At 36.0% G+C, this 72,089-nt stretch overlaps 3 protein-coding genes, 1 long non-coding RNA gene and 2 pseudogenes across 8 annotated transcripts; 1 reads left to right on the top strand and 5 right to left on the bottom strand.

Moving 5' to 3' along the window:
- Positions 1-13,343: 13,343 nt before the first annotated feature.
- Positions 13,344-14,947, bottom strand: LOC116118770. Its single transcript, XM_031404743.1, has 3 exons — positions 14,617-14,947; positions 14,251-14,456; positions 13,344-13,556 (listed from the first exon to the last, which is right to left on the bottom strand). The coding sequence occupies exons 1-3, from the start codon at positions 14,945-14,947 to the stop codon at positions 13,344-13,346; spliced, it is 750 nt and encodes a 249-aa protein (XP_031260603.1).
- Positions 14,948-20,213: 5,266 nt separating this feature from the next.
- On the bottom strand, positions 20,214-21,108 carry LOC116118778 (abscisic acid receptor PYR1-like). Its single transcript, XM_031404750.1, has one exon. It carries the CDS (start codon positions 21,041-21,043, stop codon positions 20,384-20,386), a length of 660 nt encoding a protein of 219 aa, XP_031260610.1. The 5' UTR covers positions 21,044-21,108; the 3' UTR covers positions 20,214-20,383.
- A 9,620-nt stretch (positions 21,109-30,728) lies between these two features.
- Positions 30,729-37,670, bottom strand: LOC116118769 (dynamin-2B-like). The gene is made up of 12 exons (XM_031404742.1): positions 37,496-37,670; positions 36,687-36,737; positions 36,475-36,595; positions 35,915-36,007; positions 34,983-35,044; positions 34,675-34,792; positions 34,099-34,432; positions 33,440-33,587; positions 33,331-33,383; positions 32,703-32,799; positions 31,423-31,617; positions 30,729-31,007 (listed from the first exon to the last, which is right to left on the bottom strand). The coding sequence occupies exons 1-12, from the start codon at positions 37,640-37,642 to the stop codon at positions 30,729-30,731; spliced, it is 1,698 nt and encodes a 565-aa protein (XP_031260602.1). The 5' UTR covers positions 37,643-37,670.
- Positions 37,671-38,793: 1,123 nt separating this feature from the next.
- On the bottom strand, positions 38,794-44,541 carry LOC116118768 (annotated as a pseudogene).
- Positions 44,046-57,946, bottom strand: LOC116118760 (annotated as a pseudogene).
- Positions 57,947-69,247: 11,301 nt separating this feature from the next.
- LOC116118777 lies at positions 69,248-71,633 on the top strand. Of its 5 annotated transcripts, none has more exons than XR_004126216.1 (6): positions 69,248-69,626; positions 70,134-70,200; positions 70,313-70,524; positions 70,617-70,743; positions 71,044-71,119; positions 71,271-71,633. It is a non-coding gene; the product is annotated as an uncharacterized LOC116118777 (long non-coding RNA). The 5 variants fall into 5 exon arrangements; XR_004126215.1 differs by having other exon boundaries at positions 70,124-70,200; positions 70,318-70,524; XR_004126214.1 differs by having other exon boundaries at positions 70,124-70,200.
- The last annotated feature ends 456 nt before the right edge of the window (positions 71,634-72,089 follow it).

Below are 72,089 nucleotides of genomic sequence, written 5' to 3'. Positions count from 1 at the left end.
CCATGCAATTCCCAGAACAACATCAGCACTGCTCATATCAAATGGAAAGAAATTTTGAATAATCGTCACCCTTTGTAGCTTCATGCAAACCTCTCTACATTCTCCCTCACATCTCACACTATACCCATCACCCACTCACCCCAAAGGACTGAGTTCCCACCACAGAAATACCCAAACACTCCACCACCTTTGAACTAATAAAATTGTGGGAAGCCCCACTATCAATCAACACAATCAGTTCCTTACCCCAGATTCTGCCCTTAAGCTTCATGGTCTTTGAACCATGAATCCCCACCACTGAGCTAAGAGAAAGCTCAATCTGTTCCTGCTGTGGCTCCATTCCAGATTTGACGGACTCTCCACCACCAATCGGGTCTGGACCATCTTCCTCTTCATTGATTAAAATAGTATGAAACTGCTTTTCCCCACATTTGTGACCAAACGAAAACTTACCATCACATCTGAAGCAAAAACTTTTCTCATTTTTTTTCTGGATTTTCGTATCTGTCATTCGACGGAATGGGAACTTGCGTAGTTGGAAGTTTGGTCCTTCATAGGGCCGAAAAGATGATGGTGGTTGGTCGCGACTAGAGGAGTTGGTCGACGAGCCATGTATTGAAGATTCTGGCGATCGTCGATTGAAATGGAAATTAGGATTTGATTTTAGGGATTCTATTGTATTTGGGAATTTTGGGTTTGGGTTATTATCGAATCGGGTCAAGTTTTTGGATCCATATGAAGACCCAGGCCCATTAACACGTGAATGTTTAATTGCCCCCACTTGGGCTTCTTCGATCACATGATTTCTCTCCTCAATGCGTTGGGCCAGATCAATTACTTGAGTTAAAGATGTGGCCTGGGCTAAACGGACTTCAGCTCTCACTTCAACCTTCAGCCCATTGATAAATGCTGCTTGTAAAATCTCCTTCTTCTCCCCTACCAGAAGTGTAACAACAGCTTCAAATTGACGTCGAAACTCCATTACTGACCCAATCTGTTTCATGGCCATTAACAACTCATAGGGGTTGAGCTCTTGGGATCCACTAAACCTTTGAAGGAGTGCCAGCTTAAACATGGCCCACGAACTCGCTGGAGCTTTGGATTCCATCCACTGGAACCAGTTTATGGCTTCACCTTCCATACAGACAGTTGCCGCTGTCAATTTCCCTTCTTCAGTTATTCCACTGAGGTGAAAGTAGCGTTCTATCTAAAGATCCATCCATAAGGGTCTTCGCCAGAAAATATCGACATATCCAATTTTCTTCCACTCATTTCACTGCGACTTTGGCTACTGGTGCCAGACCCACTTGCCCTATTTGGATTGTCTTCCTGGTGAGATCGGACATTTTTAGATGAACGCATCTCGGTTCTACCAGCTTCTTCATCATCTTTTCTTCGCACCCAGGACTGTAATTCAACCAGACACTCTCGAATAGTCCCCATCTCCACTCCCAACTTCGTAACCTCTCTTTCCACGTTATCCAGTCTAGAGTCCATTCTCATCAATACCATAACCCAGAACTCAATGCTCTGATACCAATTGATGGAACCTGACCTGCAATTCCACTAACAATACCAACAATCTATCCAACAAACACAACCAACACTCACACTCAAATGAGAATATACCCTGTTATATTAATAACCACACAAAACATTACATCTAGAGAAGATACACCCAGAAGCCATGTCCTATCAGCACTCAATAAGCAAATAACACTGAGAAAGTAAACAAAGTACATTTAAGAAAATGGTAAACGAAAGACTAACTTTGAGGGTCAGCTACCTCCCTTCCAAAATAACTTGTTAATTATGAATATCCTCTCTTTCGTTCCTGCCCTTTTTATTCCCTCCTGACACCTTTTGATTTCTAATAGAATTTCTCTTATGTCCAATCCTATCAAGCCACCTGTCCCCTCATAACAAATTCTAACCTCCTGCCTAGCAAATATTCCCCTGCTTCTTACCACTATTCTTCCTACGGTAGACCATTCTCCTTAGTTGCTCATCAGACAATGATTTATGCTTTAGAGTTGATACCCCATCTTTTAACTTACGAGTGCATTACTCGCTAGCATGGACATCTTCTTGTTGAAGCCAAAATATTTCTAACGTCTCAAGTATGTTTAAAGCTTCCTAGCACGAAATTTTTTGTATCTCCATACTATCATACTCATGATTATTTCCTTTCTATTCTTGTCTAATTATAGCAATGATTTCTTCTTCAAATAAAGCATATATGACTTGTTGTTCATTTGGATGATTGAGAAAGATATTAATATTCATTCGATTAGTGTAGTGAAGTTGTCGAATATAATCACTCAATTCTACTAGGACACTTTGATTCTCCTCCTCCACTTAATTTGTAACTTGCAATTCATCAATATCGGGAGTCCTAATCTTGCAATGTTTAAAACAGTTGGCAATTGTCTGTGGCTTCACATCAATTGACCATGCAGCAACTACATTTACAATTCCATCAATGACACTTTTATTTGCTAGTTCCAAGACATGATCTTCTATCTGTTTCAAAAGTAGGCAATTGAAGCACTGAATTTGAAATCCTAATACTATTAAAACATGAATTTAAATCCTAATATTGTACTACTAAAACATGAATTATAAAATAAAAAAAATTTATAACTACACCTTTATTAAGTAATAACCTCCTTATAGTAATAAAATTAGTTAGTCCCACCATTATGACTGTTATGCCTGAAAAGTTAGGGCTGATGTGGACTCTCGTCAACAAGAGCCAATCAGGATTCAAGAAGGTTTTGTGCCATCCAGGTGCTGCCACGTCGCGTAGTGACGAAAGAGATATAGTTCTTGTCATTGTAGTAGGTGAGTGCCAGGCTTGCGAGTGGTTAGAGATTATCCACCTGCCCAAGCCTTACGTAATTTGAGGATATTTCTCGTGCAGATAACCAATGGGATGCAAAGAAGGATTTGCACGACACTTACCCACTTACAGACTCGTAATAATTACCTTGAACTCTCCCATTATAAATAGAGGACACTCCTCTTATTTATGGGACTGTCTGATCTTAAAACACACACACACACACACACTATCTCTCTCACTCTCTCTCTGTGTGTATTCCCACTAAATTGTAACTCAGCTCGCCACACGTGACCTGATTTTACCCATCTATTAATACAATAGCAGTGGACGTAGGATTCACTTTTGAGCATCCGAACCACTTTAAATATCTCTTCCCATTCATTGTCTCATTTCATTTTTCCTTATCACATGTGATTTCTAAGTCCGCATAGCACTTTCCACGTGTGAGTCATTGGTGTCAAAATCAAGCATTAACAGTTTGACATTAGAAGGAAGGCCTAATTTAGTATTTGCTCTTCATCAGAAATCTCTGACCAATTGGTCCTACCAATCAGCAAATGACTTGCGGTTTTGAACATGAGCGAACTGACTATGACAATAAGGAAATCCCCTAGGTACAAGAGGACACTTCTCCCAAAGTGCCGCCAGTCCAACAGAGTATCATGGCAGATATTCCTTCAAGCTCGCGGCTCGACCCAACCGTCATGAGTTATTTGGAGAGGTTCAATAATACTCTCCAAACGGTTAGCCAAAGGCTAGACCGTTTGGATCAGGTCGTACCACTAGAATCCAATGAAGAGGTGCCACCGCAAAGAAAAGCCTGTAGGTCGCGCGAAAGCATGGAAAAGGGCGAAAGCTCGTACCGCGCGCACTGTAGTGTGCCAAAGAAAGGGAAAACAAGTGGTAAACAACGGAGTAAAGGGCTCCGAAGGACCAACGAACACTAATTGCGCAACGGGTAGAATACCCGTGGCACTACGACTCGACGACATGTCACAGCATGAGCCGTCCCATGCCACGTCGCATGGACACTCCCACAAAAGTGTAAGGTGGGGAGATTCCCAATATCACCGAAATGACGACCTCGACTGTCGTCATACGGGAAATCCCCGTCATCCGTGGGTCAGTTTGGAGCACCGCGGAGATTGGGAAAATTCCTCGAATCACTCAATACCATCACACGACTCTAACCAACGTGTGTCATGGTTTGACAAAGCTTCTGGCCGAGTTGAGGAAGAGCCCTATTTGCGGTCTTTCCTCAACCTCAACCACAATCGTGAGGATCAAACCCACGTTGCAGAAAGTGATCCCCAAGCAGCTCTGCTGCCTCAGATTAAGGAACTACAGCAAGCATTGGATCAGCTTAAGGCTCAGTAGAATGAGCGTGGAAAGGTCGCAGAGGCGTCTCCCTCTCCAACGGTTTTAGTTGCTCCTCTCCCATCGAGATTTAGAATGCCTGACATGTGGGCATTCGATGGGAATTTAGACCCGTAGGATCACCTGTACGAGTTCAACGACCTCATGGAACTCCACCAAGTCTCTGACTTGGTCAAATGTCGTTGTTTAACAATAACCCTGACTGCCCATGCCAAGCGTTGGTTCGAGTCGCTTCCCGTGGGATCAGTAAGCTCATGGCCTCAAATGAGCTCGTCGTTCCTGAGACACTTCCAAGCGAACAAGAAGTTCTCAATGCTGTTGAGCTACCTGAGCAACATACGGCAGGAGAGGGATGAATCCCTCCAATCTTACATAGACAGATTCCACAGGGAACTCCACAAAGTGGCTCATACTCCCAAAGAGTCTGTTCGGACTCTCATTATCGCGAGAGTTCGACTGTAGACAGATTTGTGGAAGGAACTCCAATCCGAGGATGAATTTTTCCCTCACTTGCTTTTACAACCTCATCAAAAAATACCTCCGAATTAAAAATTCCATGGCCGCTCTCAATTGCCACGACCCTGGTCCCTCGAGTAGTGCTCCCAACCGGGGGGAGAATAGGATGACTGATCGCAGATGGGCTAATGACGATCATCGGAAAGGAAAAAAGCAGCGGTTTGAGCCCAAGAAATCTTATGCCCTAGTTCCTCGCCGTGATCGCGACAAGAATCAATACACTCCTCTAAACTCCTCAGTATCGGCCATTTTGGATAAATCAGATGAGGCTAGCTTGCTCGGAGAGCCAGAGCCCATAAAGAATCCCCCCTCAACCAGAAATAATAAAAAGTATTGCCGCTATCATAGGGATAATGACCATCACACTAATGAGTGTCGGGCTCTCAAACAGGCAATCAAAGACCTCATCAAATAGGGACACTTCAAAGAATATTTTAATGGCCCACCTCCTGTTCGGGAGAAAGATCAAGAGGAACCAGGGAAGAAGCGCCGTGGTCGCAAGGGACTCTATTGTGTAGGGATCATCTTTGCAGGACCACACCTCGCGGGGAATTCTCTAGGTACCCAGGAGAGGTATGCTTGGGAAGCCTGTCATGACCCCGTGACGACCCGCTAAGATTCACAAGGAGGAGGATATCACCTTCTTTGAGAGAGATGCGGTGCGATTGTATCATCCCCATGAGGATGCTCTCGTCATCGCGCCTAAATTAGGCCGGTGCGAAGTCCACAAAATGTTAGTGGACAATTGAAGCGCCGTGAATATCCTGTTTCAGTGAGTTTTCAAAAAAATGCAACTAGACGAGGCAGACTTGAAGCCTGCCTCCATCCTTTTTTATGGTTTTATCGGGATCATCTGATTCCTAGCGGAACAATCTCACTCCCAGTCATGTTGGGAGAAATTGATGAGTGACCAAAATAACAAAAATTTTGGTAGTAGACTGTTTGTCCGCCTTCAATGGAATTTTGGGACGACTTTTACTGAGAAATTTCAAGGCAGAAGAGAAGAGCAATGGACCCTGAACGCTATGCTACCCTAAAAATCGAGGTAGATAAGCTCTTTTTGAACGAGTCCATTCAAGAGGTGCTTTACCGAGCTGGGTTGCAGATTCAGTCTTGGTAAAGAAGCCTAGCAGCAAGTGACAAACCTGTGTTGACTTCACTGACCTCAATAAAACATGTCCGAAGGACAGTTTTTCCTTGACAAGATCGACCAACTCATCGATGCCACCTTCGGACAAGAGCTGCTGAGTTTTATGGATGCCAACTCGGGATATAATTAGATTCCGATGTATGCATCGGATGAAGAGCATGCCTCGTTTGTTATAAATCGGAGGCTGTATTGTTAAAAGGTCATGCCTTTCGGCTTAAAAAAAGCTAGGGTAGCTTAAAAGCGGCTAGTCAACCGTATGTTTTCTGAGCAGATGAGAAAATCGATGGAAGTCTATGTTGATGACATGCTGGTCAAGTCGAATGTCGCTTCAGATCACATAGCACATCTCGCTGAGATGTGTAGCATACTCCGAAGGTACAGAATGAAGCTCAATCCTCTCAAGTGCTCATTCGGAGTATCCTCGGGAAAATTTCTAGGGTATATGGTTAACCAGAGGGGGATAAAAATTAACCCCAAGAAGATCCAAGCTCTCCTTGATATGAAAAACCTGACCAATTGAAAATAGGTTCAGAGTCTAAATTGAGGAATAACAGCTCTCAGTCGCTTCATATCAAGGGCAACAGATCACTGCTTGCTATTTTTTAATATACTCACGGCCAACAAAAAGTTTGAATATGCTCCGGAGTGCGAGCAGGCTTTTTAGAGCATAAAATAGCACCTCAGAAAGCCATCTCTCCTGTCCAAGCCTCTCTCCGAGGAAATTCTACTCCTGCACCGGTCCATCTCTAAGTAAACAGTCAACACAACTCTCATTTGGGAGGAAAGCAGAGTCCAATGGCTAGTATATTACGGGAGCAAGCGACTACTGGAGGCCGAGACTTATGTCTTACTGATCGCCTCTAGAAAGCTGTGACCTTACTTCCATGCCCATACAATCCATGTCTTGACCAACTATCCGCTCAGGCAAGTCCTTCAGAAGCCTGAGGCTTCAGGTAAGTTACTCAAATGGGCAATGAAACTGAGTCAGTTCGATCTGCATTATAGACCGAAAGCAACTATCAAAGGGCAGATTGTTACCGATTTCATTTCGAAGTTCTCATACCAACCGACCTAGGAATCTGAGCAGCGAGCCAGCGAAGTCACCTAGGAAACAGTTCGAAACTTATCAACATGGAGCCTCTATGTCGATGGTTCCTCGAACAGGAAAAGAGCCGAGGCAGGTATTCTCCTCCTCAGTCCTGAAGGGACTCGCATCCATGGAATTCTTCGATTTGAGTTCCAAGTTACAAACAACGAGGCCGAATATGAAGCGCTACTCGCTAGCTTGTGATTGGCAAAAGAAATAGGGTCAATGCGATCAGTATTCATAATGACTCCCAGCTGGTTGTCAATCAGATCTTGGGAGAATATCAAGCCAATGAAGAAAACATGATCAGTTATCTGAAGAAAGCTAAGGCCGCACTCGAGTCTTTCAAGCACTTCACGATCAGACGAATTCCTAAAGACAGTAACTCTGTCGCAGATGCCTTGGCAAGAATAGTCTTGTTGTTAGACTCATATGCATTGGAAAGTATTCTCGTTTGATACATAGAAATTCCCAGTATTAGCTCGCTCGAGTAGGTCGTGGCTACGATAGAGTCAATTTTCTAGATGACTCTAATTATTTAGTATCTCCGAGATGGGATTTTGCCCAATGACAAGATTGAGACAAAAATCCTGCGCACCAGAGCTGCTCGTTACACATTCATAGGAGATCAGTTGTACAAGTGAGGGTTTAGTGCTCTTTTTCTCCGATGTGTAACCGATGAAGAAGCAGACTATGTCATGAGGGAGATACATGAAGGGATCTATAGTAATCATACTACCGCGCGATCCCTCGCCAACAAAATTGTCTGCCAAGGGTACTACTGGCCCCTACTTCAGGAAGACACTTTTAACTTTGTAAAAATGTGTGACAAGTGCCAACAGTTCGTGAACATACTGCAAGCTTCTTCCCACCAGCTGACAACCATGACCATCCCTTGGCCATTCTCCATGCGGGGAGTTGATCTTATTGGGCCCATGCCAGCCAGAAAGGGAGGGGTCAAGTATGTTGTGGTCCCAGTAGATTACTTCACCAAATGGATCGAGGCTGAACCATTGGCTACGGTCACTACCAAGAAACTTAAAGACTTTGTCTTCAAAAATATAGTGTGCCGCTACAGAATTCCTCATACACTCATCTCTGATAATGGGAAACAGTTCGACAATAAGGAATTCAAACAGTTTTGCGATGAGTTGGGGATCCATAAAAAGTTCGCCTCAGTCACAAGACCGCAAGCCAATGGTCAAGTTGAAGCTATTAACAAGACCATTAAGCACACTCTGAAGGCAAGGGTAATTGGGTCAACGACCTCCCAGAAGTTTTATGGGCATATAGAATAACTCCGAGAATCTCTACTTTAGAAATGTCATTCTCGCTAGCATATGACTGCGAGGCTATGATCCCAGTGGAAATAGATATTGGTTCGCTTCGAAGAGACTTATTCAATGAAAGAGACAATGAGACACTTTTGCGTGCAAGTCTGGACTTAGTTAAAGAGCACTGTGACAAGACTCGATTACAGATAGCATCCTACTAGCAGCGTGCAAAGAGGTTCTTCGATTCTAAGGTTAGGGGAAGAGACTTTCAAGTTGGCGACTAGTTTTGAAAGAAGTCTTTCTCGATATAAGGGAACCGAGCACGGGGGTACTAGGACCTAACTGGGAAGGCCATACTGCATCGCCAAGGTAATACGACCAGGAATGTATCACCTCAAAAGACTTAACAATTTTGAAGTACTGCGAGCTTGGAATGTTGAGCATCTCTGCCTCTATTACCAGTAATTCCGAACTCGCTTATAATTTTTCATTTCCTTGCAAACTTTGTAAATACGATCGTTCTTAAGCAAATTTGTCTTGTATGATCTTGTTCGTTGCAATGTTTTTACAAGTTTCCTCTTCGCATATGTAACATTAGTCTTGTGAAGTACCCAAAATTATAAGTGTTATCACAAATAGCAAAAAAATATTTCTTTTATATATATATATATAATGGAGACAAGTAGAAAGACAGTTAAGAAATGAAAAAATAAAGTTAAAAACAAGGCTGTGCAGAAGCAGGAAGAAGCGATCACTGGTGTCCACCTCAAGGCCCTGCAGGTGCGACCTTGGTATCCCTCGGTTGGTCGTCGACCACCTGGTCAACTATTGGGTCCTCTGGGACATATTCCTTTGGCTGATCATCCTCTAGAGGAGGCTCTTGTCCCTCTTCCTCCTCAACGTCATCATCAGTGTCTGCCATGGAAGCAAGGATGTTCTGATATTCGATCGGGAGGTCAGAGAGGTCCATCCTCGGGTTCTTTGGTCGCAAACTATAGATAGCCTGAATCGCCCAGTCAACGGCCTTTCTTTCAATTTCAAAGCTTTGTCGCTTCATTTGATCAATTAACAAAGTGACTCGCCCTTGGAAAAACTCGAGGTCCGTCTTTGGTGCTCTCTTCAGCTTCTTGGTATTTTCCCACAGCCGAGCTCTTTCTTCCTCTACCTTCATGGCCCGTTCAGAGTTTGCTTTCAGCTCCTACTCTTTCTCACCACACTTTTTGGTGAGTCTGGCCACTGTCCTCTGGAGTTCCTTGATCTTTTCGCCTCTCTTCTCGAACTCGGCCTTCTGGAACTGTACTATGCGAAAGGCAGAGTTCCTCTCTAATAGGTATTGATTCACTTGGATGTGGTATGCTTTGCCTCTATGTCTAGAGCCGCGAGGTCCTGTTTTAGCTTCTCATCTTCTTCTTTCAGCTCGTAGAGACCCCTAGCAAAGTCCAGGCTGATCTTCTGTTGGGCCATATGCAGGGCGAGCAGAGACTGCGTGAGAAAGGAAACAAGGGTTAAACCCTATTTTTTTGAAAAACATAAAGGGTATGAAAACCAACCGATATTGGAAAATCCTCAACGAGGACGAGCTGCCTTACCTGGCTTTACAGCTAAAGCGCTGTGGTCATCAGGTCCACAAGTCGAGAGGCCACGAACTCCTCAAAAGTTGCAGCAAGTTGGCACTCTAATAGGGTATACACCATCAGTTGCAGGTGTTCCGAAAGTTGTCCCATGGAGTCCAACACAGGTGTGTCCGCCCTTGAAGGAACTAGCATCTCGCCAACTGGCTCTTTGCTCGTTCTTCTTCAGGTGATTGCAGCCTCCCCCTGTCCCCTGCTCGAATGCTTTGGGACTATCGAAATGTTAGGTGCGGACCTCAGGGTCGCCCTCGAGCGAAAGGCCTGGTAAGGCTGTGACCTCTCGGGCTGAACCCTTAAGCCTTCTAGCTGGGACTCTGATTCCTCAGCCTGCATCTGCTTTCTTTTCTTAGTTTTTTGGCCCATGGTTTTCTGCTTGGGGGCGCGAGCAGTTGCGGGCTGAGAAGTTTCCCTTGTCATTTTGAGGGTGTTCGCGCACCCATCTGTATCCCTCCTGTAGGGGTATTGCCAGGGATCACCTCGGCTGGCTCAGTGGGGACGACCTAGGGAAAAACAAACCCCCTAGTCCTTGTCGTCGGTCTCGAAACTTTGGTTGGCATGGTCGTTGCATGAAGGCTAGCGAATAAGGTCACTACATGCAAAAGAGAGAAATTCTAAAGTGCAAGGACACTTACGAACTAAGGGCTCCAAAGACACTTTGGGATTGAAGAAACCGTATTTTCTCAAGTTGGCGGTAGTCATGAGTAGTCTCGCATCGCCCCTTTGCTTGGGCAAATTACCGAATGCTATGATTAAGTTGAAATCAGTCCGAGTCGTTAACCTGGTCGTCTTATTTCCTGCAAAGAGACGAAAAAGTTTGTTAGAAAGCAAAGACTGAAGGTAAAGAAACAATTCGCAAAGTAAAACGAGGGAAAACGTACTCGGTTCCCTAAACTGGCAGACGCCATCGTATTGAGAAAAGGAAAATTTGGTTTCATAGGCCCCGACATTACTAGGGTAACCAAATATTCCTCTTTCGATCGTAGATCGCTTCGAGAGGTAAAAAGAGTCTTTATCCTTACTCTTCTTCAAGTAATAAGAGCATGCAAGCTCTAGTGCAGTCAGCTGGCCGAGGCCATTCTCACCATATGCGATATACATAGCAACAGCTATCATATACACATTGGGCATCAGTTGCAACAGTGCAACCTAGAAGTGATCGATGATCGACCTAATAAAGAGGTGAAAAGGTATCAATGCCTAGCATTTGAAGATCGTCTCCGAGATCGTGGCCATTCCTTCTGGGAGATTCGAGCTGTATATGTTCTGTGCTAGGAGACATTCACGCTAAGTGCGTATTGGTCCACTGCCTTTTGTATCTCATCTCAGGTGGCCACTGACAAAATCTCTTGCACGAGACCTGTTGGGGCATCCTATGCCTGCAAGCTCGTCCCCTCTGTTGTCCTGGTCGTTGAGGCATCCATTGCTCCTGAGGTCTGAAAAAGGGGTGACACGCAGAGATAACTCAGTCTTCGTATAGTATTCTGTACGATGACGTGGAAGAACAAAAGAAACCCTAATGTACCTTCCTTAAACCCTAGAAAAACCCTAAAAACCCTTGGGGACAACCCCCAAGGATTTGTGCCCTAAATTCTTACTCTTTATGAAAGAAAAAGCCTTCTCCTCACAACTGCCCATAAATATGCACCACGAAGGTTTACCAAACAGTTCATAACCCACTATTATCATTAAGACAAGCTATCAACAAAATAGTAAAAGAAAAGCAAAGGAGAAATCCTCATTACCTCTTGGCTGTGGGAACAGACTTTCTGTCGTAAACAATGGGTGCACGTCAATTGGAAAAAAGGGAGATTGATTTCGTGAGAGCTTTGTTCTTTCTCTGAAAGTATGAGTTTTGTGACAAAGCTTGAGACGAGCCTAGGGTTTTATAGGGGGACAAAGTGACGATTGATTTCCCTAGGTAAGTGATGCTTGGGCGAAATACGTTTCTCACCATTGATTGCGACCACATGTCATCAATCCGCAAGAAGAAGTAACCGCCGTGCTTCGAGAATGCCAATCGATGCTTCCCTCCATTGAAACAACCAAGCGACGACTCAATTATCTCCTCCACATTAAATGTGCCCTCATCCGCATTTAATGCTTTGAAAAAGAATGTCGTTTCAGCATGACTTGCATTTAATGTGCATGGCTGACACTTATTGCGCACTAGACATGTTTGTCAGAATAAAATTATTTTATTAAACAGATTAGCTGTCAAGAGCAACGGATAACATCTGAAAAGGTCGTTTGGTCAGAACACTCTTCGCCGCGTATCGATTTCGAGACAATGCGATTCCTTGTCCTTGGTAAAAATATGCTAAGTATTCTCAGGTCGCGGACCACAGATGAGATTTGAAACACATCGGTACGGCACTGAGTGGGGCCTGATCTAAGTCGTTGAACTTGTGGAAGAAGGCCATCTCAGGTTGCTTGTGCTACCCTTAGAGACATGTGCTACGACTTCTTTGCAGGTCAATTAGCTCGACCAAACATCATTTGGGACAAGTTAAGTAGCGGTATAATCATGAAGTTCTCAAGGTTCAATCCTTAGACCTTAAAAATTGGAGGACTTCTGTTATGCATGAAAAGTTAGGGCTAACGTGGACTCTCGTCAGCAAGAGCCAATCAAGATTCAATAAGGTTTTGTGCCGTCAAGGCGCTGCCACGTCGCGTAGTGACAAAAGAGGTATGGTTCTTGTCAATGCAGTAGGTGAGTGGCAGACTTGCGAGTAGTTAGGGATTATCCACCTACCCAAGCCCTACGCAATTTGAGGATATTTCTTGTGCAGATAACCAATGTGATGCAAAGAAGGATTTGCCCGGCACTTACTCACTTGCAGCCTTGTAATCATTACCTTGAACTCTCCTACTATAAATAGAGGACACCCCTCTCATTTACAGGATTGGTTGATCTTAGTCTAAAACAGTTTATACACACACACATACACACATTCTCTCTCTCTCTCTCTCTCTGTGTATTCCCTCTAGATTGTAACTCAGCTCGCCGCACGCGACCTGATTTTACCTATCTATTAATACAATCAGTGGCGAAGCTAGGATTTTTGCCCGGGGGGGCCTCCACGGCTCCGCCATTGTTTGCCAAACAACTAGTGAAAACTTTAAAAAAACCACCAAACCTTAAGCAAAAGAGTTTACAACAACCACAATCCACCAAAAATATTCCACACAAATTTAGAGGTCAATCACAACTCTAACACAAGTAAAATACATAAAAGTTTACAAAGAGATAGATTAAAATCACTAGAGAAGTAGTCAAACTTCATGTTGTATAACTCCAAATCCAGACGTTAATATCAAAACTCAACCGTCTAGATTAAAGATCCACACATCCTCTGTGTATTGACCAAAAAATCAAGTTAGAATGGTATACCTGAAGATTTGAATATATGAATATTGATTGTTTAAATATGAAAGCAAGTTAGAATGGTATACCTGAAGATCTTCAATTTAACACGATTTTCCGCTTCGATATATTCTGCAAGTGTTCAATGATATCTTCATTTTCAATTGTAGCAAAAAATTCCTTTTCAATGTAAACAACCAAGCAATTGTTCATCCAGTCGTCTCCTATTCGATTACGAAAACTATTTTTCACAAGATTCATTGTAGAGAACACCCTTTCAACTGTTGCAGTAGCCACAGGCAAATCCAATTGCTAATTTAATAAGCAAGAAAACTTTGTTGTAAGCAACATTCTTCTTAAACTCAACCATTTTTTTAGCAAGGTCGGTAATCCCTTTGACATGAGTGAAATTGGCATTAGTGCTAACATCCTCATAATAGTTTGAGCAACCAAATGTCCTGTTGAGGAAAATCGGCAGGATAGAACTTTGCAAATTCAAGTAATCTATCTTTGTTAAATGCAACAAAAGAGTTACTTGGATCAAGAGATGCCATACATTGAAGAAACCTCATATTTACTTCATCAAAACGATTATTGAGTTCTTCTTGAATGTTATCTAAAATTGTATACATCAATTCCACCTTAAAATGATGTTTATTAGTAATTGGCGCAATCCCCCATTTTGTCCTTCAAAGTTATCTTCCATATTCTCCAAGATTGGTATGTCATTATCTTTGCACATTTCAGAAGTTTCTTTTAATAATATGCCGAAGCAAGTGTCTTCATTTCTTATTTTATGCAATTGACGCTGCAAAATTTGTACAAATTGTATAGCATTAGGAAGATCTTGATCTTTTCTTTGTAATGCTTGTGACAGTTCATTTGTGATTCCCAATACTCTTTTCATTAAGAATAACAAAAAGACAAATTCAAAATTCTCCATGATTCGTAATAAACTTCTTGCTTGACTTTTGTTTTGCCAATCGTCTCCTTCAATCTCAATCACCATATGCACATCAACAACAGAAGAAAATAAATTTATGACACTATGAATTGTCCCTATGTGTGAACCCCAACGTGTATCTCCTGGTCGTTTAATGGTGCATTTTTGATTCAAACCTCGTCCCATATGAAGATCACCATTAGAAATCAAAGATATCACATTTTCATATTGTTTATCACGTAGAAAATCTCTGTGCTTACAAGATGCCGCTATAGTGTTTGATAAAATAGAAAGAGATTGAAAAAATTCACCCAATGCCGAATGGTTACTTACAACTTAGCGCCAGTTAGAGTTGATGAGAGAAATAATGAATGTAGAAAGCTGATTTATTTTCTCTCAATATCAAAGTCTTCAAACCATTGAACTCACCTCTCATATTGCTTGCTCCATCGTAACCTTGCCCCCATAAACTTGTCAAACTCAATCCATGCTTTACAAAAAAGAAATCTATTGCAATTTTCAAAGACTTTGCAGAAGTCTTCTTAACATGCACAACCCCGATAAAACGTTCAATAACAGAACCTATTTTGTCCACATAGCGAAAAATAATAGCCATTTGTTCTTTCACTGCCACATCATGAGATTCATCAACTAGTAAAGAGCACGGTTGTTTATCTCTCACAATTTCTGCAATAATTTTCTTGGTCATCAAATAAGCACAAACACTAGTTAATTCCCTTTGGACATTGGGGACCGCCATTTGAAGGTTTTTCGGAGCATTTTCTAGCACAACTTTTTTTATGTCGTCATTATGATTGGATAAAAACTTCAATAGTTCCATAAAGTTACCTTGATTTTCAGATTCAACCGACTCGTGATGACCATGAAATGCCAATCCTTGATGTAAAAGAATTCTAATGCAATCAATTGATGCATTCAAGCGAATGCGATAGTCCAATTTGACCTTTTTCAACACGCAAGCAAGATTTACATCGATGTGTTGCCTTTGGTTTATCAAATCAACACACTTGGCATGACATTGGTTATGAGTACTAGAATGATCTCCAACATGTTTTTTCACTTTCACTTTATCTTTCCAATTATTAAATCCCTTACTCACAAAAACTTCACCACCTGCTTGGTCACCATAATCAGTTTTGAAAAGATAACAATTTAAACAAAAGATGCAATCTTTTGCCACACTATATTACATCCAACTTGGACCTTCTTTGTACCACTCTGGTGTAAACCTACGCTTTTTATCTCCGAAAAGAGTGAAAGGAAATTTATGATCTTTAGGTTGGCAAAGACCTTTCAACAAGTGTGCTGTTCCAACTTCCTCCTTTTGCTTGTCAGTACAACAAATCTCGTTAAATGGTGTTGTTGTTGCTGATGTGGGGCTTCTTCTTCTAATAGGATTTGATTAACCTCAATATCAGTAGAGTCTCCATCAACAATTTCTGCTGGAATTTTCTTTAATCTCTTGAAATAATTGGATATCATAGCTATCAAATAAAAAAAAGATAATATGATACATGTAAAGAAAGACCGATGAAACTTTAATTAATAAAATTACAAGGACTGACTTATCACGTTTTTAGATGTAACAATTAGATCTAATTAAAAGATTTTTTTAGCAATTAATTAATCATTTTATTGTGTTAATTTTCTTATATTTAAAATCATTTTAGTGAAATTTAAAAACTTATATAATTTGCTAATCAATTTTTTGACTTATTTAAATTATTAGCATAGATAAACTAGATTTAATTTAATTACTATTAGAGCATACTTAGTCAACTAATCACATTATAAAATAATAAAAATATCATTATTAATATATTAATGATTGGTGTAAATCAAGTTGTCCTCTAATTATATAAAAAATTAATTTTATAAATGTATTTGTGATATCTAAAGTCACAAATTAATAATAATGTTTTCAACCAATCACAAAATCAAACAAACACAAAACAAACTCACAAGATTCATAATTTTTTTCATCAGAATAAAAAACCTCCATAAAAACAAATATAATTTAACCCTAAAATAAACTAAACTAAAATAAGTAATATACATACCTAAAACTGATAAAGCAAAAAATAGTCTTTAAAAGTTGTAACTTCAACCGAGCCAGTAAGACAAAGAGAAAGAGAGGCGCACTCACTAAATAAAATTAGGAATACAAAAGTTGTAGTCCTATGGAGATTGGCCGTATACGTCATATGTATAATATATTTATAATAATAAAACTAGTGGGCTAGCATAGCCGCAATATTTATGATGGGTGAGCCTGACATTGCTGCATTAACATATTATAGCAATTAATTTGATTATGACCATATATATTTGTGCCTTTTTTATATAAAAACAATTATAAATATTTGCAATGTTTTTTCAAAATCTGAGGCCTATCCTCAAGAATGCTGTATCTGCCCCTGAATACAATAACAGTGGACGTATGATTCACTTTTGAGCATCCGAACCACTTTAAATATCGCTTCCTATTTATTTTCTCATTTTATTTTTCCTTATCACACGTGATTTCTAAGTCTGCATAACACTTTACACGTGTGATTCATTGGTGTTAAAATCAAGTATCAATAATGACTATAGAGAGGGTTTACTGCGTGTGTGTGTGTGTATATATATATATATATATAAAGTTAGTGGAGGTACGTATAGCCGGAGATAGCAGCCTCTCCTCTCCTTCTACCAGCCTAATATTTCTTTGCCATCCCCAGTATCGCCGCTAGAAAATCGCCTTCCATCAACACACAGAACATGCTGCAAAATTCTGACATTCCGTCGCCAACAGAAGGTTATTATGTTAAAATTCCCGCCGTAATAATTCTAATTCGATGCAGAAATACGACATCGGAAGAGGACGCAACTGGCGTAGTAACAGTTATGCAGCGACATCGATTGGAGCCGCTCCTGGATACGATGCCGAGATGCATTGGATTCTCATTTTAATGTAAAAAGATGGACAGCCGAAGAATATATTAATTATGGGCAAAGATATTGTAATTGAATTTTTGTGCAGAAATTAAGGCCCTAATTAATCTTCCATTATAATAAAGAGAGAAGAAACTAGAAAGAGTATATATTGATATTCCCGCTAATGAGAAGTGTTATAAATATATAATTAAATAATAAATTAAAGAAAAAAGGGTTCATTAATAGACAAAGATTCTTTCGATAAAATAATGAATACAAAGTTGGTGTTTAATAAAAAAATGGTCAAGTTGGCAAGTTGCAGAGTGAGTGAATTGGCCTTTCATCTTTGAAGGAAAATGATTAAGTCACAAGAAAAAGATGCCAAATTTATAAACCGATAGACGTGGCATTATTATTATCATTGATTAATTATGAATTTTGTTTTAAAAAAACAGATAATGCCATATCTGTTTGATATAAATTCAGTATACTTATTCGATGACGATAGAATTACTCCGTCTTCATAAAGAGGCTAGTCGCTTTCCATAAACTTTATATAATTGTGAAGAAGATAGTGCTCTTCACGTGGTCTTGACTTGACAATCTAAAGTTTTCCACCAAATTTAAAGTTTTTTTTCTTTTAACATCAAGTCATGTTCCATATAAATCGATTCACATTCGTTCTTCTTCCACATAATTTTAAATATTGAATATTCTTGAATATTTTTATTTTTTTAAGTTTTTGACAACTCGATCTTTTCCTGGAAAATTCAACTATTCGCGCCCACTTATTTATCCAATCCCATTCTTGGATAAAGATGTTCCAACTAGATTATCATAGTTTTTACACCTTTCATTCATAATTAATTTCAAATTGTTGCTTTCAACACCTTCAACCGAAATACATATGATATGATTGAAGTTATTTATGGCGACAAGGATGCTTCTGCTAGTTCGCAAATTAATGCCGTGAATCGAATATTTACTCATTTTGTTGGAGTCTCATATGAATTAGACACGTTCAAGCTTACTAGTTTATAAGATGAGATAATTCTTCCATTCAACAAGACCTTATTGGGTAAAGAGTTAGATCCAACTTAAATTCTATCATGATATCAAATCCTAAGTTCAATTGAGCTAAATGTTTGACCAGCGGGTGAAGATTTAGAGTCGACAACTACCTCCAATAATATGCATGACCCAACATATGAGTTTGATCATGAGGGGAAGTATTGGAGTCTCACACCGACTAGGAACGCTTAAACCTACTAGTTTATAAGAAGAGATAATCCTCCCATTCAACAACTCTTTATTGGGTAAGGAGTTAGACACACTTTAAATTCTATCACATTTACTTATCTGCATAGTCAAACCTACTAGTTTATAAGAGAGGGTAATCCTCTCATTCAACAAAGTCTTATTGGGTAAGGAGGTAGACCCACTTTAAATTCTATCACATTTACTTATCTATGATTACGAGGGAAACAAGAAAATTAATATATACTTCATTCAAATTCTATTTAAAGATGAAGTTGATATGCCATTTAAAATAAGATAGTTGTAGTGTAGAAAATTATTGTAATGTGGAATGATTCTTCAAAGCTGAAATATCAAGAATAACACATTTATATATAGTCAAATTATGCTACTATTTTCTGAATGAGAAATATTAGATGTATAAAATTTCCTATAAAGAGTTTTGATATCAAGTGATGTGTCAGTTGTCCCACCACTAGTTTATAAAAGGAAAAAGAAGATTAATTAGAAACTAGTGGATGTGGCTGCCACGTCCCTTTGTACACACATGAATTATATAAACAGATAACATCAGCTTTGGTGTTCTCGATCTTTGGTTTTAAAATAATGTAGAGAAAGATGTGGCTAAATCTCATCCTTACATTAATATTCATATTTATATATACAGATAAAATAATGTAGAGAAAGATGTGGCTAACATACCCTTACCGATACGATCCAATCTCATCTCTCAAATTGAAAGCTCAACAACCTCACATGGAGGCGTTGATACTATACACATTCATCATCATCAAAACCCTAATCCAACTCTGCAACATATTCAGAGAGAGCTCCCGCATGAACTCTGATGCTCTATAACTGGGCCACACAACTCACCAATCAAAATCATGGGTTTGACCTTAATAATAATGCATGATTATGGTCTGACGTTGCCGATGATTTATGACGTGTACAGTTCTTGGAGTTTTCATAATGTTTTATTAATTTTGTGATAATGTGAAATACAGTTTGGGAAATATAACTAGATTATAACGATATTTTTTAACCTTAAACTGAAAAGTGGAATTTGGTGGCGGCCGGGAAGAACTAACTAGAAATAGGGTCAGGGGTGGGGCTGTTTATTTGTAGTCTTTTTGCGCCTCCCTAGAAATTCCACTCTTTACTTTTTTAGCGTAAATATTGTCATCTCTCTCTTTTTGTAGATTCTTCCCTCCGCAAATTCCACTCCAGCCCCACCTCACACTGTCTATTTTTCTCTAGGGGACCAATGCCAATAGATAGAGAAAGAATGGAAAAATCTATATATGAAATGAAAGTGGCACTTCATACTATAGTATCCACAAAGCAATTGGTGTTAATGAAATGCCTTTTACTATGAATTGGCAAAGAGATTTGGTATATAAAAGGGATCAAGTTGAACTAGATTGTCATTGGAATTGGAGAAAGAAATAAAAGCGCCATTTAGTGCAATCGAATTCTTAGATTTAAGCACAAAAGTCAAAAGCATAGATTCCGCTGAAAAAATATTGGATGGAGCTGAGTCAGCTGACTCGTAATATACTTCTTTGTTTAGTTTACAGTAGAAACTAAGGAAATTTGATTGTCATTAAAATATATCAAATTATATTCTTGCCTTTTTAACTTTACACTAACAAACAATTAATAATAATAAATCACTTAATTAGCTATTTAATTTCCAATTAAGATAATTAAGCGTGAATTAAACATTTCTGTACACATGCATTGGCCATTGACTCAAATGCCATTTCATTGTAATCGAAATTCCAACATTATACATGTGAAATCACGTGGCAGATCAGTCAAAACTATTGACAAGAAGGATATTTCCGGTGATTCACAACAGCTTTAAAAATATTAAATAAAAAAAAAAAAAAAGAAGAAAAAGAAATAATCACAGAACAGAAAAGAAAATGAAAAAAAAGCAGCAGCATTTTTTGGATTTTGAAATTTTTTTTGTTTTCTTCTTTTTCTTTTGCTTTCATGTCACCTGACCATCCCGTGCCAACCCTTCAGCGACAGATGCCAGCTTCTGCAAGTTTAACTTCACCACCGTATCTGCAAAGAGACGCGTGTCCTCCTCGGTGTTCCCTTCAGGCACATCAACGACGTAAGATTCTAAAACAACGGTCCAGATCCTGCCGTCCCGATTGAAACCATGCACCGTTGTCACGGACCTGTAATTCCTCAACCTATGTTCACCTCCGATAATACTAAACCCCGCCACCCGTCTCTGGTCGTCCAGAATGTCAAGCCTCTCCGTGCTGGTCGCCGCCGGTAGCCCCGAAATGACGTTAACGTCCCTGGTGGACCCCACAACCATTTGGAAGTTGTCTGCCACGGAACAGCTTTTGATGAAGTGTTTGTATGTCTGGGGCTTGTCGAAACGCCTCACTATCGACCCTACGACGTCGTCGGGGGCGTTTATGCGCTGCGCTAGCAGAGAGGAGCATTGTTTTTGGCATAGTTGGTACGTGTGGAACTCCACCACGTGTTCTTTTAACTCGTCAAACTCGTCCTGGGTTAGCCCGGGCGGAGTCGTTAAGTGATGAACGGTGTACGTTGGTTGTGTTTCTGGGTTAGGGTTAGGGTTTGCCATTGAAGAAGAGATTTCGGTTTCAGTCTCAGGTTTGATGTCCATTGACGAGAGAGAGAGAGAGAGAAGGAGAAGGGGGTTTATTGTTGGGGATATAAGAAATGTGAGGGGTAAAAGAGGGAAATGAGAGGTGATTTATTTTATTTTATTTATTTAATGGAATAATTTATAAATTAAGTTAGTAATATTTAAATAATAAAGAGAATAAAAAAACAGGGTTCATTACGATGTAGGGAAGGTGTCAAGTGGATGAAGAGGACAGGTAGGTTAGGGCTCGGTGGCTTTGGCGTTCTTTGCTTGACAGATCAAATCGTCTTTAAAGAACCAAAGCTCAGACTTCTCATTTTTTTAATTTTAATATTTCTTTCATCATTTCACACTTCATTCCATACTCTTCAACTTGCTCTAATGGATTGATAAGGTTAAGGTAGCAGCTTATCTTAATTTTTGTATTTATTTGATTACGCAGTATTTGGTGATTATATGTAGTGGTCTTTCACCTTCTTACACAGTTAATTACACTTCCTCCACTTAACTTAAAAAACTTAGGTTATTAGATAATCCTTTAATTATACATCTTTTATAAGATTGTATGCAAAGTCAATCTATGATACAATTTATTTGGACTTGCATATAACACTGACCATATACACCCATCATATTCTATTCTATTNAAAAAAAAAAAAAAAAAGAACAACAACAAAATGTTTTAGTATAATCAATAGTTGACATATTTTTTTGTAAAACAATAGTCATTTACAATTTTTTAAAATATAAAAATTCAATAATAAAATAAAAATAATATAATAAATAAACCCGCGCAACGCGCTGGCGTGCCATCTAGTAATAATATATACACTGAATTATCAAGTAAGTTATTTGGCAAATCTATTTTTACATTTCAATATAACATCTGAATTCTGAAACTTCATTGCCCCCAAACTTTTGTGTCACTTGCAAATGTGTGACTGATTCAAGTTTAAGGTAAAATTTATATTGGCATTTTATTGACCTACAAAATTCAGTTGATAAATGATACGAAAAATTTAATTAATATATATACCTTGGCGAAAACCTTGGAACCATTTAGCAGAGAGTCTGGGGATATGGGTGAGATTTCTTTTGTAATCAACATAACAAAATCCGAACCTTGGATTCAACCCCCATCCCCACTCAAAATCATCAAATGCATTACAATGAAAATACCCTCTCACATTCACTCCTAACCTGCCTCATTAATATTATTACACAAATATTAAACATAAGATTGGGTTTTAATAATAATAATAATAATAATAAGATTTTTAAAATAACTTACTGAATTGCATTTTTTATCCGATACAAATGTTGACGAACAAAGCTAATCCGAAATGGATCCTTTGTGAAACATCAACTGGAAGACTATCGTTTCGTTTCTCGGCAATCCCTATGCAGAAAAGTAACCAAGGTTTACCAAATAATTTAATGCCATAAAATGACTTCAGAAATTACCAATTACCATTCTCAGTATTGCATATTATTGGCCTTCCGTAAACTTTATGCATCCATACTAAGATTTTCTCCACCCCAACTGGATAAACGTAAATGAAACTATGGTTGTCAAATCGTGTATCGTATCGTGTATCGAAAATCTAATTTTTTGAATCATATATCGCGTAGTATCGCAGGATACACCTTTTTCAAAAAATTTAATACAATAATAAATTTTTTTAAAAATTAATATCATCCTCATGATTTATTAACAAATTTTGTGGTATTATTATTTTTAAATTATGGTATTACATAATCAAAATTAATCACAAAATTAAGAATCTATGTCATTTCCTCTCAACCATTCATATCATTTTCAAGATCAATGTCAATATCTATATCACTTGTGTTATTATCATCATGCGAAATGGGTAACGCAACTTTCTTTTCACTTTCTCCATATAAAATGGGTAAATTTGGGTAGGTTTTAGTAAATCGGGTTGAATGACCCGGATTCGACCTAAAATTTTTTTTAGATCTTTCACCCAAATTAATAAAATCGTATCGATTTGTATCGATATTTTTAAGGATACAAATGGATACGTATCGTATCGTAGGATACATATCAACGTATCGAAAGGTTTAGGATACACTCTCTGATACGTATCGTTGACGACCCGTATCGAATCGTATCGTTGACGACCCGTATCGAATCGTATCGTTGACGACCCGTATCGAATCGTATCATAGGATACGTATCGCGCATCGTAGGATACTAATAACCATGAATGAAACCGCTTCCTTCAGCCAATTAAATGCAATCCAACATGTCAAAATCCACCAATATATATATTAAAATAAATGCTTCTGTTCACAAACATGCAAGTGTGTCATCCAGAAATTTTCATACCTTATGTTACATCAATAGATGGTCTCCACTCTTTCACACATTGATGATGAAAATGAAGAAAATTATGAGAACGAATCAAGAAGATGATGAGAATGAAAATGAAGAGAAAGTTGTTGAAACATATAGATATTTAATATGAATGTGAAGTGTTTGTATTAATAGGAATGTTAAGGGATTAAACACATCCACCAACCAATTAATAGGAATGTGAACGGGTTAAACATATCCACCAACCAATTACTTTAAGCCACATGAAATGAAAAATCCTGTATATCTACATATCTCATATCATCACCAATTACATGCAATCAAATATACATTTTTCACATCATGACTAATTAAATGCAGTTATGTATCGAACAATCATCTAACATGTCAAAATCCACTAATTTTAGAGCTTTAAAACTCCTGCTTGCTTATCAATCAAAGAGGTCACACTTTAGGGGATATATATAAACAACTTCTTACTATAAGATCATTATATGAAGTACTTTGTTCATCCCCTGTTGTTGTTGTTTTTTTTTTTTTTTTTTTTTTTCAAAACATTATTGTTAAACCAAAGTACCAAACCCTTTCTCACCTTCCATAGTGTAAGAGAGACTAGATCTCAATACCTCTTATATAATCTCAAAAGATCCGTCTCTCATGTTCTACTGTGAGAGAAATTCGATTCGAAAGATGTTTTATATAATTTCAAGAGATATAATCAGCTGAGCTTGTTATAATATGTGCATGCATACGTAAAACAAAGGAAATTCATTTACCAATGAAGTAAGACTTCATGACATCAGAAGTTGCATTAACTCTTTCAATTTGAGTCATCTGACCAATCTTTTCAGCAAGAGTCATTCTCTTTAACAAGTCTTTGATTCTTGATTCGGTGGGCTGTTTTGGATCTTTATATATCATTTTAGACTCTTTGTTTTCGTCTTCTTTTCCAGAATCAGACTTTGATTCATCCTCTTGATCCTTGGCAATTACCAAGGAGCCATAGCAACACAGATATAGAAACCCCACCAGGAGGATCAAATTTCTTGATATCTTCATGGTTTTTATTATACTACTTTTGTAATTGAATATTATACAATATTTATTTGATTAAACTAAAGAGAGGTTTATATAAGAAATGAATTAGCTAATTAAGGACAGTGTAATCTTAAGCTAAATTTAGTGAACCAGAAAAAAAGGGATAGAGCAAATTTTATATCCATTAATATTTGAACAATTGACTAAACTTTCGGTTTCACCTTTCAACTCTCACATGTTATTTGTTCTTAAGGAAGAAATGTGGTTAAAAGATTTTTCATTCACTCTATATTTAGGTTTGATATTTGAGAGGGATTAAAGGGAGGTGTTAGGAATTTTAAAAAGTGAGTCAATGGTCTAATCTCCAATGTTATGTTTTAAAATCCAAATAAATATATATATTAAATTTCAAAAACTTTATAGTACAACAAAAAGATTGACCATTTTCGACATATGAGATTAAACATATTTGAGATTAAACTAATTGCGTTTTATTCTACCTGTCAAACTCCAATTTATATTTACATTCGATTGCATCAATTTTAACGAATTATTAAGAACCTTTTGTAGTTATTTCAATTAATCCATTATCTAAATAATAATTCACCAAAAACTATTAAATTTTATGACTATCTAGAGTTTATTCTTATATAGAGTATTATCAGTGGCGGAGCTAGGATTTTTGTCTAAGGGGTGGCCCCACGACTTTGCCATTATTTGCCAAACAATTAATAAAAACTTTTAAAAAACCACCAAACCTTAAGTAAAACCTTGAGCAAATGTGTTGAAAATAACATTCAATTCACAAAGAAACACAAGAAAATTTTTACGTGGAAAAATCTCTTCAATGTGAAGAGAGCAAAAAACCACAAGAATTTAAATCCAATATAACCAAAAGAGTTTACAACAACCACAATCCACCAAAAATATTCTACACAAATTAGAGGTCAATCACAACTCTAACACAAGTAAAATACATAAAAGTTTACAAAGAGAAGGATTAAAATCACCGGAGAAGCAATCAAAATTCAGGCTATATAACTCCAAATCGAGATGTTAATATCAAAACTCAACTGTTTAGATTAAAGATCCACACATCCTCTGCATATTGACAAAAAAATCAAGTTAGAATGGTATACTTGAAAAATTTGAATATATGAATATTTATTATTTGAAGATGAAAGCAAGTTAGAATGGTATACTTGAAAAAATTGAATATATGAATATTGATTATTTGAAGATGAAAGCAAGTTAGAATGGTATACTTGAAGATCTTCAATTTAACATGATTTTCCGCTTCGATATATTCTGAAAGTGTTCAATGATATCTTCATTTTCAATTGTAGCAAAAACTTTATTTTCAATGTAAACCGCCAAGCAATTGTTCATCCACTCATTTCACATTCGATTACGTAAACTATTCTTCACAAGATTCATTGCAGAGAACACCCTTTCAACTGTTGCAGTAGCCACATGCAAAACCAATGCTAATTTAATAAGCAAGAAAACTTTGTTGTAAGCAACATCCTTCTTAAACTCAACCATCTTTTTTAGCAAGGTCGACAATCCCTTTGACATGAGCGAAATTGACATTAGTGCTAACATCCTCATAATAGTTTTCAAGTTGATCATTAAGCAACCAAATATCGTATTGAGGAAAATCGGTAGGATAGAACTTTGCAAATTCAAGTAATTTATCTTTGTTAAATGCAACAAAAGAGTTACTTGGATCAAGAGATGCCATACATTGAAGCAACCTCATATTTACTTCATCAAAACAATTATTGAGTTCTTCTTGAATGTTATCCAAAACTGTGTACTTCAATTCCACGTTAAAATGATGTTTATTCGTAATTGGCGCAATCCTCCGTTTTGTCCTTTCAAAGTTATCTTCCATATTCTCCAAGATTGGTATGTTATTATCTTTGCACATATCAGAAGCTTCTTTTAACAATATGTCAAAGCAAGTGTCTTCACTTCTCATTTTATGCAATCGATGCTTCAAAATTTGTACAAATTGTATGACATTAAGAAGATCCTGATCTTTTCTTTGTAATGCTTATGATAGTTCATTTGTGATTCCTAATACTCTTTTAATTAAGAATAACAAAAAGACGAATTCAAAATTCTCCATGATTCGTAATAAACTCCTTGCTTGACTTTTGTTTTGCCAATTGTCTCCTTCAATCTCAATCACCCTAAGCACATCAACAACAGAAGAAAATAAATTTATGATACTACAAATTGTCCCTATGTGTGAAACCTAACGTGTATCTCCTGGTTGTTTAATAGTGCATTCTTGATTCAAACCTCGTCCAATATGAAGATTACCATTAGAAATTAAAGATATCAAATTTTCATACTGTTTATCACGTAGAAGATCTCTGCACTTGCAAGATGCCGCTACAGTGTTTGATAACATAGAAAGAGATTGAAAAAATTCACCCAATGCCGAATGGTTACTTTTAACTTTGACTAGCGCCAGTTGGAGTTGATGAGAGAAACAATGAATGTAGAAAGCTGATTTATTTTCTCTCAAATCAAAGTCTTCAAACCATTGACCTCACCTCTCATATTGCTTGCTCCATCGTAACCTTGCCCCGGTAAACTTGTCAAACTCAATCCATACTTTACAAAAAAAACATCTATTGCAATTTTCAAAGACTTTGCAGGAGTATTCTTAACATGCACAACCTTGATAAAACGTTCAAAACACAACCTATTTTGTCCACATAGCAAAAAACAATAGCCATTTGTTCTTTCACTGCCACATCACGAGATTCGTCAACTAGTAAAGAGAACGGTTGATTATCTCTCACAATTTCTGCAATAATTTTCTTGATCATCAAATGAGCACAAACACTAGTTAATCCCTTTTGGATGTTGGGGGCCGTCATTTGATGGTTTTTCAAAGCATTGCAGCACAACTTTTTTTATTTCGTCATTATGATTGAATAGAAACTTCAATAGTTCCATAAAGTTACCTTGATTTTCATATTCAATCGACTCGTCATGACTATGAAATGCCAATCCTTGATGTAACAGAAATCTAATGCAATCAATTGATGCATTCAAACGAATGTGATAGTCCAATTTGACCTTTTTCAACACGCAAGCAAGATTTACATCGATGTGTTGCCTTTGGTTTATCAAATCAACACACTTGGCATGACATTAGTTATGAGTACTAGAATGATCTCCAATATGTTTTTTCACGTTCGCTTTATCTTTCCAATTATTAAATCCATTACTCACAAAAACTTCACGACCTGCTTGGCCACTATAATCGGTTTTGAAAAGATAACAATTTAAACAAAAGATGCAATCTTTTGCCACACTATATTCCATCCAACTTGGACATTTTTTGTACCACTCTGGTGTAAATTTACGCTTTTTGTCTCCAAAAAGAGTGAAAGGAAAGTTATGATCTTTAGGTTGGCAAATACCCTTTGACAAGTATGCTCTTCGAACTTCCTCATTTTACTTGTTAGTACAACAAATCTTGTTAACTGGTATCCTCAATCCTAGATCAGTTTCAAGCTCATCTAAATTGAACATTCTGATCGAAGGTTGAACTTCTTTTACATGGTGTTGTTGTCGTTGATATGGGGCTTCTTCTTCTAATGAGATTTGATTAACCTCAATATCAGTAGAGTCTTCATCAACAATTTCTATTGGAATTTTCTTTAATCTCTTGAAATAATTGGATATCATAGCTATCAAATAAAAAAATATAATATGATACATGTAAAGAAAGGCTAATGAAACTTTAATCAATAAAATTACAAAGTTTGACTTATAACGTTTTTAGATGTAACAATTAGATCTAATTAAAAGATTATTTTAGTAATTAATTAATCATTTTATAGTGTTAATTTTCTTGAAATTTAAAAACTTATATAATTTGCTAATCAATTTTCTGACTTATTTAAATTATTGGCATAGATCAACTAGATTTAATTTAATTACTATTAGAGCATACTTAGCCAACTAATCACATTATAAAATAATAAAGAGTAAACGACATATACCCACCCAAGGTTTAGCTAAATCCTAAGTTAATACTACTGGTTTCATTTATTCCACGTACCCACCCTTAAATTAACACAGTTAGTGACTGTTGGGTCCTGAAAGATGCTATTACCAAACTGCCCTTCACCCCATTTCAAACCACCACGGCACCACCCGAGCCAGCCAAACCACCACCACAACCCATCCCAAACGACTACCATAGCCATCCAAACTATACCCCATTCCAAATCCCACAGCCGGCCAAACCACCACCACCACATCCTATTCCAAACCACCCCATCCGAAAACCACCACAGCGTCCAAACCACCACCACAGTCGGAAAGAGGTTGGCGGAGTGCGACAGTTGAAGTGAAGGGTGACGGCAAAAAAGGGAGTCAAGGTGGTCGGGGGGGTAGTGGATTGGGATGGTGAGGCGCCGGGGAGGAGGAGGTGTAGACCGAAAAAGAAGAAGATGGGAGGAGGAGGCAGAGATAAGGGAGAAAGTGAAAGGGAAAAGGAAGAAGATGGGAGGAGGAGGCGTACTGGGGAAAGAAATGGGAAGGGAAGAGGGAAAAAAAAAAAAAAAAAGAAGAGAAAGACCAATTTGCCCCTTTACTGTTAAAATAAAGAAAATGGTGTTGATTTAAGGGTGGGTATTTGGAATAAATGAAACCACGCGTATTAGCTTAGGATTTGGCTCAACCTTGGGTGGGAATATGTCGTTTAGTCAATAATAAAAATACCATTATTAATATATTAATAATTGGTGCAAATCAGGTTGCCTTTAATTATACAAAAAATTAATTTTATCAATGCAATTGTGATATCTAAAGTCATAAATTAATAATAATGTTTTCAATCAATTACAAAATTAAATAAATACAAAACAAACTCACAAGATTCATACATTTTTTCATCATAATAAAAAACCACTAATAAACCAAACATGATTCAACCCTAAAATAAACTAAATTAAAATAAGTAATATATATACCTAAAACTGATAAACCAGAAAATATTCTTCAAAAGTTGTAGCTTCAACTAACCGAGGAAGAAAGAGAAAGAGAGGCGCACTCACTAAATAAAATTAGGGATACAAAAGCTGTGGAGATTGGCTGCATATATATAATATATTTATAATAATGAAACTGGTGGGCCAGCATAGTCGCAATATTTATGATTGGTGGGCTTGGCATTGCCACATTAACATATTATAGCAATTACTTTGATTGTGGGACATATATATTTGCACCTTTTTGATATAAAAACAATTAATTATAAATATTTGCAATTTTTTTTTCAAAATCTAAGGCCTACCCTCAATGACGCTGGATCCGCCCCTAAGTATTACTATAGAGAGTTTTTATTGTATTTTTAATTAAACTTTTGAGTATTACTATAGAGAGTTTTTACTGTATTTTTAATTAAACTTTTGAGTATTACTATAGAGAGTTTTTACTTTGATTTGCTCATTTCATTGGCTTTTGTGGTTCAAATGACCTTGGGGTCACCTACCACATTTATGGCTTACCCTAGAACATTGGGTTTGTAAGGTGCTCAATGGGCTCTAGGGATTAGTTGAGTTGTGCATAAGCTGTCCAGACATCCCGGTCATAGAAAATAATAATAATAATAAAATGACAAAAATATCGTCAAATAGTAATGTTAAAAGATTTTATTATTACCTTTAATTATCAAGTGGATTGAACCCAACCTATAAGAAAGATATAGTGATATACAACTTAAAAAACATCCAACTAACAAGCTATTAAATAAATAGAATTTTAATAATACTGTTTAAGGGGTTTTTTTCATTTTAGCTTTAGTTAACGGTTTTCACCACCATTGTCTATTAGGATGCATTTCAGCTTCTTCCCGATTTCCCTCTCAACAATTGCCTAAAGCTACTTAAGCCCAAACTTTTCCGGAATGATCATCTATGAAAGTCACAAAATATATCGAACCTCCAAGTAATCTCGTAGACATAGGACCACAAACATCTGAGTAAATCAAGTCAAGAACCTCTGGCCTTCTTAATGGGGGGTTAGTCTAGAAACTAGCTCTATTTTGTTTCCCAGCCAAGCAGTGAACACAACGCTTCAAGTTTGCTAATTTCACTCCCTGTAGAAGTCCTTGCTTAGCCAAGTGTTGCAGACCTTTTTGACCCATGTGACCTAATCTATTATGCCACAACTCTATAGTGGAATCACTACCAATTGCATTAAGAAATTCTTTAGACACCTTAGCTTGCATCATATAGAGAGTAGACGTTTCTTCCCTCAAGCCATAACCATGGATCCTTTAGTGAGCCTTTATTGTCCTTCACTAAAGATGTTGCAATGACCCTCATCATCAAGCTTTCCACCTGAAATCAAATTCATCCTAATATCAGGAATGTGTTTTACATTTTTCAAAGTCAGCTTACTACCATTGCTTGTCTCCAAGCATACATCACCTATACCAATAATCATGGGCGTACCATTATTTCTCATCTTCACTATATCGAATGATCTTGGTGTGTATGGTGAGAAGAAATTCTTTTTGGAGGTAGCATGTATGGTGGCACCACTATCAATGACCCAACTGGAGTCCTGGCAAGTAAGATTAATCATGTCACCTTTATGAATAATGAGAAATTCTTCTGAGGATGCTATCATTGTGTTGCTTTCATCTATTTTCTGCTCATTGTCCCTTTGTTTCTTCCCCTATTCATGTGACCTTTGTTTCCACCATAATAACATTCAATATCCTTCTTTGCTCTAGACTTGCTTTGAGATTTGCCACGATGATTGGAGCCTTTATATTTTCTCCTTCCCCGATTTTCTGTAACAAAAGCCTTTTAATCACCTGATAAAGAATTGCATTTTTTCTCCTTGTTGCTTCATTCAACAAATTGGTTTTAACTAAAGCCATAGATACTATTCCATTTGGAGTAGAATTTATAATTGAGACTTTGTAAGTTTCCCAACTTTTCGGAAAAGAACCTAGGAGCCATAAACCCAATACCTCATCTTCAAAATAGATTTTCATAGTGGCCAATTGATCAATAATACCTTGCATATCATTCAAGTGGTCAGTAATAGCAGTACCATCTCTACACTTCAAGTTCATAAACTTTTTCATCAAATACAGTTTGTTGCCACCTGTTTTTCCAGCATATAACTCATCTAGCTTATTCCACAACACATAAGCATTTGTTTCCTAATGTGATTGCAGACATTATCATCCACCCATGTTCGTATGTCCCCACATACTTGCCTATTCAACAAAACCCATTCATCATCCTTCATATTTTTAGGCTTAGCTAAATCACCTAAAATAGGAGTGTGATAGTTCTTATAATAAAGGAGATCTTTTATTTTACCTTTCCATGCGTGACAGTTTACCCCATCCAAATTGATCATTTTACTAGTGTTAACATCCATCTCTATACACACACAAAATTGCCAACCAAGCTCTGATACCACTATTGGACTAAACTAAGGATCCAATTTTGTGAACTATTGACTAGAGAATAATCACACTAATATAGTAACAATTCAGCATCAAACAATCACACAAAAACACTTGAATTTACTTGGAAAACCCTTTAATACAAAGGGAAAAACCATGGGATCGAAATCCACTCAAAAACTTTACTATCAACCAAATAATGTCTTACAATGATTCTTTTTAGCTTATTAGATATATCCAGCAAACAAACATCAAGAACAAAATCAAATCTTGAAATACAATCACAATAAAAACATCATCATCTGAGTGGAAACCTGACTAACAAAAGGAGGTTGGAAAAATCTCACCAAAACTCGTAGTTACTGTCATGGGAGCAAAACACAAGTTCTAGAACTCACAAATTTGATCTTCATTGTTCAGATTGTAGCTTCTTGTGTTGTGAGTCTCTCTTCCAAATTTGAGCTCGATCATCGCTTTAATTAGTGCTAAAAAACATTGAAAACCGAACCAAAAAACTGATCCAAAAAATCGGTTTTCCAAACTAACCGATTCAGTTTCAGTTTTTCAATTAAGAAAACCGAAAAAACCGGTTTAGTTAACGATTTTAGTGTAATTTTGAACCAATGACAAACCGGTTTTCCCAACAAATTTAAACTTGAAACCAGAGACGTAAAGAGTGAGAGAGTTAAAAAAATAAAAATCAAAAATTAAAAAAACTGACAAACACTGCACACCTGCACTGCATTTAATTCCTTGGAACTCTATCTATCTTTAATTAAAATTTAAAACTCTCATTCACTCCTCATGTTTTCAAACACTCCACCACTACTCACCTTCCCCTGTTGGCCCCCACTTATGTTTATTGCTTCCTCTCCTACAATTACAAACACCCTTTTTCTCTCCCTCTTTTTAACGCCTTGTAAACTATCTCTAAAAAATATAAAAAACCATAATTTCACATTTCAAATCCAGATGCTAAGCTATGTTTGGTTGCTGATGACATGTGGCTAGTCCAAATCTAAGCCTTTATCGGTTGGTTGCGATATCGGGACCTGTTGAGATTTGAGAGAAGAAGACGTTGAGTAAACTTAAAGAGAAGAAGAAAAGACTTTCTCATATTATTCACGTGATTCTGTACAGTTTATATACAAACACATGCATCACTTTTCTGTTTATTTAGAAAGTAACTAATCTTACTAATCTAACTGATTCTAACTAATTACACTAACTCTGACGTATAACAAACTTAAGTTAGCTCAGCTGCCACGTAACAATCCTGGCCAACTTGCCCTTCAACACTCCCCCTCAAGTTGGTATCTTGTAGATATCTTTCATTCCAAGTTTTGCAACCAATTTCTCATGCTGCTGTCTTCCCAGTCCTTTGGTCAAGATATCTGCTATTTGTTCTCCACTGCATACATACTCTGTGCTTAAGGTTTTATCTTGGATTCTTTCTCTTACAAAGTGGCAGTCAATCTCAATGTGTTTCGTTCTCTCATGAAACATTGGATTGGCTGCAATTTGNAACACATATAATGCTTAGAAAGTTTCAGAAACAGATATAACTCACCTCACCAGTTGTAATGTGTTGAAGAAACTTATCTTCAAATTCACGGCAAAGTTCCAAAGCTAAAGCTCTTGTGCCCTCAGCACTTTGGACCATCTGCTCACCAAGCCGAACTAATTCATCCTGAACTATTTGAGACTTCCCTTGTAACCTGCATAGATGGAAGGAATAAAGGTGTTAAGAACTAGGGTAACTGAAGATATACATTTGGATGAAGGAAGATAGATATGCATCCAATCTTAAGCTGAGTAACAATTATATTGTTTACAACATTATGCTTAATTGTGTATGGTCATTGAACTGCAACAATTAATTTCAGAGCACTCTACAAGATAAAGAACCAAACAAACAGCAATCAGAAGCAAAAATGTCATAGTCCACAAATACAGGCCAAAGTCTAACGATTCAGTGGGACTTTAGCTAAATTTCACTCACGAGATTTAACTGGCAAAAATAATGTAAAGAAATGCCTTTTGCTAAATTATTATGATTGCAATGCAAGATCCTAAAATTTCAGCACAAGTAAGAAGTTGTAAGAAATCATTTTCAGGAAAACTAAAGGTAACATATATTTTGTGTCACAAAATGGAATACGCCATTAAAGATAAACAAAAAAATTGATGAAATTCAATTGGTCATGCAGCAAGTGGTAAGACATTTACCCAGAGAGGAGGTTTGGAACCCGGATTTTCATACGCTTGCGAATCTGCTGCGCCAGAGCATCCACCAAAGCTATTCTGCCTAATTTACTTTGAGGGGCTCCAGTCAGTATGGATTTGAGACTTTCACTCTCTGCCTTCCATGCAGTTTCTAAGGAGCTCTCAGATCCAGACTGAGCAGAAGCAATAGATACTGATTGACCAATTAATGCAACCCATTGGATATCAGCTGTTTTTGGTGGACCTTGGTTTAAAAGGAGAGCCTGAACAGCAGCGAGAGCTTTCGGATCCGCAGAAGCTTGATCTATTTTACTTATTACACCAATGGTTCTGGTTCCTAACATTAACATAGCAAGTTCCCAATTTACTTAACAAATAAATAAAGAACCAATGCAAAAACAGGTACAAAGAGATGGGAAACAGGGAGGGAATAGATGTGCATACAGTTTCAAAGAGTACTGCCTGACGTGCATTAGTGGATAGAAGTTTATGAAATTAAAACTAGAACATCTGAGAAAAAAATTCAACATTTACCCTAAAGAACATTTTAAAATGATATAAAAGATTACAGCCATTTACCTTCTCCATCATACTCCTTGGCAATTCTGAGAGCTCGAGATGAAGAAATTTCAGGTGTTTGGGCAGCAGGAATAATAACTAATAAAATTGCATCATTGCGCTCAGCATAGTCGCTAACCTATGCAAGTGACATCACAAAAAAAAAAACCTAGTAATTATTTATTCACCATACTAAATAAAAGCAAACGAGCAACAAAATATAACCTTCATTGAGATACATGCAAAGAGCATCTATCAAAACAATAATGACTACAGGGCCAGATAATTAATAATGCAGATCAGGTCTAAAACCATTAACAGACACTCACCATTGACTCATCCATAATCCTTTGATCCATTCCAGGTAAGTCAACTAACTTCAAGGGAGGTGCTGCAAAAGTCAAATTAGACAAAAACATGAGACGTAGCAACCAAAAATGTAATAAGGAATTAATCTACTAATATGTAGACAACCACAGCATAGATTGAATCACATAACTATAAATCACAACAAAAAATACAGAGGTTGGGCCCAATAGGAGTTAAAATCCAGCAAACTCTAAACATCAGATCACACAAGCTTTAAGCTGCATGCAATCCGATATTTTCTTAAAGATCTGAACCAGCCAACACAACAAAAATTCAGATTGCCAAATTTAGATATAAATTGTACCTTCATTACTGTAACAGTTCATCCCTAACATAGATTCTACATGGAAGTACGCATAAACATAAATGATTGATCATCAAACAACCAGAACTTTATATAGTGACATAAAATAAATCAAAAGTCATTTAAAGACCATATCAGCAATCAACTCAAAAACCATAAATTCAAGAGAAGATATTTCGGAAGTTTCATAATTAATTTAGTTTGGTTGTTCACAGGAACATTCTACCAGATGGTTTTACCTCTTAGCAGTAAACTAAATGACCCATCACTTAATTTACAAATCTTATACTTATTGCAATTCTCTAGAAGTTTAGGGGGGCTTCAATCACTAAATTTTGCACTCAAAATATTTTTATCTTAATAAGCAATAACTAATGACCCATCTATTTATCATTATCTTTTAATTTACATGTTCATTAATGCTTCCAGGACATTTATAAGTTTTAACAAGATACTGAGATTAACTATTCATAATACCAACATAACAATAATTGTGCCAACTATTCATTTAGAAATTCTAAAGCCTTACAAAAAACATTTGAAACAGAGATCACAGCATACACAAGATAGGAGACTATAAATACCAACCTGTACTTGTGCGTAGCTTCAAATATATTTCATCCCGACTCTTGCCTGAGGCACTTTTACTAAGCCTATCCTGTAAAGAATGCCTTAAAGCACCTGCAGAAAAACAATTGGTAAATACAGCATTAAAAAAAATAAAAAATAAAAAAAGTCTAAAATGAACCTACACAAGCATTCCCCCAGTATTTCTAAGTTCTAACAAAATCACTAACCTCTTCTTCAAGTTCATTTGCCTTAGGGATCAACTGCACAAGTACAATTTTGGCCTCATGCATTTAAACATTTTTATTTCTTAAGACTAAAAAAATTCAAAAAGAACCTTTACAGAACATTTAACATGTCAACTTTCTCAAATACGTGGAGTGATTGTGACAACATACAGTTGACACCACAGAAGAGGCTAGTTCCACTAATAAAACCATAGAAACCAGGAGGTATTACAAAAAACCTCAGAGCAGATGTTTGATACTAACTCTAAAACCATACACACCCAAAATGAACTTTAAGAAAATTATATAAACAAATAGGCTAACTAGGAAGACCTATCAAGTGGAGTTACTAACTTGCAGAAACCTGTTGCGACTTATTGTCAATTTGCAAAATAATTGATTTGCTGCTCAAAGAACCATCCTTCTGTAAATCAATGCTTATTGGAGCTCGAGTGGCACCATTTTCACCAGTTGGCTGGACAGAGAAAACAGAATTAAAGACAAAGCTACCACGTTTCATAACCCCCAAAAAAATAAAGGTACAAAACCTGAGCAATCCAACCTACCAAAACTGGATGCCCAATCAAACTGTTCAAAACGGCAGATTTACCAGCACCCTGCCCAATATTTAAAAAAAAAAAAAAAAAATACAAAAGTCAGAGAAACAAACAAGTCAAAGCATAACTCAAACAAAATCAATCAACAAACACAAGGTAAATATCCAGATTTCACAATCCTCTTCAATAACTAATTGCAACAATACCATACAGAGCGTAAGGTAACCAGACTTGACATAACCCCCAAACTTCACACAATTAAATTCAAACTCAAAAATCAATTGATGCAATCCAGATTTCATAATTTATGTATCATCACAAAACTTCAGCCAATCATACTTTCCCAGTCAACGGTACCAGCCTCAATTTGTAATTTCGAAATACAATATAACGCTTACCAAGTGACGAGTAACGTCATCCCCTCAGTAACTCAACATAATCCCTGAACTTCGCACAATCAAGTTCAAAATAAAACCCACTCGACCTCGGTAACGTTACCGGCCCTCCCCATTCATTTTCTGGAAATGCAATCTAATGTTATTAAGAGTTACTAAGGCGCCGGTAACGTTAGCTGCCTTACCTCAAAAGTAAGATCTCACTCGATAACAGTACAGTTACCGGCGCCTCCCTATTCATTTTATAGAATTTTTCGGATTCAAAGTTACCAAGGTTCCAGTAACGTTACCCACTCAGCCAAAACCCCCAAACTTCACGGAATCAAATTCGAACTCAAACCTCACTTGATCGCAATAAAATACAAACAAATAAACCAAAGATCTATCAATTCTCAACCACACAACTAAAAATCTTCAACTTACAACATTCCCAAGCGCCACAACGTTGAGAAAAGTCGAAGTCCGGCGAGAATTCGAGCTTGGACTCTCGTCAACGTCTTCGTCGGCAAGTAGCGCCGCCGCTTGTCGCATCGACTCGGCAAGCTGAGCCAACTCCTCGATCGCCTCCATCGAATCTAACGGTTAACAGTAAGGCTGAAAGAGATCGAGATGGGATCAACCAGAAACGGCGAGATCTGGAGGCGAGGCGAAGCTTGAGAGAGAAAGATCAAGAGAGATCGAAAGAATTGGAAAAATTCAAAAAATGTAACCTCCCTATGCTATGACATTCAAAACAAATCAATACCAACCACACCTGCCAGTGTTGTGCACACAACCCTATATGGATCAAAAGAAATTACAATTGATCTAGTAAGACTTGCAGAAAAGGTAAAAAATGCACATAGATACTGTTAGTGTTATGCCAACTGATCCTTTGACATCAGTAATATGCATCATGCAATAATCGAGGTTGATATATTAAGATGCATCCATGATATATGATCTTTAATCCATTCTAATATTGACTTTCAATGCTGTACACTAATTTATGTCACTGTTCAATTTTAGAGAATTTGAATAGTAGACATTATTTACGATAACAAGGAAAAGCTCTACATATCCTCCCAAGGTGTGTTTGTTAATAGTATTGCACTGCTATAATTTCCAAAACAGCAGCGCTACAGTAGGAAAACACTTTAAGCCGATGTGGCATTGTTCCTGGGGATAGGGTGGACTGATTTCAGTCCAAATCCTATCACAGGCACATGAAATAAACCGTGGGGATGGGGGTCTATTTAGTGTGCCTGCTACATATTTTCAAAATCTAATTAACTAATTTAAATATATAATAATTAAACTTAAAATGAATAATTATGAAAAAAATTATAATAAATTAAATTTAACTTTACAAAAATAGGAAAGGGAAAAATAAAATATATATAAACAAATATTTACAAAATAAATTTTAATTAACAAATATTATATTATTTTAAAAATCAATTATTGTGGGAGTTAAATTTTTTTATTTAATGTATGTTTAATTTTTTATTATATATAATTTAATTATATTGTATGTACCTATTTACTCCACTGTCGCACCAAACATAGTAATAAACTATACAATCCTATGCAATCTAATCCAATCTAATTCATAATTGAAATACTAATCTAGTCCCATACGGTATGTGAAGCACACCCTGGTCCAACATGGTAATTAATCTCAAAATGATGAAAAAGGCTTCAGCATGTTCATAATGGAAAAAATAATCTTAGATTAAAATTTAACAGAAAGATGGTAAGCACACCTCCAAAGTGATAACACCGCGAAAATGTCTTTCCTCCTGCTTCTTGTGTAACCAAGCTGTGAAAAGAAGGATACTAGAATATCATACCAATTAAATGAGTTTTTACTTGAGACATAAACTATACATTCAGAATCTTGTATTCTTAGATTTGGAAGATAAAGAAATAAAGGGAATGGTCTTTTTCCACATTTTATAAAATCACTAAAGTATTTAACCAATTTTGTATAGATGTTACACCATTTTGAGAAAGCTTTAAAATGTGGGTCCAATGAAATCAAAACATGTAAGTAACCAACAAAATATATTAAATATGAAGGCCTTATAGTAAAATATGACATAGAAATTAAAATAAGTCTGCTTGAGAGACTAGGATTATGCAAAATCATGATAGAGTACAATCCAAATTTTGCACATCTGAGTACACCAAATAATCCATCTCTAAATGTAAGCTTGGATATTGAATAAACCTGTAGCAGTATGTTACTTACAAACCTTTCCAGTCTTCTCATTGAGAACAAACCATCGCTTGCTCCATCCATGGTTTTTGCACTTTTCTTAAAAAAAACCTGAACATTAAAAGGTTATAAACTTCTAGCGGAAAAAAAAAATGAAAAGATCTCCTTAACCAATCATCAATTTCAAGCAAAGGAGTGATTATCAACCTTTGTCTGTAAAAGTTGAGTAGAAAAAGTATATTACCATACATGCAAAGATTTAAAGACATCAAAAAATCTAGTAGCAAGATATATGAAGTTCGATATTGGTCAGGCCATTTAATTCATTATAGCATGTAGTCTAGGGCAAAAGACAGATTTCAAGTTTGCATCCCGTAAGCAGTCCTTTATGCAAAAGGTTAAACGTTAACATCTCCAGAAATATCATGCAGGCAGTTTTCACACAAACCGCCGTTATTTCTCTTCCGGGCCAGCAGTCTTTAAAGCAGAAGACTCATTTGTTTCTTTCTCTGCTTGACCAGATTTCTCCTTCATTGATTTCAAACTTCCACCACTTTGCTGACCACCTGTTTGTGGACTAGTTGCCTAAAAGGAAAATGTACAGATAAATAGTAAGCAAGATGGACACTGCATTAAGATACAGGACTAAGCGCTACACCATGTTTTCATCTTTCTAAAGTCAGACTGGATTAAATCACACAAAGGACCTCCTACCCTGTTCAGTATTGCTTGCTTGCTCATGTCCTTTCTTCGAAGATCGGTTCTTCACCTCCTCCTCTCGGCGCTGTCTTTCATCCTGATAAAACAAAGAGAACTTAAATAAGCTGCAGAGAGGGGAAAATAACTCCCCAAAGATACAATCTTTTGAGAAGTCATTAAAACCACAAGGTTAGGTTGCTAGGAATTGGCCAACTATAGTCATTATACAATAACAGACCACCTTACATCCAAAGAAAAATTAAATAAGGACTTGTCAATAGACCAACACCCAGGAAAAAAAAAAAAATTTGATCAAACACAAGCCAACTGCTCTAATCTAATTAATAAGGGAGATTTAAATACAAAACCTCCTTGCCAACCTAGCTTTGATACAAGTGAGGAACTTACACAAAAAGTTTTAAGCTAAATGAAAGAATCTAAACAATAGCACCTTGGCAAGAACCCAATGATATTTCATACAGTATACAGCAAACATGTTTTGCAATACCTCCTTTGCACCAAACGGATGAAGTGTTGGGGAGGGACAAAAGCTCGCTCCATGTCAACAAGTGCAACCACCATCTTTTTGCTTCATTTTAAACTCATCTAGCGCAGCACTTGCAATGGCACAACCTTGTGAAAGGTCAAAATCATTCACCATTATGAGAAGGAAAAGAAGATTTCAACCATGCAGAGTTCAAATCATACAGACACACAGATAATGCGACTCATGATGAATAGCCAACCTCTCTCTTGAAGGGAGGGTATCTTCAAGGCCAGGAGTAGCATTTGCAGAAGCAGAAACTATATCAACCAAGACACGGTGTACCTGTTTTCGAGACAACAAAACAAGAAAGTTATATTTTCACTGTCATCCATTAGAAAATATACGTGTACTATAAAATTAAATTCTGACTCCAAGTCAATAAGTTAGCAAACACCATTACAGCCAAAGAAATCATTGACAGTACACACCAGTAAGCATGTGCCTTGGAATAACAATGTAAGAGAAGGTAATGTGTAAAACATGAAAGATAATTACCACTTGAATGTCCATAAAAGGCATCCAACACGAAGCATACAACTTATGATAGAGAATGGAGATCCCACAACAGGTCAGAGCTAAGAAATTAATTAGGTCATGAACATCCAACACCTTAAAAGGGATAAAGTAACATGGGTGGGAGCATTTAAAGGCACTTAGAAGACACGGTTCAATTACCTCTTCAACAAAAGACGGGATGGTTCTTTTGCCAGCTCCAGGACACCTTTTATCAAGATCTCAAACCTTTTTCAGGAGAATGGATATGGTTGATAACCATCTGCTTCTAACACAATCTAATAGCAATGAACATAAGAAGGTTAATAACTGGTAAATCCTGAAACAGTACACCTATATACATAGGTGAATTGTATAAGAAGCAGAACATACCCTCTTGACTGATTGATGTCGAAATGTCTGTCCAAAGGAAGCTGCTGATCCTGTTAGGAAAAGTCCCCTAAAACTTGCAACAATTTCCAACCGGAACCCTGGAACCAAAATTGCTATCACAGCTGATATTTCTGAAGATAGGTATTTCATACATCTACCCGGATTTATTAATTATGAATGCTCTGGAACATATACATAATAAAAGAGAACATAATTACAAGCATTGAAGTCCCACTACACCCACTTGTTTAAAGATCTAAATATATAAAACCTACCAATGCATAGGTACACTGATCAACTAACAAAGCATTTGGAAAAAAACAAGTGCTTCAGGAATAAAGTACTGTCTGTAAACAAGCGGTAATTTTCTTTTTAATTTTTGATATAAGCAACACATTTGGTTAGCAAAAGAGATAAGAAAATTAACATATATATGAATAGCTGTCCATGAGGACCAAAGGAAAACAATAACTCACCTAATATCTGGTGACAAAACTGAATCAAAGAGAAAAGAGCACAACACTTAAAACACTTTCTCTCGGAACAGAGAAGGATTTGTTTGAAAAATCCTTTATAGACACTCTAACCCTTGCAGCTTCAAAGCCAGTAGGAAGGAAGAGCTTTGAACCTTAGTATTCATTAAGAAGCCTCACAAAACAATAAATGAGCAAGTAACTTTAGTGAAACAAAGAAGGCATGTGATAACACTTTCCTCATTATGTATTTTTTTCCTTGAATTCTAATTTAAATATGTAAATTATATAGGCGTGGACTGAACAACAATTTGAAATAAAAACACACAAGAAAACTATAAGGAAACACATATAATGCTTAGAAAGTTTCAGAAACAGATATAACTCACCTCACCAGTTGTAATGTGTTGAAGAAACTTATCTTCAATTCACGGCAAAGTTCCAAAGCTAAGCTCTTGTGCCTCAGCACTTTGGACCATCTGCTCACCAAGCCGTACTAATTCATCCTGAACATTTGAGACTTCCCTTGTAACCTGCATTGATGGAAGGAATAAAGGTGTTAAGAACTAGGGTAACTGAAGATATACATTGGATGAAGGAAGATAGTATGCATCCAATCTTAAGCTGAGTAACAATTATATTGTTACAACATTATGCTTAATTGTGTAGGTCATTGAACTGCAACAATAATTTCAGAGCACTCTACAAGATAAAGAACAAACAAACAGCAATCAGAAGCAAAAATGTCATAGTCCACAAATACAGGCCAAAGTCTAACGATTCAGGGGACTTTAGCTAAATTTCACTCAGAGATTAACTGGCAAAAATAATGTAAAGAAATGCCTTTTGCTAAATTATTATGATTGCAATGCAAGATCCTAAAATTTCAGCACAAGTAAGAGTTGTAAGAAATCATTTTCAGGAAAACTAAAGGCAACCTATATTTTGTGTCACAAATGGAATACGCCATTAAAGATAAACAAAAAAATTGATGAAATTCATTGGTCATGCAGCAAGTGGAAGACATTTACCCAGAGAGGAGGTTTGGAACCGGATTTTCATACGCTTGCGAATCTGCTGCGCAGAGCATCCACCAAAGCTATTCTGCCTAATTTACTTTGGGGGCTCCAGTCAGTAGGATTTGAGACTTTCACTTCTGCCTTCCATGCAGTTTCTAAGGAGCTCTCAGATCCAGACTGAGCAGAAGCAATAGATACTGATTGACCAATTAATGCAACCCATTGGATATCAGCTGTTTTTGGTGGACCTTGGTTTAAAAGGAGAGCCTGAACAGCAGCGAGAGCTTTCGGGTCCGCAGAAGCTGATCTTATTTTACTTATTACACCAATGGTTCTGGTTCCTAACATAACATAGCAAGTTCCCAATTTACTTAACAAATAAATAAGAAACCAATGCAAAAACAGGGACAAAGAGATGGGAAACAGGGAGGGAATAGATGTGCATACAGTTTCAAAGAGTACTGCCTGACTGCATTAGTGGATAGAAGTTTATGAAATTAAAACTAGAACATCTGAGAAAAAAATTCAACATTTACCCTAAAGAAACATTTTAAAATGATATAAAAGATTACAGCCATTTACCTTCTCCATCATACTCCTTGGCAATTCTGAGAGCTCGAGATGAAGAAATTTCAGGTGTTTGGCAGCAGGAATAAACTAATAAAATGCATCATTGCGCTCAGCATAGTCGCTAACCTATGCAAGGTGACATCACAAAAAAACCTATAATATTTATTCACCATACTAAATAAAAGCAAAAAGAAACAAATTAACCTTCATTGGATACATGCAAAGAGCATCTATCAAAACAATAATGACTACAGGGCCAGATAATAATAATGCAGATCAGGTCTAAAACCATTAACAGACACTCACCATTGATCATCCATAATCCTTTGATCCATTCCAGGTAAGTCAACTAACTTCAAGGGAGGTGCTGCAAAAGTCAAATTAGACAAAAACATGAGACGTAGCAACCAAAATGTAATAAGGAATAATCTACTAATATGAGACAACCACAGCATAGATTGAATCACATAACTATAAATCACAACAAAAAATACAGAGGTTGGGCCCAATAGGAGTTAAAATCCAGCAAACTCTAAACATCAGATCACACAAGCTTTAAGCTTGCATGCAATCGATAACAGGAATAAACCAGAATAAAGAAGAAAAATCAGTTGAATCTTTCCATCGTAGTAGCACGATAAACTTGAGAGAGAATATTTCAAGACTAGGCAAATGTAATATAATCCCTCCCCTTACAAGAATGTTGCAAATATTACACAACCATCCGAAGCCAAAAGTATATAACCGGAAAATGATACAAGCAAAATACAACTATCAGGTCCAAAAATGGGGGAAGGAATAATAATGAAAACTACGAAACTTTAAAAGGAAGAGAAAAATGAATAGAAGAATATGATAAATGGATTTCAATACACATTGAATCCATCGTTCTGAAACTAGGGCAAGCCGTAAAAACCCAATATTCATGAACTGTAGTACTATGTACACAAAACACCCTCTTCTAAAGATATTCTCAAGTAATAATCTGAAACCACAAAATGCTGGAAGCATGGAGTGGTTAGTGGGGCCTCAGCCACTAAAAATGCAGTGAATATATGAATATTTCTGTCAGCCATTTAAAAGTATTTGTAACCTGAAGAACCAGACTGCTGTGGTGGTGCTGGCGGTAACCGGTTAGGAGTACGACGACTGCTTGAGTTTGAACCGGAGTTCACATCACCATTCTCGACTGGTGAACTGTAACGCCGACTGTGACCATTGGATGCCGACCGAGAGTAGCTACCAAAGGAACCACCTGAAGGTCCATTTGCGGCTGCATCAAATGCAGATCTCCAGTCATCACCTGAAGCAGAACTTGTTCTTGGGCTGCTTTCTGCAAATTAGACAACCCAAAGATTATAATGTGAAGATCTCAATTTTTTTATCAAAGTATAGAAAGCTACTGAATATATAGATATCGCGATTATCATGACAATTTTACCCCGTATGGGGATACCACACTCCCGAAAAAGAAAAAAGAATGATTTTAGGTAAATTTGATCTCTAGCCTCTTGCAGAAAAGACAATAGGAACTGAACTAGCCAGTCCCACACTTTTATCATCACATAAGATCAATGGGAATCTCATAGAAATCACTCACTTCAAGATAAAATATTAAACAAACTCGCTTTTTTCCCTTTTTCTCTTCATGAAAGAAAAGGTTTTTACACTGCAAAGCCAAGATATCCTCACATACCTGCTACACTATCACCATTTGACCAGCTAGAGGAAGCAGCTGCCCGGTTGTCATGAATGCTAAGTTGGCGTGTTAGTTTAGAAAGAAGTGAGGATTGTTTCTGATAGCGTTCCCTTCTACGCTTCACATTCTGGTCCTCCTGAAGTAGCTGTTCAATCCTTGCTGTGCTTTGTGCACTACCAGGTAAAATTAAAAAGAAAAGAAAAAAAGCATAAGTTCTCTTTGCAAGAAAAAAAAATTATTTTTTTAATACATTAAACTATACACATTTTAAGCCCACATAATAAAAAAGAAATGATGGAGAATCAGAACAAGCAGGAAAAAATAAGGCAGCCAGTCAGGGTAATTGTGCTAAAAAGTAATAAAGTAAACTTCCTATAAAGAAAGAAAGCAGAATGAAATGAGAAAGACTTCAACCTGACAGAGCTATATAACTGATTTAGCATGTCTTCCTTTGCTTTCTCGACTTGGCAAAGAACAACTGCCTGCTCCACCAATCAAATAAGGTATTAAAACATATAATAGAAGCCAACTATAAGGATGAAAAACTGGAAAGTTGAATAATCAAGCCAACCTTGGGCACATTAGCAGCCAAACTATTCAAAACTGCTTCCACATAACCACGTACTTCTTGAGACATCCATCGAAGTTCTTCTTCAGGGTCAGCCGGTCTTCTGGCCATCGTATCCTGCACAAAACCACAAAAATAATTATATCTTAAGGAATCCTACCACATTTTCCATGTGCATGCTAAAGAATTCCAAGTGGAAGAATAATATAAAACGAAGCCAAAGTACAATGACAGCAATTTAATGTTTGAGCCAAAGAGTGTAAACTCACAAGAGAACCATCAGAAAGACTATGTCGCATGGAATGACCACCTTCAGTGGATGCACCTATTACTTGTCCTCCTCTAGACTGAATAACTTTGGTTATCTTGTTTATCCATTCAACCTTATCAGCCATACTTTCTGCCTTCAAAACAACAGCACTGTGCGCTGCAAGATAAATGAAGTTTGATTTCAAAGTCAGCTGACGCAAAACAAAATGGGATAGAATTCACTGCCCTACTATTTTATATTAGGAAGAGTACCTTTCAAAACAGTTTTATATTGAACCTTGCTAGTTAACTTGAAGACTAAACTGGCTGCTTTCCCTGAATCTGGTCCATTAGCCTTTTTATCTTTTGAACCTTTTGAGGGAGGTTCCTCCTCATCTGGAACCTCTTCAATATTACATTCCTGCACAGGTATGCGCACATCTGTTGGCAAGAATATAATGAACAGTCCAAACAAAAATCTAGCATTGAATGAAATGGATGCTAGCTTCATAAATACTGTTTTGTAGCAGCCAGAATAGAGACTTGGAAAAATTCAAAAAATGTAACCTCCCTATGCTATGACATTCAAATACAAATCAATACCAACCACACCTGCCAGTGTTGTGCACACAACCCTATATGGATCAAAAGGAAATTACAATTGATCTAGTCAAGACTTGCAGAAAAAAGGTAAAAAATGCACATAGATACTGTTAGTGTTATGCCAACTGATGCCTTTGAACATCAGTATATATGCAGTCATGCCATAAATCGAGGTTGATCATATTAAGATGCATCCATGATATATGATCTTTATATCCATTCTAATATTCTGATCTTTCAATGCTGTACACTAAGTTTATGTCACTGTTCAATTTTAAGAGAATTTGAATAGTGACGACATTATTTACGATAACAAGGAAAAGCTCTTACATATCCTCCCAAGGTGTGTTTGTTTAATAGTATTGCACTGCTATAATTTCCAAAACAGCAGCGCTACAGTAGGAAAACACTTTAAGCCGATGTGGCATTGTTCCTGTGGGATAGGCGTGGACTGATTTCAGTCCAAAATCCTATCACAGGCACATGAAATAAACCCGTGGGGGATGCGGTTCTATTTAGTGTGCCTGCTACATTATTTTCAAAATCTAATTAACTAATTTAAATTATATAAATAATTAAACTTAAAATGAATAATTATGAAAAAAAAATTATAATAAATTAAAATTTAACTTTACAAAAATAAGGAAAGGGAAATAATAAATTATATATAAACTAAATATTTACAAAATAAATTTTAATTAACAAATATTTATATTATTTTAAAAATCAATTATTGTGGGGAGTTTAAATTTTTTATTATATATAATTTAATTATATTGTATGTTTTAAATTTTTTATTATATATAATTTAATTATATTGTATGTACCTATTTACTCCACTGTCGCACCAAACATAGTAATAAACTATACAATCCTATGCAATCTAATCCAATCTAATTCATAATTGAAATACTAATCTAGTCCCAATACGGTATGTGAAGCACACCCTAGGTCCAACATGGTAATTAATCTCAAAATGATGAAAAAGGCTTCAGCATGTTCATAATGGAAAAAATAATCTTANGTTCTCTTTGCAAGAAAAAAAAATTATTTTTTTAATACATTAAACTATACACATTTTAAGCCCACATAATAAAAAAGAAATGATGGAGAATCAGAACAAGCAGGAAAAAATAAGGCAGCCAGTCAGGGTATTTGTGCTAAAAAGTAATAAAGTAAACTTCCTATAAAGAAAGAAAGCAGAATGAAATGAGAAAGACTTCAACCTGACAGAGCTATATAACTGATTTAGCATGTCTTCCTTTGCTTTCTCGACTTGGCAAAGAACAACTGCCTGCTCCACCAATCAAATAAGGTATTAAAACATATAATAGAAGCCAACTATAAGGATGAAAAACTGGAAAGTTGAATAATCAAGCCAACCTTGGGCACATTAGCAGCCAAACTATTCAAAACTGCTTCCACATAACCACGTACTTCTTGAGACATCCATCGAAGTTCTTCTTCAGGGTCAGCCGGTCTTCTGGCCATCGTATCCTGCACAAAACCACAAAAATAATTATATCTTAAGGAATCCTACCACATTTTCCATGTGCATGCTAAAGAATTCCAAGTGGAAGAATAATATAAAACGAAGCCAAAGTACAATGACAGCAATTTAATGTTTGAGCCAAAGAGTGTAAACTCACAAGAGAACCATCAGAAAGACTATGTCGCATGGAATGACCACCTTCAGTGGATGCACCTATTACTTGTCCTCCTCTAGACTGAATAACTTTGGTTATCTTGTTTATCCATTCAACCTTATCAGCCATACTTTCTGCCTTCAAAACAACAGCACTGTGCGCTGCAAGATAAATGAAGTTTGATTTCAAAGTCAGCTGACGCAAAACAAAATGGGATAGAATTCACTGCCCTACTATTTTATATTAGGAAGAGTACCTTTCAAAACAGTTTTATATTGAACCTTGCTAGTTAACTTGAAGACTAAACTGGCTGCTTTCCCTGAATCTGGTCCATTAGCCTTTTTATCTTTTGAACCTTTTGAGGGAGGTTCCTCCTCATCTGGAACCTCTTCAATATTACATTCCTGCACAGGTATGCGCACATCTGTTGGCAAGAATATAATGAACAGTCCAAACAAAAATCTAGCATTGAATGAAATGGATGCTAGCTTCATAAATACTGTTTTGTAGCAGCCGGAATACAGACTTGGAAAAATTCAAAAAATGTAACCTCCCTATGCTATGACATTCAAATACAAATCAATACCAACCACACCTGCCAGTGTTGTGCACACAACCCTATATGGATCAAAAAGAAATTACAATTGATCTAGTAAAGACTTGCAGAAAAAGGTAAAAAATGCACATAGATACTGTTAGTGTTATGCCAACTGATACCTTTGGACATCAGTATATATGCATTCATGCCATAAATCGAGGTTGATCATATTAAGATGCATCCATGATACATGATCTTTATATCCATTCTAATATTCTGAACTTTCAATGCTGTACACTAAATTTATGTCACTGTTCAATTTTAAGAGAATTTGAATAGTAATGACATTATTTACGATAACAAGGAAAAGCTCTTACATATCCTCCCAAGGTGTGTTTGTTTAATAGTATTGCACTGCTATAATTTCCAAAACAGCAGCGCTACAGTAGGAAAACACTTTAAGCCGATGTGGCATTGTTCCTGTGGGATAGGTGTGGACTGATTTCAGTCCAAAATCCTATCACAGGCACATGAAATAAACCCGTGGGGGATGCGGTTCTATTTAGTGTGCCTGCTACATTATTTTCAAAATCTAATTAACTAATTTAAATTATATAAATAATTAAACTTAAAATGAATAATTATGAAAAAAAAATTATAATAAATTAAAATTTAACTTTACAAAAATAGGGAAAGGGAAATAATAAATTATATATAAACTAAATATTTACAAAATAAATTTTAATTAACAAATATTTATATTATTTTAAAAATCAATTATTGTGGGGAGTTTAAATTTTTTATTATATATAATTTAATTATATTGTATGTTTTAAATTTTTTATTATATATAATTTAATTATATTGTATGTACCTATTTACTCCACTGTCGCACCAAACATAGTAATAAACTATACAATCCTATGCAATCTAATCCAATCTAATACATAATTGAAATACTAATCTAGTCCCAATTCGGTATGTGAAGCACACCCTAGGTCCAACATGGTAATTAATCTCAAAATGATGAAAAAGGCTTCAGCATGTTCATAATGGAAAAAATAATCTTAGATTAAAATTATAACAGAAAGATGGTAAGCACACCTCCAAAGTGATAACACCGCGAAAATGTCTTTCCTCCTGCTTCTTGGTGTAACCAAGCTGTGAAAAGAAGGATACTAGAAATATCATACCAATCAAATGAGTTTTCTACTTGAGACATAAACTATACATTCAAGAATCTTGTATTTCTTAGATTTGGAAGATATAAGAAATAAAGGGAATGGTCATTTTTCCACATTTTATAAAATCACTAAAGTATTTAACCAATTTTGTATAGATGTTACACCATTTTGAAGAAAGCTTTAAAATGTGGGTCCAATAGAAATCAAAACATGTAAGTAACCAACCAAAATATATTTAAATATAGAAGGCCTTATAGTAAAATATGACATAGAAATTAAAATAAGTCTGCTTGAAGAGACTAGGATTAATGCAAAATCATGATAGAGTACAATCCAAAATTTTGCACATCTGAGTAACACCAAATAATCCATCTCTAAATGTAAGCTTGGATATTGTAATAAACCTGTAGCAGTATGTTACTTACAAACCTTTCCAGTCTTCTCATTGAGAACAAACCATCGCTTGCTCCATCCATTGGTTTTTGCACTTTTCTTTAATAAAAAACCTGAACATTAAAAGGCTTATAAACTTCCAGGCGGAAAAAAAAAATGAAAAGATCTCCTTAACCAATCATCTAATTTCAAGCAAAGGAGTGATTATCAACCTTTGTCTGTAAAAAGTTTGAGTAGAAAAAAGTATATTACCATACATGCAAAGATTTTAAAGACATCAAAAAATCCTAGTAGCAAGATATATGAAGTTCGATATTGGTCAAGGGCCATTTAATTCATTTAATAGCATGTAGTCTAGGGCAACAAGCACAGATTTTCAAGTTTGCATCCCGTAAGCAGTCTCTTTATGCAAAAAGGTTAAACGTTAACATCTCCAGAAATATCATGCAGGCAGTTTTCACACAAACCTGCTGTTATTTCTCCTTCCGGGCCAGCAGTCTTTAAAGCAGAAGACTCATTTGTTTCTTTCTCTGCTTGACCAGATTTCTCCTTCATTGATTTCAAACTTCCACCACTTTGCTGACCACCTGTTTGTGGACTAGTTGCCTAAAAGGAAAATGTACAGATAAATAGTAAGCAAGATAGACACTGCATTAAGAATCAGGACTAAGCGCCTACACAATGTTTTCATCTTTCTAAAGTCAGACTGGATTAAATCACACAAAGGACCTCCTACCCTGTTCAGTATTGCTTGCTCTGCCTCATGTCCTTTCTTCGAAGATCGGTTCTTCACCTCCTCCTCTCGGCGCTGTCTTTCCATCCTGATAAAAACAAAGAGAACTTAAATAAGCTGCAGTGAGGGGAAAATAACTCCCCAAAGATACAATGCTTTTGAGAAGTCATTAAAACCACAAGGTTAGGTTGCTAGGAATTGGCCAACTATAGTCATTATACAATAACAGACCACCTTACATCCAAAGAAAAAATTAAATAATGGACTTGTCAAATAGACCCAAACACCCAGAAAAAAAAAAATAAATAAATAAATAAATAAATAAATTTGATCAAACACAAGCCCAACTTGCTCCTAATCTAATTAATAAAGGGACGATTTAAATACAAAACCTCCTTGCCAACCTAAGCTTTGATACCACAGTGAGGAACTTACAACCAAAAGTTTTAAGCTAAAATGAAAGAATCTAAACAATAGCACCTTGGCAAGAACCCATAATGATTATTTCATACAGTATACAGCCAAACATGTTTTGACAATACCTCCTTTGCACCAAACGGATGAAGTGTTGGGGAGGGACAAAAGCTCGCTCCATGTCAACAAGTGCAACCACCATCTTTTTAGCTTCATTTTTAAACTCATCTAGCGCAGCACTTGCAATGGCCACAACCTTGTGAAAGGTCAAAATCATTCAACCATTATGAGAAGGAAAAGAAGATTTCAACCATGCAGAGTTCAAATCATACAGACACACAGATAATGCGACATCATGATGAATAGCCATACCTCTCTCTTGAAGGGAGGGTATCTTCCAAGGCCAGGAGTAGCATTTGCAGAAGCAGAAACTATATCAACCAAGACACGGTGTACCTGTTTTTCATGAGTAACAACAGAAACAAGAACAAGTTATTATTTTCACTGTCATCCAGTTAGAAAATATACGTGTACCTATAAAATTAAATTCTGACTCCAAGTCAAATAAAGTTAGCAAACACCCATTACAGCCAAAGAAATCTTATTGAACAAGTACATGCCAGTAAGCATGTGACCTTGGAATAACAATGTAAAAGAGAAGATAATGTGTAAAACATGAAAGATAATTACCACTTGAATGTCCATAAAAGGCATCCAACACGAAGCATACAACTTATGATAGAGAATGGAGATCCCATCAACAGGTCAGAAGCTAAGAAATTAATTATGGTCATGAACATCCAACACCTTAAAAGGGATAAAAGTAACATGGGTGGGAGCATTTAAAGGCACTTAGAAGGACACGGTTCAATTACCTCTTCAACACAAAGACGGGATGGTCTTTGCCAGCTCCAGGACACCTTTTATCAAAGATCTCAAACCTTTTCAGGAGAATGAGATATGGGTGATAACCATCTGCTTCTAACACAATCTAATAGAAATGAACATAAGAAGGTTAATAACTGGTAAATCCTGAAACAGTTACACCTATATAACATGAGTGAATTGTATAAGAAGCAGCAACATACCCTCTGACGTTATTGATGTCGAAATGTCTGTCCAAAGGAAGCTGCTTGATCCTGTTAGGAAAAGTCCCTCAAAACTTGCAACAACTTCCACCGGAACCCTGGAACCAAAAATTGCTATCACAGCTGATATTTCTGAAGATAGGTATTTAACATCTACCCGAGATTTATTCAATTATGAATGCTCTGGAACATATACGATAATAAAAAGAGGAACAAATTACAAGCATTGAAGTCCCTTATACACCCACCTTTGTTACAAAGATCTAAATCATATAAAACATTCACTAATGCAATAGGTACACTGATCAACTAACAAAGCATTTGGGAAAAAAACAAGTGCTTCAGAGAATAAAGTACTGTCTGTAAAAACAAGCGGTAATTTCTTTTTAATTTTTTGATATAAGCAACGACATTTGGTTAGAAAAGAGATAAGAAAATTAACATATATATGAAATAGCTGTCCATGAGGACCAAAAGGAAAAACTCATAACTCACCTAAATATCTGTGTACCAAAAATGAATCAAAAGAGAAAAGGAGCACAACACTTAAAACACCTTCTCTCTGGAACAGAGAAGGATTTGTTTGAAAAATCCTTTCTATATGATCACTCAACCCTGCCAGCTTCAAAGCCAGTAGGAAGGAAGAGCTTTGACCTCTTAGTATTCATTAAGAAGCCTCCCACAAAACATAAATGAGCAAGTAACTTTAGTGAAACAAAGAAGGCATGTGATAACACTTTCCTCAAATTATGTCATTTTTTTCCTTGAATTCTTAATTTAAATTATGTAAATTATGAATAGGCGTGGACTGAACAACAATTTGAAATAAACACACACAAGAAAACTATAAGGAACACATATAATGCTTAGAAAGTTTAGAAACAGATATAACTCACCTCACCAGTTGTAATGTGTTGAAGAAACTTATCTTCAAATTCACGGCAAAGTTCCAAAGCTAAAGCTCTTGTGCCCTCAGCACTTTGGACCATCTGCTCACCAACGAAACTAATTCATCCTGAACTATTTGAGACTTCCTTGTAACCTGCATAGATGGAAGGAATAAAGGTGTTAAGAACTAGGGTAACTGAAGATATACATTGGATGAAGGAAGATAGATTGCATCCAATCTTAAGCTGAGTAACAATTATATTGTTACAACATTATGCTTAATTGTGTATGGTCATTGAACTGCAACAATTAATTTCAGAGCACTCTACAAGATAAAGAACCAAACAAACAGCAATCGGAAGCAAAAATGTCATAGTCCACAATACAGGCCAAGTCTAACGATTCAGTGGGACTTTAGCTAAATTTCACTCAGGAGATTTAACTGGCAAAAATAATGTAAAGAAATGCCTTTGCTAAATTATTATGATTGCAATGCAAGATCCTAAAATTCAGCACGAGTAAGAAGTTGTAAGAAATCATTTCAGGAAAACTAAAGGCAACAATATATTTTGTGTCACAAAATGGAATACGCCATTAAAGATAAACAAAAAAAATTGATGAAATTCAATTGGTCATGCAGCAAGTGGTAAGACATTTACCCAGAGAGGAGGTTTGGAACCGGATTTTCATACGCTTGCGAATCTGCTGCGCCAGAGCATCCACCAAAGCTATTCTGCTAATTACTTTGAGGGGCTCCAGTCAGTATGGATTTGAGACTTCACTCTCTGCCTTCCATGCAGTTTCTAAGGAGCTCTCAGATCCAGACTGAGCAGAAGCAATAGATACTGATTGACCAATTAATGCAACCCATTGGATATCAGCTGTTTTTGGTGGACCTTGGTTTAAAAGGAGAGCCTGAACAGCAGCGAGAGCTTTCGGATCCGCAGAAGCTTGATCTATTTTACTTATACACCAATGGTTCTGGTTCCTAACATTAACATAGCAAGTTCCCAATTTACTTAACATAAAATAAAAGAACCAATGCAAAAACAGGTACAAAGAGATGGGAAAACAGGGAGGGATAGATGTGCATACAGTTTCAAAGAGTACTGCCTGACGTGCATTAGTGGATAGAAGTTTAGAAATTAAAACTAGAACATCTGAGAAAAAAATTCAACATTTACCCTAAAGAACATTTTAAAATGATATAAAAGATTACAGCCATTTACCTTCTCCATCATACTCCTTGGCAATTCTGAGAGCTCGAGATGAAGAAATTTCAGGTGTTTGGGCAGCAGGAATAATAAACTAATAAAATTGCATCATTGCGCTCAGCATAGTCGCTAACCTATGCAAGTGACAATCACAAAAAAAAAAACCTAGTAATTATTTATTCACCATACTAAATAAAAGCAAACGAGCAACAAAATAAACCTTCATTGAGATACATGCAAAGAGCATCTATCAAAACAATAATGACTACAGGGCCAGATAATTAATAATGCAGATCAGGTCTAAAACCATTAACAGACACTCACCATTGACTCATCCATAACCTTTGATCCATTCCAGGTAAGTCAAATAACTTCAAGGGAGGTGCTGCAAAAGTCAAATTAGACAAAAACATGAGACGTAGCAACCAAAATGTAATAAGGAATTAATACTAATATGTAGACAAACCACAGCATAGATTGAATCACAATAACTATAAATCACAACAAAAATACAGAGGTTGGGCCTATAGGAGTTAAAATCCAGCAAATCTAAACATCAGATCACACAAGCTTTAAGCTGCATGCAATCCGATATTTCTTAAAGATCTGACCAGCCAACACAACAAAAAATTCAGATTGCCAAATTAGATATAAATTGTACCTTCATTACTGTAACAGTTCATCCCTAACATAGATTCTACATGGAAGTACGCATAAACATAAATGATTGATCATCAAACAACCAGAACTTCATATAGTGACATAAAATAAATCAAAAGTCATCTAAAGACCATATCAGCAATCAACTCAAAAACCATAAATTCAAGAGAAGATATTCGGAAGTTTCATAATTAATTTAGTTTGGTGTTCACAGGAACATTCTGCCAGATGGTTTTACCTCTTAGCAGTAAACTAAATGACCCATCACTTAATTTACAAATCTTATACTTATTGCAATTCTCTAGAAGTTTAGGGGGGCTTCAATCACTAAATTTGCACTCAAAATATTTTATCTTAATAGCAATAACAAATGACCCATCTATTTATCATTATCTTTTAATTACATGTCATTAATGCTTCCAGGACATTTATAAGTTTTAACAAGATACTGAGTTAACAATTCATAATACCAACATAACAATAATTGTGCCAACTATTCATTTAGAAATTCTAAAGCCTACAAAAAACATTTGAAACAGAGATCACAGCATACACAAGATAGGAGACTATAAATACCAACCTGTACTTGTGCGTAGCTTCAAAATATATTCATCCCGACTCTTGCCTGAGGCACTCTTACTAAGCCTATCCTGTAAAGAATGCCTTAAAGCACCTGCAGAAAAACAATTGGTTAAAAAAAAAAAAAAAAAAAAAAAAAAAGGTCTAAAATGAACCTACACAAGCATTCCCCAGTATTTCTAAGTTCTAACAAAATCACTAACCTCTTCTTCAAGTTCATTTGCCTTAGGGATCAACTGCACAAGTACAATTTTGGCCTCATGCATTTAAACATTTTTATTTCTTAAGACTAAAAAAATTCAAAAAGAACCTTTACAGAACATTTAACATGTCAACTTTCTCAAATACGTGGAGTGATTGTGACAACATACAGTTGACACCACAGAAGAGGCTAGTTCCACTAATAAAACCATAGAAACCAGGAGGTATTACAAAAAACCTCAGAGCAGATGTTTGATACTAACTCTAAAACCATACACACCCAAAATGAACTTTAAGAAAATCTATAAACAAATAGGCTAACTAGGAAGACCTATCAAGTGGAGTTACTAACTTGCAGAAAACCTGTTGCGATTATTGTCAATTTGCAAAATAATTGATTTGCTGCTCAAAGAACCATCTTCTGTAAATCAATGCTTATTGGAGTCGAGTGGCACCATTTTCACCAGTTGGCTGGACAGAGAAAACAGAATTAAAGACAAAGCTACCACGTTTCATAACCCCAAAAAAATAAAGGTACAAAACTGAGCAATCCAACTAACAAAACTGGATGCCCAATCAAACTGTTCAAAACGGCAGATTTACCAGCACCCTGCCCAATATTTAAAAAAAAAAAAAAAAAAAAACAGAAGTCAGAGAAACAAACAAGTCAAAGCATAACTCTAACAAAATCAATCAACAAACACAGGTAAATATCCAGATTCACAATCCTCTTCAATCACTAATTGCAACAATACCATACAGAGCGTAAGGTAACCAGACTTGACATAAACCCCCAAACTTCACACAATTAAATTCAAACTCAAAAATCACTGATGCAATCCAGATTCATAATTATGTATCACAAAACTTCAGCCAATCATACTTTCCCAGTCAACGGTACCAGCCTCAATTGTAATTTCGAAATACATATAACGCTTACCAAGTGACGAGTAACGTCATCCCTCAGTAACTCAACATAATCCCTGAACTTCGCACAATCAAGTTCAAAATAAAAAACCACTCGACCTCGGTAACGTTACCGGCCCTCCCATTCATTTTCTGGAAATGCAATCTAATGTTATTAAGAGTTAAAGGCGCCGGTAACGTTAGCTGCCTTACCTCAAAAGTAAGATCTCACTCGATAACAGTACAGTTACCGGCGCTCCCTATTCATTTATAGAATTTTTCGGATTCAAAGTTACCAAGGTTCCAGTAACGTTACCACTCAGCCAAAACCCCCAAACTTCACGGAATCAAATTCGAACTCAAACTCACTTGATCGCAATAAAATACAAACAAATAAACCAAAGATCTATCAATTTCAACCCACAAACTAAAAATCTTCAACTTACAACATTCCAAGCGCCACAACGTGAGAAAAGTCCCGAAATCCGGCGAGAATTCGAGCTTGGACTCTCGTCAACGTCTTCGTCGGCAAGTAGCGCCGCCGCTTGTCGCATCGACTCGGCAAGCTGAGCCAACTCCTCGATCGCCTCCATCGAATCTAAGGTTAACAGTAAGGCTGAAAGAGATCGAGATGGGATCAACCAGAAACGGCGAGATCTGGAGGCGAGGCGAAGCTTGAGAGAGAAAGATCAGGAGAGATCGAAAGATCAAAACGACGACGGAGAAAGAACCACAAACGAAGAAAGGATGCTCTTTCGTTCTCTGTGTTTAATTTTGTTTTATTTTTTTTTATTTTTTTGCTTCTCTTTCTCTCACTAGAAGGTTTGATTTTGAAACGAAGGGTAATTTTCAATTGAGTTTCTATTTCTATTTCTCTCTCTCTCTCTTAGCTTGAATATTTGTTGAGTCTTTGCTGTTTTGAATCTTGTTTTAACTTTGCTTGCTTCCTTTTGAATTTTCTTTTTTGAAATGTTTTTGGGTTAATAACAAATACCACCATGAAGTTTAGTAATATTAAACGAGCAAACAACATGTTCCCACCCAAGGTAAAGCGAAATGATGGTTCCCACCCCTGGTTTTACAAATTCCAAATTGCCACCCTTAAAGTAGCACCGTTAGTAATTTGTAAGATCAAACACATCTGCAAAAGGTATTATTATCATACTATCCTTGACAAATAAATTATTAAATTACTTTTTGACCCCTAAAAAAATAACATGTTACTTTCAAATTTACCACACCTCTACTCCTACCATCCATACCTCCACATTGCTGCGACACCATTGCGCGACCGTCAATCACGTCACACTGCTTCTTCACACCAGCTAACGACACCATCCGCTTTACCATCTTCTACTCACCAAAACCCAGCCATCACAACCAGATTACACTCCAAAGCCTCATCTCCACTAGCTCGATCGCGCCTCGCAATCGAGCAATCGATCGCATGCAGTCGCTCGTAGCAGACCCAGCTCACCACTTCTTCGGTCTCCTCCTACCTACTACCTTCACAGACTTCCCTCATCCCTACTCTGTACCTTATCGCCTCCATCGATAGGCGTCGCCCCGTTCACCAGTTGGAGTTGAGTTTGTTTGGGGTTGTTTTTTGAATTTGGGTTTGCTTGGATATTGAAGTTTGGTGAATTTGGTGACTGTTTTTGGAGTTTGTTTTTGTGGATTGGATTTTTTTGTGTGTAAAGTGATTTCCGACCACCTCCAATCTCTCATCTGCTTCCCACAAGCCACCCACATCTTTGCCCACCAATAACAGTTTGGTCGGTGACATTGGCGCCGACAATGAGGATGGTTCTAGAGACATTGGTACCGGTTTGGTCGGTGTAAAGAGACACGATTCGCCACCATTGGGAGATGGAAGGAGTTGGGGAGGGTTTGGTGGCGGTTTTGGTTTTAGAAGAAGGAAAGAGAAAGGGGTCATGTGATAACAGAGGTTGACCGAATTTGATGAGCCTTTGAATTTTTTCAGAAGAGAGTTTTCTTGGAGGAAGCTTTGAGTTGATATATTTAGGATGTTTTGTGGTCAGTGTTTGCGTTTGTTGTTGTTGTCGAAGGCGATGGTGGCAGACTAGCAGTGGTTAAGTGGTTGCTATGGGCCTATGGCAGATCTGAGGTGTGGTGGTTGTGGTTGGCTGTGAAAGCTATGTCGCAACAGTTTTGAGGAGTGCAGTAGAAAGGACTATTTTATCCTTTAGCCGTTAATTTAAACAATCTCCTATTAGTTTAAAGGTGGTAATCTGGAATTTATAAACTAGGGGTGAGAACTTGCTATTTCGTTTTACCTTGGGTGGGAACACTTCGTTTGCTCAGTTAACACCAACAAAGCTATGGACACCAAAAATTTTGCATTGAAAATGTGTACCGGCCTACGTGTATCCCTGACTCATAGCATGCCTGATTTTTTTATAATTATTTTTCTAATGAACGGCCATCCATCAAATATGGACGGTCGTTCACTCACATGGACTCCCGTCCATATTATATGGGCGGGGATTCATATACGACGGACGGGTGTCCCCATTTAAAGGACGTCCGTCCATAAGTAAAATACAATAAAATATTTGTATAAAAATTAAGGACGGTCGTCCATCCATTATGGACGGTCGTCCATTACCTTTGGACGGGCGCCCACAAATAAGGGACGCCTGTCCATTAAGTTTGGACGGGCGTCTGTAAGGAATGGACGCCCGTCCAAACTTAATTTGGTTTAAAAAATAAAATAAAAAATTTGGACGCCCGTCCATAAATTGTGAACGGGCGTCCGTTAAGTTTGGACAGTCGTCAATAACTAATGGATGCCCGTCCATTATGTATAGACGATAATCCACACTTAAGGGACTACTGTCCCTTATGTAAACAACAAACTAAGGGACGGCAGTCCACACATAAGGGACTTCCGTCCCTTATGTAATAACTGCTCAACTTCTCCACTTTCACTTCTCTTCTTCTTCTTCTTCTTCTTCTTCTCTGATCATCTAATAACTATCCACGACTTAGTCCATCAAACTTGCAAAGACCCTAACCTCAACTACAGCTTCTGTGCAACTTCTCTTGAAGCAGTTCCAAGTAGCCACTGTGCAAATCTTCGCCAACTGGGTATGATCTCAATCAACTTAACTCGACGCAACGTCGCAAACACAAGGTCATATATTAATGACCTCTTGAAGAAGAAAAAATTTGGATCCATTCATGAGCATTTGAATGATCACAAATTCTGCAGCTAAGACTAGAATGGATTTATTTGATCTTTTAATCATACTTTGTTGCTTGCATAACAGTTTTGAGTTCCAGTAATTACATGCCAGTGTTTGCAGGAATAATTTGAAAGGTAGAAAGAAAAGTTGAATAATTTGAAAGTTGATGGGAATAAAGTAATCTAAAATATAAGCACTTTATTATAATCATAATATCCTTACAGTTAACACTTGATCATATAAACTTTTATTCCTCTCAATAAACTTGTAGTCCTCTCAATGAGATCAACTAGTCATTAACTTCAGGTTTCGGGATCAAAGAAAAAAAAAGTGGTCATCATAACAATTCATTCTGTAACTAATCAGACTTTTAAGTAAATGCATGCAGATATGCATATGGACCTATACATCTCCATACTCAATACTGATTAAGGCAAGAATACATTATTATTATTATTATCATCATTAGCATTGGAAGCGCTATCTTCCTCAGCCTTCACTTGCGACTCAGAAACAGAAGCTCCTCCTCCTCCTCCTCTACCACCAACAGCAGCAGCAGCGGAAGAAGCGCCAGCGGCAGGGAACTAACCACAGTTCTTGCACCTGGCAACCACCAAAATCTGACGGCATGAAGGACAAGAGGAGTGTGAAGCCAGCCACTTGTCTATGCAAACAACATGGAAGCCATGGCCACACTGTGGCAACATCCTCATCTCATCTCCTTCAATAAACTCACCTAAACAAATGGCACAGTCTGGGGAGGATAATGCTGCAAACTCTGTGGTTGTGGTGAAGGCGTACTTGGGGAGAGATTATAGCACCTTCTTTTTAACCCCTTTGTTTGCTGTTGAGGAGGGACGGTTAGCGTTGCGACGGCGACGCCAAGCACAGCGAGCTGTAGCTACTAGACCCACCACACATATCCAAGCACAAAGAAGAACAGCTAGAACTAACACAAAATTAGACTCTTCTAAAGTGACAGACTCAGGTGGTGGAGCTGAAGATGAAAAGGGTTTTTGGTGGGATAAAAGAACTCTTGAGAAACGAGTCATTGTTGGTAATAATTCTTAGCTCATGAATGGATCCAACTTTTTCTTCTTCAAGAGGTCATTAATATATGACCTTGTGTTTGCGACGTTGCGTCGAGTTAAGTTGATTGAGATCATACCCAGTTGGCAAAGATTTGCACAGTGGCTACTTGGAACTGCTTTAAGAGAAGTTACACAAAAGCTGCAGTTGAGGTTGGGGTCATTTTGTGCACATTTTTTGCAAGTTTGATGAATCAAGTCGTGGGCAGTTATTAGATGATCAGAGAAGAAAAAGAAGAAGAAGAAGAGAAGCAAAAGTGGAGAAGTTTAGTAGTTATTACATAAGGGACGGTCGTCCCTTAAGTGTGGACTGCTGTCCCTTAGTTTGCTGTTTACATAAGGGATGGTCGTCCTTTAAGTGTGGACTGTTGTTCATACATAATGGACGGTCGTCAATAACTAGCATCCATTAGTTACTGACGACCGTCCAAACTTAAGGGACGCCCGTCCACAATTTATGGACGGGCGTCCAAATTTTTTATTTTATTTTTTAAACCAAATTAAGTTTGGACGGGCGTCCATTCCTTATGGACGCTCGTCCAAACTTAATGGACGGGCGTCCCTTATTTGTGGGCGCCCATCTAAAAGTAATGGACGACCGTCCATAACGGATGGACGACCGTCCTTAATTTTTATAAAAATATTTTATTATATTTTACTTATGGACGGACGTCCTTTAAATGGAGACGCCCGTCCGTCGTATATGGACCCCCGTCCATATAGTATGGACGGGAGTCCATGTGAGTGAACGATCGTCCACATTTGATGGACGGTCATTCACTAGAAAAATAATTATAAAAAAATCAGGCGTGGTGTGAGTCAGGGATACACGTACGCCAATACACATTTTCGGTGCAAAATTTTTGGTGTCCGTAGATTTGTTGCAATTAACACACCCCAAAGTTTCATTGAGTAAAAAAGATTCTCCAATTTTTAACAAATATTATGAGAAATAAACTCTAACATAAATATTTTTTTAAGTACCATTTTACCCTTATTTTGCAGCATATTTTCACAACATCCAACATGTTAGGTGTATATAATATATTTTTAAAATTATAATAAGTTGTCTTATCGTGTATCCTGAGGCATACATTAATGCTCCAAATGAAGAAAAAATTGATCGCATTGGTGTATTGAAAAATACATTTTTTATCTTTTTGTTAATAACTTTCTTCAAAATTATAAAAAAATATGTCCGTTAGTGTTCTTAATGTATGTATGTAGAACATATGTTAAGATAACTCAATAATAATCATAAAAAATTATGAATTTAATGAAAAAATAAAGGATAACTAAGAATAGAATAAGAGTAAACAATATAAACAATTTACTTGTCGTTTTCAAATTCATGAATTTTTCGTTTTATTCATGGAAGTATGTTACATGTGAGGGTAAAATGGTATTTGCATATAAATTTAATTATTGAAAAAGGGGCGATTTTGTTACTTTACGATATCTTTAGGTTCGTTTAGAATTTTTCTAAACCTGAAGGAGGTATTTTTTACTCCCTCAATGCTGGGTTTAAGCTTATGAGTGTGTTGTTAGCCTGTGCTTTCTTATTCTAGTAATTTTCTTTTTTAGTTTTTTCAAGTAAAGAAAGAATCTTCTTGTTGTTTCGGTTATGTTATAAAAAATAGTGCAATTAGTGGATGGGTTACGCTAAGAGTGCAGTCGTTGTCGTTTTATTTTTATTTTCATTTTCATTTCCTCTGTTTTATTCTCTATTTTATCTTCAAAAATATTTAAATTATCGTTTTTATTAGAAAACGAAAAAAAGATATAGAATCACAAGTACAAAAAATTATTTGTGCAAGATGTACAATAAAATGATAATAATCACATTTTTATTATTTTTATTTTCAAATACTAAAAGGATACAATGATGTTTTTAAAATTTAATTGCACGAAATGAAATGTAATCTTTTTTAATTCGTCATTGTAACAAAAACATCAAATGTAACATTGAACACAACATAACTTCATGAATTTCATTTTCGTTTACTTATCTCCGATCATGTATTATTTTTACATGGTAGTGCCAAATACTTAATGTATTAAATCATTTTTCAAATAATAGTGTAAGACGAAAACACATATCATCTATTCATTAAATGTTTTTAATAAAACTTAAAATATATTTCAGTAAAACTTGAAATATATAATATTGATGACAAAAATAACAGTACACCAAACAATAGTTTTATATGGTTTAATATTGTTATATACAGGGGCGGACTCAGGCCCTTGAGGGTAGGCCTGGGCCTACCCTCAACTTAAAAAAAACAAATTAAAAAGTTTTATTAAAAGGTAAAAAAGAAAAGTTAAAAGTAAAAAGTAAAAAAATTAGAAAGTTAGGTTTTATCTTTTTTATATTCAAGTATTTCTTCCCCAATTCCCAACTTCTATCTTACATGCGAATCTGAATTTGGAGTGATTGTAATCTATCTTTTTGTAAACCTTTGTGTATTTTATTTTTGTTAGAGTTGTGATTGAGCTCTAAATTTGTATAGAATATTTTTGGTAGATTTGTGGTTGTTGTAAATGATAATTATATTTTTCTCTATGATTTTGCATTAAATTTCGATAGGATTTACGATATTTCTCATACAATTTGGGCCTTAATTGTTATCTAATTCTATTAATTTGTCTTTGCAGGCCTAAACGATGATTTTGAGCATAAATGATAGTTTTGAGCATAAATTGCGTAACTTGAGCTTGAAAACTCATAATGACCTGATTTTAGAAGCTTTGGAAAGCTAAGAACCAGAGTTACAACTTTTATGTTTTGGGGTTTTCCTAATTCTGACTGGACAATGGTGAAAACTTGGCTTGAAGTCGTGAACAGAATGTTGGAAATGGAAGAAAAACGTCTTTGGATGTGCTTCAGTATTTCTGCCATAACTTGAGCTTCAGACCTCAGATTGTGCTGATTCTTGAACGAGTAGAAAGATAATTTAAAGGGCTATAATTCATATGTTTAACATTTTTCCAGATTCAGATTCTTTCATGCTCAAATTTGGCCCGAAATATTCTCGCCGCTGTAAGGAAAAAGCTTCGCCGTGGCGAAACTGAGTCAGATGTAAAAAATAAAATGACGCATTTTGGCTTGCTAGGGCTTCGTCCTTAAGTGAAAGAGGTATAAATTAGCATGGAAATGAAAGAAAAAAGGTCTTGGTTCGTCATTTGGAAGGCAACTCTTGGAATGAGAAGATTATTGAAGATTTGGGTTTCAAATTAGAGAAGATTTCTCCATCTTTTGCTTGTTTTTCAATGATAAATCTTGATTCAGTTTGTTTTTGTTATTTTATTTTGTTTTTGAGTATGAATTGAGTTGTTTAGCTAGGGTTTGATGTAACCTTGATACAATGATTCAAATTTATATGAATTAATTTACTTTGAGTTTTAATTTCATGATTGAGTGTTTATCTCTTTGCTTAATGACTTTTGGATGCTTGATCACCATTCAAATGTGTGTTGTTGACAATGAGACTAAGAAGTGATTGATTGTGCCTGTTGGGATAAATACCGTAGATTAAGCAAACGCTAAAGATAGGTTTACCGATTTATGAAATCTGGATAGAATTCCATAAAGCTTAAAAAACTTTGACCTATTAATCTTCATTTTGTTGGGTGCGGAAGCTTAATAGGGATAAGTAGGAAAATATGGCTTGAGAAGGTATGTTTTACAACTTAGGAAATTCGATTTTCAATCAAGGAATTAGAACTTGGGTAATAGATTTTATGATTTGGGTTAGCGTATCTAGGTGAAATCAACACCCTTGCATTTTTTTTAGCATTTTATTTAATTAGTTAAGTTGTTGGGTTTTGCTTTAATTTTCATTATAATTCATTTATATTTTCTTAAATTGTATTTAGTTCGTTAATCTTCCATCAATCCAATTTATTGTTACTTCAATTAGGTTTTAAACTAGAGAAATCGGTACTTAATAACACTATCCTCGTGGGAACGATACTCTACTTATCACTTTATTACTTTTTGCGACTAGTGCACTTACTACATTTGCATGTTTGTCAAAAATACGCATCAATAAACTCTTTTAATTATATTAGATTTAAGTGGATCGTTAGATTCCCGTGATGTTTTTATCTCTTCACACTGAAGAGGTTTTTTCCACATAACAATTTTCTTGTGTTTCCTTGTAATGGTATTTTCTTATGTTTTCACTAGTTAATTGACAAGCAGTGGCAGAGCGAGGGGGCCTCCCCTGCGCAAAAATCCTGGGTCCGCCACTTGTTATATATATATATATATCAACTCTAAAGTTTTTTAACATATGTAAGAAAAGAATATGATCGTGTGATCTTCTTTAATTTATTAGGTAAATATCATGCAAAATTCCCTTCCATTTGAAAAAAAAAATTAATTACATTCTTTAAATTAAAATTCCATCACTAAAAATAAATTATAACAATAAAATTAACTTGAAGAAGACTAATATTGTAAGAGGTTTATTTATGAAAATATTCTCTCTTTGTTTATTTAAAAAGTTTCCTTGAAGATTGTTATAAACAAAATTATAATTGATTAGTAGATGGTAGATATATATATATATTATATTATATATATATATATATATATATATATATAATTATGACATTTGTATTACAACTTTACAAGGTCTAATTAAATGAAATTTATGACATATGTTAAGATCACAAACAAATAAAAACTTAATCTATCAGCATAAAAAAATGTTTTTTTTTGGTCATTTATAAATTAAAAAAAAATCAATTTTATCTTATCGGTTAAAATGGATTGTTTCATTCCGTCCCTTGAAAATAGTAAGTCTCAGTGTCATAAGGATTTCAAAAAAATATAAAAAAAAAATCATTATTAGTAGAATTTGTATTTATATAGAGTTTTTTTTTTTAATATTTCAAGAAGTTTTATAGTATTTTTTTTTTTTTTTTTTTGGGGTTTGATATTTTAGGAAGATACAAGATATTCAGTAAAATTTTAAAACGTTTGAAGCTTAGCTATTTCTTAGCGAAAAATAAAATTAAACCGTTAAAATAAGTCAAATATTTTTGAGAGTTTACGTGGGGTGATACTAGTCCGTGGAAGTTTACATCAATTACAAGTAAAAAGAAAATGCATGAAATTACCCCTCAATTAATTAATGATATGGGTGACCATTAATCTGTGGTTCAAATTAGGGGTGTAAACGAGCCGAGCCGATTCGAACTTTTGGCTTATCGAGCTCGACTTATTTACAACAGTGTCGAGCTCGAGCTCGAGCTCGAGCCTGGCGAGCCTCAAAATTGAGACTCAAGCTCGAGCCGGCTCGCAAGCCGGCTCGATATTGAGCTCGCGAGCCTTGTCGAGCTCGAGCTCGATAAGGGCTCGCGAGCTCGTTATCGAGCTCGATAAGGCTCGATCAAACCACCATTTATCCGGGTTTGATCGAGCCAAGTTCCCATTTTTTACAGCAATCTGCCTACATACAACATTTCATATTTACATTCAATGTTGAATTAACCATAATAGTTTTGAACATTACAAAATGTCTATTACCTTACAAAATAAAAAAACAGTTCTGAATATATACAAATAACATTCCTAGGAGATTATCGATTTCAGAGTGTCTGGTTCGCGATTTGGGATTTAGGGGTCTTTGATTGCGATTTGGGATTTAGGGCAACTGGGATGGGGAACTGAAATTGAGTAATTGACGCTCTGTTTTGATGTATCGTGTTATTTCAAATTTGCACTTTTGGGAGGGAAACTGTCATTTTTTTAAACTTTTTTCACTGAAAAATATCAGTTTAATACCTAATAGTTTAAAAAATCACCAAAACACCCTATTAAGTGTACAGTGCTTAATCGAGCCGAGCCGAGCTCGCGAGCCCACGAGTCGAGCTTTACTGTGTTCGAACTCGACTCAGTTAACGAACCGAGTTCGAGTCGAATCGAACCGAACCTTATCGAGCCGAGCTCTAAACGAGCTTTTATCGCGAGCCGGCTCGGCTCGTTTACAGTCCTAGTTCAAATTTAGATTTAAGGTAAGTTAAAAGTGAGCCGTCCGATTTTTTTAACTTTTGGCAAAATAAAAATATTGGTGCGAAATGGCCACGTCATCAGCACATTAAATTCAAATAAAGTAATAATAATAATCAATCCCACAGGCACTATGCCTTGCAATATGGGCCAGCTTACGAATTTTAAACGTAACCCTTGCCACTTCCTTGGACTCTTTAAAATGTTTTTCTTTTTCAAGTTAGGGAGAACGACATTTTCCCACCCAAGGTATGGCGAAACAACACTTTCCCATCCTTCAAGTTTCAAAATGATACTTTCCTACCATTCATTAGGTTCTGTCATGTTTTTCATTAATATTTTACTAAAAATATGAAAATACCCTCAAATATTTAACTTTATAAAATTTTTATTAGTTTTTAATTAGCCAAAAAGTCAAATATTAAAAAGTTAAAAAAGAAAAAATAGTTAACCTCTAGAAAATTAACAGTAATACTATGGAATTGTTTAAAATTAAATGACCTTACTATTTATTTATTTGTAATGTCATCAATATCTCATCACTATTATTCAATTATCTACTAAATTTATAATTTTTTCATAATATAATGTTTTTTATTTTTACTAATTAACATAGAAAATCAATATTCCTAATTAATTAAATAAAAAATGAAAAAAAACATTTTTACACTTGAACTAATAAATAATCGAGTAAAGACTTTGACTTAAACTAAATTTTAATTTATAATAAACTATTTAAGGGTATTTTCATATTTTCAATCAAATATTAATAAAAAAACACTAACAGAATCTGACAAAGAGTGAGAATGTGTCATTTTGAACCTTAAAGTTAATGGGTGGGAAAGTATCGTTTCGCCAAACCTTGGGGTAGGAACATGTGATTCTCCCTTTAAGTAAACCCACTAAATTTGGGCCTGTTTTTAACACCCTTGGTTGTGGAAATACCATCTTAATTATGTGTGTTTTATCTTTTTTGTAGTGAGACCATGTTTTCTTTGGAAATATGACCTTAATCCCTATCTTTATGAGAGTGTTAGGTTAATTGATTTAAGTTTGAAGGAAATAATATTTTTACTATTCACCCAAATTTAATCAATCTAACATCTAAAATTTAAAATCTGTTAATAATGTTGAGTGGTTCATGAAGATTAAATTATGAATTGTTTACAAATTTGAAGGTCGAATTGATAACATTTTCAAAACTAATAGGTATTCGTTACAAAAAAAGGTCAAACAAGCGGGGGCTAGTGTTGCATTTCCAAAACCAATAGGTGCTTACAAAAAAACCAAACACATGGAGTTAAGGTTATATTTCTAAAACCAACTAATGCTTACTAAAAAAGACCAAATACATGGTCTTAAATAAAACATGTGTATATTTCTTTTTAGTCACATAAGATAATAGCTAGAAACAAGCATTTTACTAGTTTGGGATTCGAGAATAACTTTCAAAAATTACAATATAATTTAAAAAGCAAAATGATTTCTTGATCTTTTTATTAAATAAAAATACGTTTACTAGAAACCTTTCTTAGTCGACAATTTTTTTTTTAATTTTTAAAATTATATTCAAAAATCAGTTTTTGTAAGGGCAAAACATCAAAATTATTTTGAAAGAGTTGAAAAAAAAATGACCTAGGCTAGAGCCACGGAGAGCCACCCGCGTTCGCTGCCTTTGACTTTTATAAGAGGGAGAACGACTATTTCCCACCCAAGGTTTGGCGAAATGACACTTTCCCACCCTTCAAGTTTTAAAACGATACTGTCTCACCCACCGTTATGTTCAGTTAGAAAAATCCATTTTTAAGAAGGGTAAGATGGTCATGTTACATGAAGCTGCAAAAATCAAAATTTAAAAATTGAAATCTCAATCAGTGGTAACTTCGCCTGAATGGTTGCCAGGTGTTCCACTAAAGTTGACCCAGAAAAAAAAGGGTGAACGAAAAGACATTTGCCTTTTCTCACTGTTCTCTGTAACTAAAGCTTAAACAGTTAGGGTTGGCGACTAGCAACTGGGGTCGTGGATGATGACGAGTGGGGTCCCGATAAGGAGGAAGAAGGTGGCGCCGTGGCCGTGGTAAAGGAGGGGAAGCCCAGTGAGGGAGATTGATAACTTGAAGAAGGCATTAGTAGATTCGTTCTATGGGACCGATCGTGGGTTGACGGAGACTAGCGAAACGAGCAGAAATTGTTGAGCTTATCACACAGCTTGAAGCTAAGAATTCGACTCCCACACTGACTGAGGCGTTAACTTTGCTTAACGACAAATGGATTCTTGCGTAAGTGTTTGTTTTGCTGTTTGGTTCATGGGAAAATTATGGTGAAGGGATTGAATTTGGGAGTTTTTAAAATTGGGTATTTTTGTGGTTTGTTAGTACTTGGGCTAAGTTGAAACTTTGGTTAATTTAGGATGATATAATCACATAGCTTATTTTCGTTGAATTCCACTGCTTTGGAAATGAAAATATGAATGAAATTTTAATCCTTTTTGATAATTTGTTTGTTTATGCCTCATAGACATATTTATCGCTATAAAATCAGTGATTTGTTAACAATATATTTGGACGGTTAGAGACTCTCAAGAACTTGGACTTGTAAAATTGAGATAAAAATTTTGATGTTCCACTGGTGATCTTATATTCTGTCACGAAAATGCTTTGCAACTTCAAAATTGTTATGTTATTAATTGTAATCAACACCAAAGTCCAAAATTGATATTTCTAAATTGTTGACTCTGCTTTTATATAATCAATTCTAATTTGGTAGTATATATTAGGTGGCTGCAGATCTCTCCAAGAAACTGTGTTAATTCTGATGGCAAAAATCGGTGTTTAAATTTGTGCCTACCAAGAGGTTGTAGATTTTCTTGAGTTGGAACAGAGATGCAGTTGTAGCACCAATAGATGGATTTACGCCTTTCATATTGTAGTCTTGTTGATATTGAGTTTAAATTTATGTGTGGCAGTATAGGTATACATCCTTTTCCTGTTTGTTCCCCTTATTGTCAAGGGGTTCATTGCAATTGACGAGAGTGGAGGAGGTATCTCAGACAATTGACTCATTAATTGGTGAGGGCTCATATGGAAGAGTGTATTTCGGTGTTGTGAGAAGTGGGTAGCTGCAGCCATCAAGAAATTAGATTCCAGTAAGCAACCAGACCTAGAATTTCTAGCACAGGTTTGGCTTATTATTGTGCATTATCTTCAGTTCTTCTATTGTGTCGCAATAAATATTTTTTCGAATTTAATAGTTCACACATGATTTTACAGGTTTCCATGGTATCAAGACTTAAACAAGAAAATGTTGTTGAGCTTGTTGAATTTTGCATTGATGGCCCTCTACGTGTCCTTGTCTATTAGCATACTTCAAAAGGATCTCTTCGTGCCATTCTTCATGGTAAGTGGTGTCATATTATTTCTATGTTTTCAACTCTTAGCTACGATACCAATAAAGATCATTATGTGGGTTGACTTATAAGTCATGTAAGGTGTTTCTAGCTGATGGGTGATCATTTATATTTGAGAATTCTGGTATTCTTTGCATATCATAATTGGTTTAAGTATAAAGTGTTGTAATTGATGGTTGTGGAAGCCTAGTGTCAAACAAATTCGAGAGATGAATAGAAGATGATATTCAATTTTCAAAATCAAAAGGTTATCCTCATTCTTCCTGTGCTAATTAATATGCCATTTGCAGCATCTCCAATGCCGCCCTGACAATGATTTCATCTCTCCTATCACTGCCGCGTGGACAGCAAACCCTTGTGACATGGGTATGAGCTTCATCTTTGTTCTTTTCTACCACTAACTCATTTTGGAACATACATATTTTTCTATTTTGTTACTCTCTATATTGTAGCTAGCAAATTCATATATGTGTAAGCTTCATTGAAGCTGTTTTTTATGCAATCTGGATTGTTTTAGGCAACTCCAAAACTCAGCGAAGATAAGGTGAAGCAATGCATTGATGCTAAGTTAAATGGAGAATACCCTCCTAAGACAGTTGCAAAGGTACTGAAGATGGTAATTTCGGTTGAAAATAATACATCAAATTCAAGCGTTCTTGGTGGAAGAGCAAAAGATTGTGAAGAAGGTTTTGAAGATCCATAAAGCAAAGGAAAAGAAAGATTCAAGGAGCTAGAAAGTGGGAGGATGAAAGCAAAACTTTTTGGATTTTAAGAAATGAATGAGAAACTGGAAAAGTTGTTTTCTTGTATTGAATTCCCTATTTTTATTGGGTTTGAATTGACAAAATTTCTCATATATATATGCACTGTAATTTTACAATCTGGATTCTTATTTAAGCAAATTGGTAATGCTAATACTTAGTTTTATTTGGGGTTAAATTGACAAAAATTAAATATAAATATAAATAGGGTTGCAGCAACTACAAGGACAAATTGATAATTTTAAAGACATTATATTTAATAAAAAACTAGAGGGATAAATTGGTAGGTATATCAATAATTTCATATTTAAAGAGGGTATATTGGTAATTGATTATGTTGACATGACATAAAATAATAAAAGAATAAGAAGTCAAATAATAAAGGATACTTTCGTCTTTACAATCAAATAGCAACAGATTTTTCTAACAGAGCATAATGGTGGGTGGGAAAGTATCATTTTAAAACTTAACGGGTGGAAAAGTTCCGTTCCACCAAACCTTAGGTGGGAAAATGTTGTTCTCCCCTTATAAAACGATTCAACCCACTTCAATTTTCAACCAAACGCTTTTCCTTA

Source organism: Pistacia vera, unplaced genomic scaffold (assembly GCF_008641045.1).
Source record: "Pistacia vera cultivar Batoury unplaced genomic scaffold, PisVer_v2 Contig859, whole genome shotgun sequence".
Classification (NCBI taxonomy): domain Eukaryota; kingdom Viridiplantae; phylum Streptophyta; class Magnoliopsida; order Sapindales; family Anacardiaceae; genus Pistacia; species Pistacia vera.
The sequence above is the reverse complement of the archived record's forward strand: the minus strand, read 5'-3'. Positions and strand labels throughout refer to the sequence as shown.

Excerpts from the sequence above, each read along its gene's own strand:
- LOC116118770 (XM_031404743.1), bottom strand. The coding sequence starts at position 14,947 with ATGGCGGTCCCCAATGTCCAAAGGGAATTAACTAGTGTTTGTGCTTAT. Across the intron at positions 14,457-14,616 it reads TGGAGCAAGCAATATGAGAG|CGGCATCTTGTAAGCACAGA; the intron begins GTGAGTTCAATG and ends CAAACACTATAG. Across the intron at positions 13,557-14,250 it reads CTGTTGTTGATGTGCATATG|CAATTGGATTTGCCTGTGGC; the intron begins GTGATTGAGATT and ends TTATTAAATTAG.
- LOC116118769 (XM_031404742.1), bottom strand. The coding sequence starts at position 37,642 with ATGGAGGCGATCGAGGAGTTGGCTCAGCTTGCCGAGTCGATGCGACAA. Across the intron at positions 32,800-33,330 it reads TTGAGATTGACTGCCACTTT|AGATAGTTTACAAGGCGTTA; the intron begins GTAAGAGAAAGA and ends TATATTTTTTAG. Across the intron at positions 31,618-32,702 it reads GTGGGGGCCAACAGGGGAAG|GAAACAAATGCTTATGTGTT; the intron begins GTGAGTAGTGGT and ends CAATCACATTAG.
- LOC116118778 (XM_031404750.1), bottom strand. The coding sequence starts at position 21,043 with ATGGACATCAAACCTGAGACTGAAACCGAAATCTCTTCTTCAATGGCA.